This window comes from Adelges cooleyi, unplaced genomic scaffold (assembly GCF_023614345.1).
Source record: "Adelges cooleyi isolate 19-005CV unplaced genomic scaffold, UGA_ACOO_1.1 ACOO_flye_CR_arks_rails_tigmint_CR_PRNA_446, whole genome shotgun sequence".
NCBI lineage: Eukaryota > Metazoa > Arthropoda > Insecta > Hemiptera > Adelgidae > Adelges > Adelges cooleyi.
This window is the reverse complement of record NW_026096129.1, coordinates 201,725-273,813: the sequence shown is the minus strand read 5'-3', so window position 1 is coordinate 273,813 and position 72,089 is coordinate 201,725. Positions and strand designations below refer to the sequence as shown.

General features: G+C 30.2%; 6 protein-coding genes across 8 annotated transcripts; 2 read left to right on the top strand and 4 right to left on the bottom strand.

The window, feature by feature from the left end:
- Window positions 1-13,902: 13,902 nt before the first annotated feature.
- On the top strand, window positions 13,903-23,013 carry LOC126842102 (protein will die slowly-like). 2 transcript variants are annotated; one of them, XM_050578984.1, is made up of 9 exons: window positions 13,903-14,010; window positions 19,164-19,317; window positions 19,378-19,474; window positions 20,961-21,124; window positions 21,752-21,841; window positions 21,910-22,049; window positions 22,116-22,347; window positions 22,453-22,540; window positions 22,609-23,013. In XM_050578984.1, exons 2-9 carry the CDS (start codon window positions 19,231-19,233, stop codon window positions 22,707-22,709), a joined length of 999 nt encoding a protein of 332 aa, XP_050434941.1. In that variant the 5' UTR covers window positions 13,903-14,010; window positions 19,164-19,230; the 3' UTR covers window positions 22,710-23,013. The 2 variants fall into 2 exon arrangements, with proteins under 2 accessions (XP_050434941.1, XP_050434940.1); XM_050578983.1 differs by lacking the exon at window positions 13,903-14,010 and adding an exon at window positions 18,947-19,072 and having other exon boundaries at window positions 19,135-19,317; window positions 22,609-23,012.
- A 7,789-nt stretch (window positions 23,014-30,802) lies between these two features.
- Window positions 30,803-35,392, bottom strand: LOC126842104 (THO complex subunit 3). The gene is made up of 6 exons (XM_050578986.1): window positions 35,030-35,392; window positions 32,240-32,396; window positions 31,938-32,142; window positions 31,678-31,839; window positions 31,503-31,611; window positions 30,803-31,435 (listed from the first exon to the last, which is right to left on the bottom strand). The coding sequence occupies exons 1-6, from the start codon at window positions 35,222-35,224 to the stop codon at window positions 31,286-31,288; spliced, it is 978 nt and encodes a 325-aa protein (XP_050434943.1). The 5' UTR covers window positions 35,225-35,392; the 3' UTR covers window positions 30,803-31,285.
- On the bottom strand, window positions 33,558-35,033 carry LOC126842103 (sorting and assembly machinery component 50 homolog B-like). Its single transcript, XM_050578985.1, has one exon. The coding sequence runs from the start codon at window positions 34,955-34,957 to the stop codon at window positions 33,638-33,640; it is 1,320 nt and encodes a 439-aa protein (XP_050434942.1). The 5' UTR covers window positions 34,958-35,033; the 3' UTR covers window positions 33,558-33,637.
- Window positions 35,393-36,439: 1,047 nt separating the features above from the next.
- Window positions 36,440-45,154, top strand: LOC126842108 (uncharacterized). 2 transcript variants are annotated; one of them, XM_050578989.1, is made up of 20 exons: window positions 36,440-36,652; window positions 37,131-37,339; window positions 37,422-37,687; window positions 37,779-37,856; window positions 37,921-38,043; window positions 38,143-38,218; window positions 38,292-38,444; window positions 38,505-39,352; window positions 39,430-39,540; window positions 39,613-39,783; window positions 40,454-40,578; window positions 40,651-40,888; window positions 40,967-41,135; window positions 41,335-41,461; window positions 41,523-41,644; window positions 41,706-42,826; window positions 43,207-43,630; window positions 43,944-44,017; window positions 44,110-44,232; window positions 44,295-45,154. In XM_050578989.1, the coding sequence occupies exons 2-20, from the start codon at window positions 37,135-37,137 to the stop codon at window positions 44,901-44,903; spliced, it is 5,163 nt and encodes a 1,720-aa protein (XP_050434946.1). In that variant the 5' UTR covers window positions 36,440-36,652; window positions 37,131-37,134; the 3' UTR covers window positions 44,904-45,154. The 2 variants fall into 2 exon arrangements, with proteins under 2 accessions (XP_050434946.1, XP_050434945.1); XM_050578988.1 differs by having other exon boundaries at window positions 41,335-41,464.
- Window positions 45,155-49,968: 4,814 nt separating this feature from the next.
- On the bottom strand, window positions 49,969-52,831 carry LOC126842114 (uncharacterized). The gene is made up of 5 exons (XM_050579005.1): window positions 52,490-52,831; window positions 51,302-51,510; window positions 50,969-51,200; window positions 50,718-50,838; window positions 49,969-50,108 (listed from the first exon to the last, which is right to left on the bottom strand). The coding sequence occupies exons 1-4, from the start codon at window positions 52,826-52,828 to the stop codon at window positions 50,746-50,748; spliced, it is 873 nt and encodes a 290-aa protein (XP_050434962.1). The 5' UTR covers window positions 52,829-52,831; the 3' UTR covers window positions 49,969-50,108; window positions 50,718-50,745.
- Window positions 52,832-60,854: 8,023 nt separating this feature from the next.
- Window positions 60,855-64,979, bottom strand: LOC126842122 (exosome complex component CSL4-like). Its single transcript, XM_050579014.1, has 6 exons — window positions 64,952-64,979; window positions 61,946-62,061; window positions 61,806-61,877; window positions 61,562-61,735; window positions 61,390-61,471; window positions 60,855-60,955 (listed from the first exon to the last, which is right to left on the bottom strand). Exons 1-6 carry the CDS (start codon window positions 64,977-64,979, stop codon window positions 60,855-60,857), a joined length of 573 nt encoding a protein of 190 aa, XP_050434971.1.
- Window positions 64,980-72,089: the final 7,110 nt, after the last annotated feature.

Sequence of the window (72,089 nt, the reverse complement as noted above, 5' to 3'; positions counted from 1 at the left end):
CACTTAAGAGATTTGACAATAGTGGAATACAATACATGTTAAACGTTTAGTTTACTGTACGTAATTTAACACAAATAATCTACAAAATATGTATAAGTAATTGTTGGAAAAAACTATATATACATGTTTTTCCTGTTTTGTTATCTTCACAACACAGTTGACTGATTGAGTAAAAAATGTTAGACACAATAAAATAATAAACTTCATATTCATAATTATTGTAATAATATTTTTTCGTTTTCAATAAGGCTACAAACTTTATCTGAAATCTACTACACAATGATTCTTATGCTCAATAACAGGCAGTTTTAAAGTAAAAAGTTTTAGGTCAACCATGTTTTTACTATATTTACATATGTCAAAGAAATTCACACTACAGTTCACTTCGCAAAAAAATTCCACCAAAGAGTGGACTATTTGCTTAACATGTCATGACTGTGTTGTTGATTCAATAGAAAATTTTTAGAACAATAATTTTCTAAACGTTTCTTCGGGACTATTTTTTAGTGTTATAAAGTTTAAATTGCAATCCAACAGAAAAGCCAAAATGAATATATGTAGGTAGAGTCTTTGAAATCAGTTGACAACTACTACATTCTTATTTATGTAAACATTGGGAACAAAACCGCACAATGTATAAAAACTTGATTTTCTCATAATTCGTTGAGAACAAAGTATCTCAGTTTAAATATGGGCAACATTTTTTTAAACGCCCTGTTCTTTTAGTTTCGGATACGTCCAGTGAAACATCATATTTCAATAAAATCTTATTTATTATCTGATAAACGCTATTCCTAATATATATTTTGATTTATAACAGATATCAAAATAACAGGTTTGGGAAATAAGTTTTAGAATACGGCGTGTACTAAGTTATTTGTTTTACAACGATTTGTTATTTGGTTTCTTCAACGGTACAAAAATGTAATACAGATAAAAACTCATTGGCGTGTTCGCTATAATATTATATTCGAAGCGTTTACTTGACACGCACAACAAACTAGAAAACCATAGGCAACATGTTTTCTTCTTTATTTTTTTATCATGTCCCTTACGCCTGTAACACATGTGTATAAACATAAAGTATTTTTTACCCATACAATGACTTGTTATTCGGGCTTTTTTCATCGGTGCAGAGTAAATAGCAATACTGTATTTTGTATCAATCTAACGTAAGGCATTTGTTTAGCGATGAGCTGTTTTTATTTTGTATGTTTACCACCGAGCTAAAATCTGAACGACTCAAGTGTTTGTATACCTACCTGTGTGCTCTTAAATCAAACCTCGACTACAAAATTTACAGTTTTTAAAACTTCATATTTAGGTCAAAGCAAACCTAGGGATTATTTAAAAACAAATTATTCAACACAGTTTTAAATAATTATTGTAAAAAGATTAAGATAATAATATTATTTTAAAGAAGGTCCAAATAGTAATTTCTTGTAGATATCTATTCAAACACATTTAAAATAGGTAAACATTTTTTTAAAAAGCCGTTTAAATCAATTTATAAAAGTTAACTTTAAATAATTTGTATTATTTTTGTTATTCGATTGTTGAAAAAAATTATAGCCAAATTTGTTTGCTTTATTCTTGTTTTATGTAAAATAATCGGATTTTAATATTGAAAAAAATGCAAATTTAATTTATTTAATTACAAGAAACTGAAATTTTTAAATGAAATCGGGTTTCTTGCATAACATAGTAAACTAATCAAAGAACTCGAGTCTCTTTACAGAATTGAAATTAGACCATCCTATGTAGTCGAAATGGACGGGGACCCGTTAGGCGGATCGCACGTCAAATTAAAAAAAAAGAGAGAGTGAAGGGGAAATAATAAAAACAAATATATAAATTAACAACAAAACATGTTTTCGTGATGGGATATATTAACCATGATGAAGATGTTCTGCTTAATAATAGTATACCTGTTGTAATTTTGTAGAAATTTGTCCCTTTTTAAATTACTACACAAGTTATAGTCATTTTTGTTTTTTCTTACAAATAAAAATAATATTACACAAAATGTAAATAATTAGTCTTTATTTAAAAAGAAACAGTGATTTTTCAACTATAAAAGCCGTTAAGACGTATTGTATTTTGAAAAAAAACTTTTTTAATAACATTTAAAGAGATTTAATATTATAATATTATTTACTAATCATCACTTTCGATTTTAATTTCTCTTAGGAAAGTCCAAGGAAACAATTCGTTTCCATCTAATTCCTTATTATCCGTTAAATTATATAAAACGTGTGAAAATAATTTGTACAATATATTCTCATATGTTCTGTTATATATTCCTCTAAGTACGGTTTTATTAAATTCCTATCTTCTGCATTGTCACCCATGTACGAGTAATAATTCCATATTGAAAGACTTCCTTCAGTCACTTCTTACTTGTAGCCTACCCATTTTATAGCATTCTTGTACACCTCATCAATAATCTGAAAATTGTTAACCAACACAAAGTTTAATTCCATAAAATATCTGATTATAAAATTTAAACAGGCGTTGACTTAAATAAATACGTGCTAATAATTAAGAATCATTAAACAATTTATAAACAATTTTTTTTATAAATTTAATATAAATACAAGTGTAAGTTTGATTTATGTATTATTATTTTTTTGGGGAAAGGAGCAATGTGAGTTTTTAATTTATGTATTAAACAAAGTAGTAAAATGTATACATTTGTATGGTTAAACATTTATTATATTTAATGAATTTTACTCGAATGATTAAGTTACGATTCTAACTTTAATATAATATTTTAGAAAAATTTTTTAAGAAACAATATTCAAAACTTATTTTGATTATATTTATGACAATAATTATATTTGTAAGTCTTTAAGCTAAAATTATAATAGTTCACTAGATAAGAATGGCTGTTTAGGGAAACTTTTTCCTTTATATTATAAGTGATTCGGAAAAACAAATATTAAAATACATAGTAGGTATAATATTATAGAAATATTAGTATATTATTGGAAACAATAGCACACAACTTTTGTTTACAGTTATATTATTCCATTTTGTTGTTATGATTATCTTAATATTGTATTATAGGTCTCAAATATATATATATTTTAATATTAATACAAATAGCAAAAGTATAATTTTTAAAAGTTTAAAAAATTTAAATGGTCATTTGAAAAAGTAGTTTTTCGTGCGAATTATGGCTGGTCATCAACAAATAAAATTAATAACTACTAAAAAATGATCTAAACTTGAGTGGGGTATTGTATTTACTCCATTTATATAATTTGACACACCAGTCAAACTGTACAAGTGAGAGAAACCGCAAAAAATGTAAATAGATGGATTGATAGATGCGATGGATTAATTATAACTATTCAGGGGGATTTTTTTTATCATGAACCACACAATATTTCAAAGGGTATAATAAGAAATTAACATTTATTTTTTCATATTGATTTTGTACAATGTGATCTCAGTTTTTCACAATTTTTTTTGTTCCCTCCCCTCCCAAATAAGTCTTTTTGATAGCAACTTTTAAAACTTAAATAGTAACGTACATATTTTATTAACTTTTTAAGTTGAGTATAATGTACTAAAAATTTTGACTGATCGGTAATCAGTTTCGGATAACTATTATTGAAGTTATTGAAGTTTTATGTTTAGGCCAGGAGGAAAGGTAGAGTGTAGTATTATTTTTATCTGCGTGCATTTCCCAACCGCACTTCCCCTCCCGTCCTAACTTTAAAACTCTTATAACTTTAAAAAATGTTTAGTACATTATTCTCATTTTAAAAAGATAATAAAATATATACGTTACCATTTAAGTTTCAAAAGTTGCTATCAATAAAACTAAGTTGGGAGTGGGGTAAAAACAAAAAAAATTGAGATCACATTGTATAAAAACAAAATGAAAAAAATAATTTTAATTTCTTATTAAACCCTATGAGTTGCCGAGTGGTTCATAATAAAAAAAATCACCCTGTATTAGATTTTGGTTTAATAATGAAGTTTTTTTTTTTTTGTTTCTGTAGACCCGATAACTTTTTTCCTATGGCCCGATTTACTTGTGTAGCACCTCTTTAGATCCAAAATCGTATGCGATTGGTATTTTGGTGGGTCAAAAGTAGAAAAAGTCAACTTCTCAATACCCGGGAAAATTTGACCGATTTCTTAGTGTAGGAACTCTATAGATCAGAAATTGTACCTAGAAGGTACTTTATTGGGCTGAAAATTACAAAAATTAACCCCTTCCCATGCTAAACATGCAGATATAGAATGGGACTATAACATATAAAATTGTCTTAAAAAATCTATGGTCAAACTTGTTTTTATCAAGGACAAACCAAAAAAAACCAGTACAGTGGGGTCGGTGCATAGTGGGGACGGAGTATAGTTGGGTCGGGGCATAGTGGTGACGGGGAGGTCACAGGTTTACAAAAATTTTTAAATCTGAAAGTGATAAAATCACTTTCGAAAAAACGCTTCGATGCAAATCGGTAGTTAGTATTTTCAAGCCAGTACAGTCCAAACCAAGCACAGTATAAACCAGCAAAGTTAGAAAGTTTAAAATGAAGGTTCTGTATTTACAAATGAGCATCAAAGCGTTAATTTGAAAGTGATTTTATCCGAGAGGACTAGTACAGTAGAGTATTGGCATAATGTAATCAAAGCAATGAGGAAACGGAGAGGTCACAGGTCTACAAGAATAATTATAAATAAAAGTGATAAAATTGATTAAAATCGCTTTCAAATAAACGCTTTGTGCTCATTTGTAAATACAGAACCTTCATTTAAAACTTTCTAACTTTGCTGGTTTATACTGTGCTTGGTTTGGACTGTACTGGCTTGAAAATACTAACTACCGATTTGCATCGAAGCGTTTTTTCGAAAGTGATTTTATCACTTTCAGATTTAAAAATTTTTGTAAACCTGTGACCTCCCCGTCACCACTATGCTCCGAACCAACTATGCTCCGTCCCCACTATGCACCGACCCCACTGTACTGGTTTTTTATGTATAAAACTTGCACAAATCAATATTACTAACTCATTTAAGCTAATGTTTGTGAAGGAGTCAGCCAGAAATATTACAACAAAAAAATTGCAAGTACAAAAAATAAATTTCATCGAATTTCCAGATGAAAAATGTTAATACTGATCTAAGATGTTATTAATTATATACTAGTCGGCGAAAGGAAAAAATTAGGTTATCCACATTATTATCCAAATATTTATATTAATTTAAAAATATTCGATAAGAGATGAAATATATTCTGTTAGTCTTAAAATATAATTTTTTTCTATAAATTTATAAAACTAAATTCGGAATACTGACAATTGACCTACAATTTAAATTACTCAAGTAAAAAATGAATGGACCCAAAATATAATAATTATCAAAATCGTTTTAACGTTGGAGTCTTCAAATAATTTAACTAGGTCGATGATAAAAGACGTTGTTTTTGTTTTCGAATATTTTCTTATTTAGGACATTGGTGTATGACTATGACTGTTTGAACAAGCATACACAACAATAAATCAAAACAAGTATTCTTCTTATTTTAAATAAATAATACAACTTAAACCGTGTTTTCAATACGTTTTCCCGGCTAAGAAAGTGAATATACAATTATTTAGAAAAGTAATGATAAAGGTTTTGAATGTAAAAATAATTGTAGTTATATTATTTATGACCGGATGTAGTCAATTTTAGGTGTTTTAAGACCAATTGTGGGAATATGGAAAAAAATAAAATACAATACAATACAAAAAATGTACGTATTCATGATAATTTATAGTTTTTTTAATATTATATGAATAATAATATATTATAAATATATTTACAATTTTCTTATTTCTGTAAATTCTACCCAAAGGTGTACAACACATTTGTGTCTATAACGAATATGTTTAACATAATAAAACTCCAAGGCCTTTTATATACTAACACATTGAAGAGTACGAAAAATCTGTGTACATCTACCATAAAGGAACATTTTTAGGTGTTTTATTATGACTCGTATGTTTTTTCATACCGATACGAATTTTAGGTAAATAAAACGCAAAAAAAAAATTACTACCGTGTGTTGTTTACGCAATAAAAACATACAACGAAAATTCAGAGCATAAAATAAAACCATACATATTATGGTTTGTAAACCCAAATTTGGGCCTTAAAGAGCAATCCAGTGATCACAGATAAAAAAACAAATATCGATAAGAGCATTGTACCTAATGACAATTATTATGTGCTTAAAAATGAATTTTTAGTTTAAGGGTGGATATGATTTGGGTTACATTTGTATTCACTTTTTGTTATCTCTGGTGAAACCAGTTGACATTGACTATTTAATAAAAAAATTTCAATTAAACACTTTTTAGTCGTTGTATAAAATCACTCTTCTATATTGGAATCTATAATGTAGGAGTGACTAAAGAATTAAATGGTTTATTTATGGTTACATATCAACGAAAAACCAGTGAATGCTCCCAGTTTGTTAGTTGTACATTCACTGGTTACATACTACAATACATTTAAATGACAATTACACTTAGGCTTTACACATCAAAGGACTTCCACAAGGAATTGAACAAAAGTAAAAGAGTAAGCAGAGTTTAAACATTATGTTATCTTTATAAATTGGTCACAAATATAAAATAGGTTCTCTCTGTATAAATGTATTGTTATAATAACCCATACATCGTTGTTAACAATATAATGAAATATTTTCATTGTCTATTTACTCACTCACACATAGCAACCTGAAAATTGACTACGGTAAATGTGTAATTTTCCCCCTTTTTTGGGGGGGGGGGGTCCTTAATATAAAATAAGTTTAATCACAGTTTTTTTTTTTTGAGAAAATTGTATATGTTATAGTTCCATTCTAGATAATTTACCTTCGGTCTAATTTTCCCGACCTAAATCCCTAATACTTTGCTTCGAAAAGTGAAAAAAAGAAAAAAAATCTATCTTTTCTATTGGAAACTGTTTAAACTCCACACAAATTTGGAATTAATTTGACTTGTTAGTAGTTAAATCTTAAAATTGCGCCAAACAAGTTTTAAGAATATTCAGCTTTCTTCCCAGGAGGAGGGAGGATTGTTGAAATTTCGGGGTTTTCCATGTATAACTTTTTTGGTAAAACTTTTAACCAAATTTAAAAATGCTAAGGTTATAATACATGGAAAATATTTTCGAAAAGCATACAATTTCGGCACTTGTGCACACATGAGAATGTTTTAGTCATTTTTTTTTTTGCCATCCGTTAAGCAGAAAAATACATCGTTCGAACGACAACAACAATATATAAAACTGTCGATGTTCGAATTACAATTTTTTTTTTGTGCACATCTTAGTGTTACTTTTTACGTCGAAAATTCGAAGGTCATAGGAAATAGTCAAAACTCGAAATTGTTTTCTAATCGGATATACTATTTACGATATCGATTTGCGCACATAAATATTTTATTCATTTACAACTACTGCCTTTAATAGTCTGTAAAACAAATAGTAGCCTAAACTTAAGTATGACCATCGACGGATATTCTCAAAGGGAAAATCCATTACAAAATGGTGAAAAATTGAAATCACATTGTATAAAAACAATGTACAATAGTTCACGATAATATGATCACCCTGTATTCAATTAATAAAATATATATATATATATAATTTTAAATCGCTTAGTAATTATCACGTATTATAGATTACATTTTGATTATTAAGCGCTGACTTATATTATATTAAATTAACTTTTAGGCAAAGCATATTTGTTTTGACAAATAATGGGATTAATTAATCTTTTTTCTTTATTTGTAGTTTTAGGAATTCAAATTATACTTAAAGTAGAGGTTACCAAGGTATACTGTATTGTGTAAATCTATTTGATCTATGAAAATTGCTTTTATATGTATTCGAACAGAAAAATAATATGCAGGGTCAAAAAATACTGTTGAATATTGAAAACAACAATTCGCATAAAGGTATAAAAACTATTAGTACCGACCTATAGTATGGGACAAAAAAAATAAGTTGTTTTTCAGTGAAATATTTGTACAAATAAGAACAGTTACAACGACAACAACAACAGAAAACACAATAACAATTTCATTTTAACAGCAAACGAATAGATTTTCAATCGAAACGCTCGAAAAAATATCTGTTTATATTTTACATTGCCAATTGAGAACAATTTAAAAAACAACCGGCTAGGTTAGGTTAGGGGCTGATGCAATGGTTGAAATTATTATTATACTTGCTGGAATTTTAAAAAGAACATACATACTATGGAAAGGCCTTTTTACGATATTCATATGTATATATGAAAGTTTTTATACTAAAGATTACAAAAATATTGACACATTTCCTAGCGTAGGTTTAATACATTGTATAGCTGTTTACATACATCCACATTTTAAAACGGTTAACATCGTGTTGGTAAATTGTTCAATCGACTCATAATCTGTCTTGAAAACTATTACTGTGAAATTCAAATACAAATTGGGTTCAAAACCCTGTTTGAAAACATGGGTTAGATCATCATCAAAAAGCGATTTTTCCCATACAAATCCACAGGTGTAATTAAAGGAAGGAGAGCCCATCTATAGAATACCCTCCCGTAGCTCAAAGGCTACATAAAAAAATGTAACGTGTTTTCTATAAATTTCGAAGTAAATTAAAAAAAAACGTTTTACTTTTTAAGGGTTTTCGTATGTCACAAAAAAGGGTTATGATACAAATAAATATTTAGAAGTGAAAATAATACATTGGCAATCTTGATTGAACGTGTATTGGGAACAGCATGCTTACTTATAAGAAATTGAAGAAAATGCTCTTCAGTCATAATTTATTGTAGCCAAAAACTGTTGTAAAATTTATAAGTTTGATTTCAGTGAATATGTTTTGATCCATCTAAAGGGGGTTGAAGTGGCCTGTTTGTTGGACATTTTTGGCCAACTCAGGATGGTTAGATATCAATTATGTAAAAATATTTTACTAAATCGGCCACTTTTCTAGGTTAATGTAGAAATCGACTAATGATATTTCATTTAAAATTGTGTTTAAGTCCTATTTTATTCGCTCAAATTTGTCTTTTCGAAGTAAATGAATCAGTTATTCAACAATCGACTTCCTTAATAACATGCATTCCTGCATTCAATCCCTTTAATGTAATCGTTGGGCAATTTATTTATTTATTGTATTTTTAAACGGGTTAATACCCAATTACACATAAGAGAAGAATAGGAACATAAACATAGAATTTGCATAAAAATAAAAGTATACAGATTAATATAATAGCTGACAAATACAATGGATTTCAACAACACAAAATAATAGATAAAGATAAACAATATTTACACAATTGGATTATTTAAATAATTAACAAAAGCTTCTAACGAGTTTTTAACAAATAAATCAATATTATTTTTATTTACTAGTCGCATTATGCGATTTAAAGGGGCATCACGACAATAGTTTAAGAAAGGTCAACAGTCTTCCCTGTGTCATCTATTATTTCACTAATATTTTTTCTATTATATAATATAATATTTGATTAGATTCCAAACTACTTTAAAATTATTTCGTGAATTAATAATTTTAGTACCATAAAACATGTTTTGTGCCATTATACATTAGCTTATTCAATAAATCTCTATACTATATAAACTAATTTATTACATATTACAATGAATTGTTGCATTTTCGTTTTATTAAAAATTGTCCTCTTAGTTCTGATTGAATTAAGCCACGTCGTGTAATCCACGGATATAGTTTAAACTAAATCTAAAAATCTAAACTAAAAAAAGTAATTACTTTTTTTCTTATTACTAAAATGTTTGCTTATTATATGATAATAAGAGTAAGTCCCATAATGATGAACCTACATAGTCCGGCGATGTACGGTTTTCCATTTAATGGACAACGTATAAAGGTAGATGTGGTTAAGAAAAATGGTCTGATAATGTATGAATAAACCATTCAAGACGTTAATAATTACCTATTTTTAAATATTAAAAAAATTAAGTCTAACTGTTTTCTGTTATATGCAATATGAAATATGATTAAACCGAACTAATGAATGAATAAGTGTGAATTTTGATAAAGTGTTTCCCTATACATTGTGAGAGTTTAGTAAATCTACCCCTTAAGGGGGTCGGAGCACAACTAGTTTTCATGCGTTTTAGCGGTGCTTAATTAGACATACTTCTCGTTGTTGGATTTTAATTTTTAAAGTATGTGTGGATTTGTTGTCAAATTGTCTGGGTTTCTTAGGAAGCCCATTTTTGATTTAAAATTGTATGCCTAAAATAAATTCAAATGTAATTCGGGAATAAATTATTATTGAATTTTCAAAAAAATAATTTTGGAGATCTTCAAAAGAGAAAATTGCAAATTGCCTTCCTAAAAAACCTAGAAAATTTGTCGAAAAATGCATACATATATATATTAAAAATTAAAATCCAACATTGGGAAGTATGTCTAATTAAGCGCCGCTAGCAGATGATATTTACCAATATAAAGTTAACAACATTTTTATTTTAACGTTGTAACTTACTTTAATTAATAATTATTAATAAATAAACCTTCTGTTTGTAAAACCCACTTTACTTAAGCTAGGATTAAATTTGATTGATAAATTCAGAATTATTTTAATCTCCGATTAATCTTAAACCGAGATTAGATAAACGACATTTTAACCGCCGAATGATAAAATTGTCCTTAACACTATATTGAAAATGTATGTTTTTTTTAATAATAATAACAATAATGTATTTATAATAGTAATAAATTTATAATAGTAATAAATTTACGCTAATGAGGCAATTTACAATTTGTTTACAACAAGTTTTACAATAATTTATTTAAATATGTACAACAATATGCATTAAACTTGACAAATTATTTACCAATTACAACTAAAATTGTAGAGAAAAATAAAATAAGTATAAAAAACTTATAGAGTTAATAGAGGACTATAAATAAAAAATGTAAATAATAAATAAGCTAAGTTAAAATTGCTTATTGAGAGCACTCAAAAAGCCAACATTTTGAATTGAATTACACGAATTATAATTCGGTTTACTGGAGCGAGATAAATTTGTCGTTGTGTAGAAACGTAAAATTGCGTATAAAAACGTATACTAATATTTAGTAAATTAAATGAATCCAATCATCATTTTTCAGAACAGTCTTATATTTATATAATTTATGATATAGTTATTTATTTCTATGATATATTTAAAAATATATCATTTAAATTCTGTCAACATAGTATTTTACAGACGATTCAACAATTGGCTTTATTTTCTTAAAACTTAAAAAGTAAAAAATATAGGAATCGTTTCTGGATCGATTTTACAGAATTGATAAGGAGACTATATTATAATTCAAAATAAAAGCATATTCAAGGACTGACCTAACCAAAATTTAGTAGGTTTATTGTGATTTATGCATTTTGTATTGTTAACATTTTAACACAGGGCCGGATTTATGGAGGAGTGGGGCTTCCGTTAGGTTGTAAGGGGGGGGGCTCACCATTAAAATTGGTATGAGCGTTAAAAAAAACAAAGCCAAGTAACATTTTGTAAGTTTTATTAAAGACAACATAATATAAAATTAAAATGCATCTCCATGGACACGCATATTCTTTATAATAATTTGTTATTTACAAAATAAATGATTGTAGAAATGATAACATTTTACTGATACTTATTATTTTTCAATAATGAATATTATAATAATAAATTAAAAAATATTAACAATTTAATAATATTTTAATTGTACGTCCGTGATTCATTTTTGTTTACAACAATTTTTGTTTTAGAAATTAGATTATATGTAGATATAGTAACCTATACAAATTCTCTATAATCTATATATTTTAGATTCTATAAGATTTATCATTTTAATTTTGATAGAATTATTATTATAAATAGTAAATACATAATCATATACAACGTGGTTGCCACCGCCACGTACATTGTAACACGCAAACGACTAATAAAATAATTTTATTTTCATAAATTAATAATATTATTAAAATTATCTGTTTTGAAAAAAAAAAATAAACCAAATATTTATAATCCTAACCAGTATTAAAATTATAGGCTAAACTGTACTTAAATTTTACCCAAACTACTATAAACGGCCGTTAATGATATTTCCTAAGTACTAAAAATGTAATAATTATTTATGAATGATTTTAAAAATCTCAAATATATATATTATGCTTAAAATTTGTTTGCTCTAACCTCGAGAGAATATTTAAAAAATAATTACACTATCTAATCACTAAATGGGATAAAGCTACATTTTAATGTTGTTAATTATGTTAATTGTCTTTTTTCGATCTTGAAAGATCCCATGATGTTGTGAGCCCTGAGTGAGCGGGCCATGGTCCTTTCTGGTATCCCTTAATCCATTATGTTGCGATATAGTGCCTAGTTAATATTTACTTATTTGTACAAACACTGAAGCCAAAAGTCAATACAAATTTGAATTATATCAGAGACGATTCTACAAAAAATGTTTAGAGGGGTGTTGAACAAATGTTTGATACACAACATTGATGTAGAAGATGAAAAGTAACAAGAAATAATTTCATGGTTTGTATCACTTTTGATAAACAAAAGCAGATATCCAAGTCAAGAAATTTAACCGCATAATATAAATGTTTTTAATTTACCACTTAATAATGTCATTAAAAAAAGGTATAATCTATACTCTATACCGTTGATTTAAAATTTAAACACTGGTTTAGGAACTAAACTATTCAATATTATTACTTTTTTATAATACCAATTTGAGTGTTTTCACATATTAATCGTAATTAAAAACCAACTTTATATTGTTACAATTTTTTATATTGTAAGTTATTGTCCATTTTAAGTGACTCTTGTCTCTCAGTGTCATACAAAACCTCAAAATTGTTTATAATACCAGTCACAACGGATTAACAACAATATATATTCAAAAATCTATCTGAAACCCTTGGGACTTAATTTGAATCAATCACCTACCTTCTAAATTATATATTACAATCAGATTTATATCATTATTCATAAAAAAAATTGTTTATAAAATTCTTCTATCTTTTTTGTTTAACTTTTCTATTTCAAATGTATAGCCTACTGTATTCAATTATGTATGTCAACTAATTAAATATAACCCTTACAATGCCCTTTGTTGCCCTTGCCAAAGGTTTTTAACCAATAATTAAAAGAAAGATATACTGTAAATTAAAATGTGCAATTGATAATAAAGAATACACTATAAAACGTAATTAATTAATTTAATATATTCATTGTGTACAATAACCCAATTCTGTCTTTAAATTTATCAGTAGTTAGTTAAAAACTTTTGTGTAGAGTTGGATTTAGTTGCGGAATGGACAGTGTTCGGCCCATTACAGAAATTAACTCATTCGGCCCACAATACAGTACTAGCGACAACTATATTTAAATAGTGATTTGTAATTTCCCTGTTTGTACACCAAATGAGTTCCAAATCTAAGACATACAAATACTGACAATAATATATAATATATTTTCATTATACAATCATAGAATTCACGGAATAGTCGGTGCCCGGTGGTCAAGTATTCTTATCATGTATAGTCGAAGTAAAATACTTTCGTGGTATCACAATATCGAGTTAACTGTTGTATGATTCATTTAATTACTTTACGATGTCGGAGTATGTTAAATTCGGACTAACCGTCTAATCGTGGCAATTGTATATTCGAAGTAGATTATATTCGTGGTAAATGGCTGATAAAGCAATGTCGGAGTAACTACAAGTCGTGGCATGCAACATTCGTGGAAACTGTAGCAACCCCATTGAGATTATGATACCGTGTAATGTTTTATTGTTGTTACTCGTCCGGGATTGTGCTTGTTCTTTGATGTTAAATATAGTATATACAGGTATTAGAGACAAGGCTATAGAAGGCTTCCGATTTCCGTAGACATAATGTTTTGACGTTTAGACTTTACTCGAAATCGAAACGCACTGGACGCACTGGACCTCATACGATAAATAAATTGTTTTATTTGTTTTCCGAAGGACGGGGAAGGGTAAAGTACGCGAAACGAACATCGAACATTGTACCTATCCTATGTCGCCTTGTTATTTGTTCAAGTTTTTCTTGAATATCTAACTTACCCACTACCAACATTGTTATCGTTGGAAACAAATTTAACGTACGTGTAAAAAGTGTTTTGGATGGCCACGTAAGTTATAACGACGGTTCAGTCTATACAACATACTTGGTAGTGAGCAGTTATAATTTTGTGAAAAATATTAGGGTTCTTATAGTATATACAGCTAATATCATTCCCGTTTAGATTTTTTTCGAAATATAAGTTTAAAAAATATGTTTTTGTTGCAAATCTGTGTTATTGCACTGTGCAGTCTTCACCTTTGTCAAACGGTAATCACACCTGAAACCATCCGGAAGTTGCAAGACACCGAGGCGTCATTTATGGGGTTTAAGTTTACAGTACCTACGTGCTATACTAAAAACCCCCGAATCAGATGTGTAAGTACCCCGCAGGTTCGAGTAAATTATGAACAATACGGGTTGATACCACCTTTTGCGGTTCATGACCATCTGTGGCAAAATATTTTCTTTACTGGAAATTCGCTGGCCAGTTTACAAGATGCAAACAGTTTTATGGCCTTTATACGGAACAACTATAGCTGTACTACCGCGGGCCGACCATTGCGCGAAGTTATGGACCAGTGCATAAGTAGTAATGATTACGTGGAGGCATTTATTCGGCTTATGAACGTGATCGAAAGTGAAGGAATTTCAATGTTGAATAGAATATGTCATGTAACGAATAAACTAATACAGGATGTAAGGGTCTCAAATTCCGTAGCCGTTGCTCGCTTGAAAACTATAGACATTGCATTACAAAACATTCACGACAAGTTTACAACTTATTGCATAGCGACTGTTCCGGTGCAGCAAATATTATACGCCAGAAATTTATTTAAAGAGGCCGAATCAAAGGGATTGGCAGCTCGAAAACAATTCTACAATGATACATGCGTGGAGTTTAGTCAACGATATGTTAACATGATAGGCTTGGTGGATAGTGGCGATTATGTGGACATAGAAAATATACCGACTATCAAAAAAGCCACCGCAGCATTAGAAACTATTACAAGACGTGCAATCGTGAACTTCAAGACAGAAACAGGCGCTGAACCAAACTTCGATCGTATAGAAGTACTGCAACAACTCAAAGCTGTGTTATTATATGGACAATAATTATAATATTAACGGGTAGCATCGGTTTACACATTTTTGAACTAATGACTTGAAAAATGTATAAAATTGAAACTTTTATATATATATATATATATATATATATAGTAATAGTAATAAATTATATTTTACCTCAAAATATTTGCTAAAAATTCCTTATGTGTTATCTAACAATAAAAATCTACGTTAAAAATGTATATGCAATTTTAAAAAAATAAATAATTTCCGTCTAATATTTGTATAATTATTATAATTTTTCTCCTTAATGACTTAGCGTTTGACTACAGAATTTTGAAAAAATAATTTATAAATATATATATATATATATATATATGTATATACATATTATGTGTACAATGTAATAGCTCTACTGTAGCTCTACCTACGGTTTAATTTTCACACCTTAATACCTAAAACTTTGCTTGAAAAAATGATTTAAAGAAAAAAAATTCTATCCCTTCTAGAGAATAGAGTTTATGCTAATCTTTTGGTTTCCCAATGTTTACCGATAGTACTATGTTTAACGAATATTCCATACAAATTTGGAATTAATTTCAAGTGTTTAAAAAAAAGTGTTAAAGCAGCGTATTTTTAAGTTGAAAAATAAGTTAATTTTTTAGGTATTTTTTTTTTAAATTTTATTTTTTACCCCATTTTGGTAAAATAGCCATAACAACGTTATTTTTTATTTAAAAATTATCAGTGTATGTATTTTTTTTGTATGAATCATTAATATTCTGATTAGAGAACAAAGGACATGGTTATTAATTTAAAAAAAAATGCTTGGTCATAGGAAATAGTCAAAACTTGAAATTGTTATCTAATCGGATATACTATTTACGATATCGATTTGCGCACATAAATATTTTATTCATTTACAACTACTGCCTTTAATAGTCCGTAAAACAAATAGTAGCCTAAACTTAAGTATGACCATCGACGGATATTCTCAAAGGGAAAATCCATTACAAAATGGTGAAAAATTTAAATCACATTGTATAAAAACAATGTACAATAGTTCACGATAATATGATCACCCTGTATTCAATTAATAATATATATATAATTTTAAATCGCTTCGTAATTATCACGTATTATAGATTAGATTTTGATTATAAGCGCTGACTTATATTATATTAAATTAACCTTTAGGCAAAGCATATTTGTTTTGAAAAATAGTGGGATTAATTAATCTTTTTTCTTTATTTGTAGTTTTAGGAATTCAAATTGTACTTAAAGTAGAGGTTACCAAGGTATACTGTATTGTGTAAATCAATTTGATCTATGAAAATTGCATTTGTATGTATTCGAACAGAAAAATAATATGCAGGGTCAAAAAATACTGTGGAATATTGAAAACAACAATTCGCATAAAGATATAAAAACTAATAGTACCGACCTATAGTATGGAACAAAAAAAATAAGTGGTTTTTCAGTGAAATATTTGTACAAATAAGAACAGTTACAACGACAACAACACAACAGAAAACACAATAACAATTTCATTTTAACAGCAAACGATTAGATTTTCAATCGAAACGCTCGAAAAAATATCTGTTTATATTTTACATTGCCAATTGAGAACAATTTAAAAAACAACCGGCTAGGTTAGGTTAGGGGCTGATGCAATGGTTGAAATTATTATTATACTTGCTGGAATTCGAAAAAGAACATACATACTATGGAAAGGCCTTTTTACGATATTCATATGTATATATGAGAGTTTTTATACTGAAGATTACAAAAATATTGACACATTTCCTAGCGTAGGTTTAATACATTGTATAGCTGTTTACATACATCCACATTTTAAAACGGTTAACGTCGTGTTGGTAAATTGTTCAATCGACTTATAATCTGTCTTGAAAACTATTACTGTGAAATTCAAATACAAATTGGGATCAAAACCCTGTTTGAAAACATGGGTTAGATACATCTTTAAAAAACGATTTTTCCCATACAAATCCACAGGTGTAATTAAAGGAAGGAGAGCCCGTCTATAGAATATCCTCCCTAGTACCTCAAAAAGTAATTACTTTTTTTCTTATTACTAAAATTTTTGCTTATTATATGATAATAAGAATAAGTCCCATAATGATGAACCTACATAGTCCGGCGATGTACGGTTTTCCATTTAATGGACAACGTATAAAGGTAGATGTGGTTAAGAAAAATGCTCTGATAATGTATGAATAAACCATTCAAGACGCTAACAATTACCTATTATTAAATATTAAAAAAATTAAGTCTAACGTTTTCTGTTATATGCAATATGAAATATGATTAAAATGAACTAATGAATGAATAAGTGTGAATTTTGGACAGCTATGGCTGTTTAATAATTAGCAGTTAAATTTAGGATTTAGTGAGTGCCGAAGCTTTAAAGCCCACGCTGAGAAGCGTACATCCGCCCATGTTTATGACTATTAATTCGCAAAAAATGATTTCAAAATGTAGTCAAACATGAGATAAGTAATCTAAAAAAGAAGTAAATTATTCAAATGGAAAAAACGACAATAGATAAATTGTTATAAAAGTTATATTACTAATTATCTAACTTTCCGAAGTATGAAAATATCCATAAGCCTTACATCTACTTTTTCCAATGAATATATTTTCTAAAGAATATTTTAAAATTGGGAAGTATTGTTGTACGTGTAAAAACTAACGACCCAATGACCACTTTTTTCAATCTATTATTTTTCCAGTTTGGAACAAGTGGTTAACAGAAAAAATGGTCTCTGGAAAATAATGTTGTTTAGAAAAAGTGTACCATGGAATAACATGGTTTTTGGTAAAAGTAGTGTCATCCCGATAGAGTCACTATCGCACTATTGTGATAGTACTATCACACTATCAAGGGTGACTTGATAGTTGATAGTACTTTCGCGACAGTAACTGTAAGTTCAACCATCAATGGGCCTTTAAGGAAAGAAATCTTTACTAGTGCTCACATAGTTTTCACTTGACATCATGATGTTCATTGGGAAATGTAACATATAATTTTTTTCTGTTTTGTTTGGGACTTTGGGAGAGATATGGAATAAATCTTTGTTTCTAGTATTTTCTGTTTTGAATTTTTTTCTGGTCTTGCTGTATAAATTTGGGTCTTCTACTTTATTATTTGACAGTTTGTGTGAAAATGAAGTAATATAACTGGATTGTTTTCTGTCTTATATAGATTGAAAATACCTAATGTAATTTTTTAGACAAAACGCTTGAAATTCAAACATAAAATAATGTGGATATATGAAAATAAAATATGAAACAGTTTCCTTAAATAATGCACACCAGTTTTATTATTTTAGTTTTTGTTAACAACAGTTATCGAATTATGCGCTTATCTATATTTTTGCTATCATATTTAAAGAGATACGCCACCGACCGGTATTACCCACTGGCCGTCTCATTCCCTCATCTTCCTCTGTATCGCTTTGAACTCCTTCAATCGGGTTTGAACGGTCTATATTAAAAGTTTCTCGGGTAATTGAAGCGTATACGATTTTTTTTATAATTGTTTTACCGAATTCAATTAAATCAAATTCTACAGCTGACGAATAACTGCGGCAACCCGCGCGCAGTGGCCGTTGACATTTTGCCGCCATCGGCTTTTGATTTTCATGGAATAGAAAATGTAAGCAACGTTTCCCACGGGTTGAAAATGCAAACAATGTTCCATGAGCACATGCGTTACGATTAGGATGCCGATTGCCGCCGCCGACTGACGGCCACATTGAGATTATGATACCGTGTATTGTTTTATTGTTGTTACTCGTCCGGGGTTGTGCTTGTTCTTTGATGTTAAATATACAGGTATTAGAGACAAGGCTATAAAAGGCTTCCGATTTCCGTAGACATAATGTTTTGACGTTTAGACTTTGTTCGAAATCGAAACGCACTGGACGCACTGGACCTCATACGAAATGTTCTGAGTACACAAGTCTATGCATAAAAAGTGAATTTCCACCAACATGGTACCCATCGGACAGAATTCTCAAATTGGCGGCCCCCAAAGTATGCAACAGTCAAGAGATAAAGAGAAGTCGTCCAGCAGTGTGGTATGAACAAAATATTCGTTATCGATATCGTTTTAACAATACCCATTCTTTTTGTTTTAGAAGCCGAACTACACGTTGAAATTTACGTTGGCCGGTCACACAAAAGCTGTGTCGTCGGTGAAATTCAGCCCTAACGGAGAATGGCTGGCTAGTTCATGTAAGTGTTGTCGGTTAAATCTGTAATATTTATGATTTTGGACAGATAACCTAAACGATAAGATTTTGGAAGTGATGGGCAGCTAGGACTTGCCTACTTAACTTTATAGAAACACAAAATTAACGGTACAACCGATTCATTAACACATATTTCGATAATTTACAGAAAATCAAATTAATAGTACTCGTCGGTGAACGGTACTATCTAAAATATTACCATGGTAGGTTAGACTATGTTTGTGAATAGGCCAGTTAGTCAATTAGCTAGTGAATCATTCGTTCAGGATGACGCGTAAAGAATGCCTGTATTTTAAACAGTTGGAACATTTTAATTTAAAAAACAAATATAGGTATATAATACATATATATATATATAAATTTTCTATTAAATCTAGTTTAATGTGGTATAAATAAATTGTTGGGGAGGTGGAGGCATTGTTGCTAGATGCTCATTAGGAGCCGCGCATTCGGACTTTCGTTATAACCGCTCTTCTCACATTTTACGGAGTTTGGACCATACATTGATGACCAGACAGTTTCATTTTCAAAAACATTTCAGTCATGTTCGGTCGAATAATTTATGTATTTTTTTGTTCTAAACATTTGAAAAGTTCTTTGCTTAAATCATGTGTTATTTATACGCCGTCCTATATAATTTCATGGACCTAAAACAGGCGATCATACTCAAAATATTGAGCGATTGTAGGAACGGTTTAAACGTGTAATAAAATGTTTTGTGTGGCAGTCATGCTTTGCCTAATTATGGTCACAGACAGTAATATTTTTGAAGCTATTATCAATTAATTATAAGTTATTATAGGTTACTCACTGAGACAAATTTTAGTTCTAGTCCCCAATAGGGGACAGGCACTGTAAAAAAAACTTTTTACAGTAAAAATGATATTACCAGCGCCTGATATTACTGTCCCATGTTGGCGACCAGAACTAAAATTTGTCTCTGTGAGTAATCTATAGTAATTTATAGTCAATGCTATTATGAATAAAATAAAAATTTTAATTCATTATTTGTTCAGAGATAACAATTCACTTTTTAGATAAAAAAATATTATTATAGTTTCAATATTGATTTCATATTTGAATACATCTTTATTTGTATAGAATTTTAATAAAATAAAATGTTTTTTCGGTAGTTCCGATAGCAAATATATTGAATAGTGGTAGTTCCGTTAACAGACAAGTACCAATATTTAAAAAAATCACATTATATATGTTTTCTTTAATCAAAACTTAATTGATTATCACTGATTTTTTAAAATTCGTTTAACTTCTGCTTATGTGTTATATATTATGCACTAGACTTTTTTTAAAAAAATTTTAACACTTTACGAGGGTAAAATAAATAAATGTTTATATTTAAAATATTAATAATATTTAAGTTGTATTTACCGATCAAACAAATAAAACACCAAAATGGCATGTTATGAAAAACGGTTGTAACTATAAATTATTTTGTTTGGTTTTTACAGCGGCTGATAAATTAATCAAAATTTGGGGAGCGTATGATGGAAAATTTGAAAAAACCATATCTGGTCACAAATTAGGTATTAGTGATGTCAGTTGGTCATCGGATAGCCGACTTTTGGTATCAGCGTCCGATGATAAAACTCTTAAAGTGTGGGAATTATGTTCAGTAAGTATTTTACTTTTACTTTGAATCATTAATTTTATACACATTCCTAAGCCTAAGACTAACTCAGTGGTTCCTCAAAATAAATTTATAGCCCTCAATGAATAAAACATGTTTAGTTTTTTCTTCTAAGTTTGTATCAGATGTTGGCAAAGAAGTCAAAAACAATCTGTCGTTAGTATTCATTCACGTGGTAGAAAGCCGAAACATACAATTGTTATGAGGCAGATTTACATTTTGTAAAGTTTGTTGAATTGCTATTAAATTAATTCTACCAAAAGAGATTTAGTTTAAAAAAAAAAAAAATTAATTTGGAAAAAATGTAATCTTTTGGCAAAAGACAGCCACCACAGATGGTGCTTTAAAGCGTCTTCTTTACCTCTCATTTACGCGTTTGACTGAAGCGAAGTCCACACGACAAGAGCAAAAGGTGCGTTAAAAGCCGTTGTGAGAGTTGCTGTCATGAATTTGATAGTAACTCCTATGGTCTCGCTTTTACTCTCGTTGAGTTGATATTACATTTATATTTCCACCTTCCCCCTCCCCTGTGTATTCTATAAAAAATCCTCCATTGTATTATAATGTTTGTTTTTAAAGTATATGTTAAAATATATTCTTTTCTCTTTGCAGGGAAAATGTGTCAAGACACTTAAAGGACACAGCAATTATGTATTTTGCTGCAATTTCAACCCACAATCAAATCTCATTGCTTCGGGATCAGTAAGCTATATATTTTAAAAATTATTTATTTTAATAACTCAAATCTTAAAATATCATTCGTTTTCTAGTTTGATGAAAGTGTTCGAATTTGGGAAGTAAAAAGTGGCAAGTGTCTTAGAACGTTACCTGCGCATTCAGATCCAGTTAGCGCTGTACATTTCAACAGAGACGGTTCCTTGGTTGTTTCCAGCAGCTACGATGGGTTATGGTAGAATATTAAAATTCCTACACTGTGTGATTGAATGTTTTATTAATAATGAGATAATTTTTTCAGCCGTATTTGGGACACTGCCAGCGGTCAATGTCTGAAGACGTTAATCGACGACGACAATCCGCCAGTATCTTTCGTTAAATTTTCACCAAATGGAAAATATATACTTGCAGCCACATTAGACAACACGTTAAAATTGTGGGATTACACCAAAGGAAAATGTCTAAAGACTTATATTGGCCACAAAAATGAAAAATATTGTATATTTGCCAACTTTTCTGTGACCGGAGGAAAAGTGAGTGGCTAGAAATCAATTTTTTACTTACTTGCCATTTACAGTTATAGTCTTTTTTCTCTTTATAATGAATCTATTTTTTTTTTCTTAATTCATTAATCCTAGTGGATCGTATCTGGTTCGGAAGACAACATGGTTTATATTTGGAATCTTCAATCAAAGGAGATTGTACAGAAACTGCAAGGACACACTGGTAATTTCATAATTTGATATTGTTTTTTTGCAAAGGTTATCGTTCTAAGTTTTTTGCATTTTTTTCAGACGTGGTTTTGTGTACATCTTGTCATCCAACAGCAAATATCATAGCATCAGCCGCCTTAGAAAATGACAAAACGATAAAATTATGGAAAAGTGATACTTGACTTATTTTAAACTCGTTGTTTATTAATTACTGAACATTTTACTATTACAACACAACTATTACAACTTACTATTAAAAATATTAGGATATAACAAAATAGATTGTTAAATAAAATTTATTAATTTAACATAAATGTGAACATACAGTTTTATTTTGCTCAAATTTAGTACTGCAAGTGAGAATCAGTGGTCTATTAGAGTTTAACTATAATTACCATTTAAATCGTAAAATAATATTTAGATAAGATTTTCTATATATTTTATTTTTTATATACGTCTGTAAATGTACACATTTTAAAATAATATTATAAACATTTTATCAATTATGTTATGTAAAATACATAATAGTTAAATAGCATTGGTGTTTTTGAATTATACTTATAATAGTTTGATTAGAGATAAAATAGTTAATTTAAAATTTCTCAGTATGTTTTCAACACGACAATGTTGTTAAAATTATACGACATAATTATCAATTTGTAACACGAATAACTTGAAAATGATTAAATAAGCATTTTTGTTTTATAGATATTAATGTCAAAATCTAAGGTAAAAATAAAAATTAACTACAAACATTTTTTATTTTTTTTTTTTAATAACGGGTAAGAGTAACAACTTTCGATTGCTTATGTGTTTTGTTTTTATGCATCTTTGAGTGATTATTATCATCGTAGTACATTATGTTTTACTTCAAATTTTACCACAAAAATATAAACTCCAGAATTATTTAACATATGTTATTACAGAAATTATTATTAGCAAGCTTTGAGATTGGAGGTAGTGGAGTACTCGCACAGTGTATAGACATTTTTTGTATTAATTGCACATAAATATTTTATTTTAAACCTACTATTAGACTAGAGTGAAGTTTCGTCTCTCTTCACCTCTTTTTTGATATTTCAACATCATTTTAATATTAATTCAATATGTTTCTTAGATGCTAACGTTAAACAAATTAATAAAATTGTCCACCATTAAACTAGTTAATCTTGTAAAATTATCAACAATTTTCTTTGAACCCTTAATGCAGAAAATCGAATAATATACGCACAACAAAAAAATATTCTTAGGTAGGTATTTAAAGAAAAACATTGAAATGACAAATTATTAGGATTAATTTTTTTAATTCAAAATAAAAAATAAGTCTATCGTTAAAAACCATGTATGTACTTTATAACGTTTATTGAAAGCAATAATTTTATTAACTAATTTAAGTAAAACAATTTCAATTTGACAGATAGTCACTTTGATAAATCCGAATATTGCCGACACTAAAGTAAATATTAAAACACTTTAGTTTGATTTAATCCTTATAATTCATACGCTGTTTGTACTCACTTGACACAAAACATAAAAAATGTTTTTTTGGAAAAAGTAAAAACTGACTATTTAGAAAAAAATTAATACATATCATGTTATTTTTTTAAAGCCATATAACAAATATGTTGAATGTAACTTGCATACCTCTCTGAAAAATGTAAGATTTTCCATATTTTTGACACAAAAATTAAAATTTGGCCAACATTTTATACATATTGTTAATATAATATGAATTATGATATCTTACATAATATTATTTTTTATTTTTTTAGTGCATATATTTTTGAAATCAACTGCACATTTAAAATTTATATACTACAAAATTAGTGTCCTACACCCTACTGCAGCTTAAATTTTAACCATTTTAGGCACAACGTTCCACATTTGAAACAATTAAAAAGTTGGCGTTCTCTGTGAAACTAAAACTCAAAATATTATGCAGCGAAGGGTTAAAATAAAGCAGTCTGTTAAAGGGTTTAGAGAGTAAAAAAAAATCATAATATCTATTAAAATTTGGGGGCAGTTCTTACAAAAAATGATAACTAAGTGTGATAACTGATAAGAAATAGATAAAAGGTTATGTAACCTTTAAAATATCAGTAGTGTCAATAGCGATTTTACCAAAAACCCGCCAAAATAAATTTCGTATTTTAAATTAAAAAACATCTCTATACCGCTATGCAGTGTACGATTGGAGTATTTTAAACAATATCTTATCGTCTATCGATTGTACGAATAAACAAACGCACAACAGTATAATTGTCAATTATGATTACGCCTTTATCGATACGGGGTATCCCATCAATATATTTTAATAACTGAAATATCATATTCTCATATTTATTTTCTAATTTGATATGTCTTATTTAATTGAATTATTTTTATAATCATAACATAATAAACAAATCTTGATTAAGATAAAATGTTAAAAATAATTTTTTACCGATATTGTGAAAAATAGATACTTAAGAGATATATTTTAAGAATTATTTCTAAAGTAAAACTGCAACTGAGTATTTTGTTTAATTAAAAAAAAAAAAAACAAAAATCCTTTCATATATTTATTTTGAGTTATTAGTATTTTGATATATGGAAGAAAAATATTGTTTTTAACTTCCAATTCTATTTAATATGTTTTAGTTAAACAATATTTTATAAAACTCTAGTTATTTCCTTGTAGAATAATATCTTTTTTGTTATTTCTTTATGTGGAGGAGCTTTGACTGATTAATGCTGCAGAAATAGATCCATTTTATTTTTGTGAACACTTCACAGTATACAATTATGAACTGGTATACTTAATTTAAAAATTGAAATCTCTAATCCAAGTACAATTATTGTTCCTATTCATACAATGACCATCATACATTTATAAGATAAAATGTGTGTAATATTTCAGGGCTATAGTGCTGTGAAGCTAAATTCAAGAAGGTATTATTAAATCATGACGGGACACCCTGTATATATGCTATAAGCATCGAAAAACATGTTGTTATACTTACAAATTTGCACTAACCGTAAACTGTTATTTAGACTAGTGGTAAAACACATTGAATACTAGTATACATAGTATAGGCACTGCAATAAATCTCAACAACAAAAAAAACAAACATGGAAAAAATATGTCTTTGTGCGTTCGTTTTTTCATTATACAACTAGAAAAACAAAGTACAATTTTTTTCCCCTAAAATACACAATTTAGTAGGTACTGCGAAAAACCACAACCGCTGTCCGACTTAACACATTTTTTTTTTTTAAGTTAAAAAGAAGTCATGTCGCTTTTTCGGTCGTTGGCGTTGCTGATTGTAATACAAGTGGGTTGTTTGCAATACGGCTATTCGTGTGGCCGTCAAAAATATGCCAAATACGAAACGCGAGATCATTACGAACGACTGCTCGAAATCGACACGGGATACTCTCATCGACAGTTAAACAACGATTATGCCGGACAAAAGAATAGTGCAACGTGGACGGCGAAGACGGCGATCGACGACGTTCACGGGAAACTCCTGTGCAGTTTTGTGTTCAATTGTAGCCATTACATGAACTTGATCGGACATCTGTTGTTCGCAGAAGGCGAGGATGCGTCTGGGGAACTGACGGGTTATCAGACGAAATCGGTGTTTTTATTCGAAGACACGGTGGTGGACATGTTAAACGTCTTGTACAATTTCGGTAAGATCGGTTCGGTGGATCACTTGTGGCTGGTGTACATGTACGCGAGCAGTTTGAACTCGCTGGACGAAAACCGTCAATTAAACGACCGCAAACGGATGATCCGCCTGTTGCAACAGCACGAAACGGTTTCCACCAGACTTGCACAGTTCACTCAACTGCATTGCAACGTCGAAGGTGACAATAACTCGTACAACGACCAATACGACGATTCCGAGTGTTTTAAACGTCTAAAAGGAATCCGTGCCGGTCCGATAGTAACGCGAGAGTCCATCAAAAACGCCGTGGACGAATTCAAGACCACGGTCCAAAAGAGAATCGACAAAATAACCGAGGCTATGGTGATCGACGATTGTAAATCTTATTTCAAAATCGATCATTTGCTTTTGAGACCTGCAATTGACGACTCTCGTGTTTTCGAGAGAGTAATGAACGGCATTATAGAAATAGACTTGTTTCAAATGAAAAAAAGTAATATATGTAAAATAATAAAAAAAAGATGCTCCAGAAGAGTCGACGTCGAATCTTTTGAGACACTGACCAATAACATTGCTAAGTGTCACGGCACTTTCAAACTCCTTGTGAAATATGCTTTGTATATCAACCCGTCGAGATACCAACCTGATACCATAGAAGAAAAATATTTTAGCGGTATAGACTTTGAAGTCATCCGTTCATTTGATAGCTTTTCGAATAACATGTGTCACAATTAATTTGTATATTGTTAGAAAATAGTGATATTTTATTTACTTTTACTGTACAACTTTTGCTTCGTATATTTAAACTGTAAAATTGAATGATACTTTCAAATGTGTGTACAGCTATAGTTTCTAAATAACGTGACTAAATCAAATCAATAAAATGTGTTAAAAATATAATATCATATTATAATATTGTTATTTACTATTTGAACTGATTGGCATTTATAGCAAACAATTATTAATTTTTTTTTTAAACTGATGATAATTCGCGACAAAGCGTTTTACTTAGATTTTGAATGCTGTAATTTAAGATCCTAAATGACTGAACTTTGAAATAATGTTTAGATAGTAGAAATAATTTAGTTAAATTAATTGAGCCTAAGCTTTTTTTCTTTTTAAACGTATTTTAGCTAATGAGCAGCATGGCTTCAGTAAATTTAAATCTATTGAAATCATATATAAACTTCACAATTTGTTATACATTTATAGGAAAATGTTTTGTACAAATTATTACAAGTGGGACTATAAAATTAATCATTCGTTTATTTGAAAGTGATTTTTATCCCATCCTTCTCAGGGGGCAGTGTAGACACAAATAAACCATTACTGTTATAATCAATTATATGTACCATAAATCCAGACGTGTAATGTCCGAATAAAAGATTTTAAAGTGATCAAAGGATCTGTCATTAATTTGTTTTAATATTGAAATACAATTTATTTTTATTTTAATTAATTCAAATTTTCTATTTGAGATAGGATCATGTGAAGGGAAACTGAATTAAACCTGAAATTTGCCACATGTCTCTGTCATAATCTCAGATATCAGATGAAAAAAAATATGCAATTGGTTCTATACTACCTTCTATTGTTTATTATGTTCTATTAGAAAAAAATCAAACAACGCTCCAAATGTTCAAGATAATGAATACGACCTAAAGTTACCATCTATCAATCACTACCTCTAGGCTTTGAAATTCCAGAAAACAAAGAATTAAATGATGACACTGCTTGTGTAGATTTTCATTGTGATATATTTATTGTATGAATTATGATATACATTTCTTTGTAGGTCTTACAATTAAAATACTATTACTTTTTATCGGTTTGAAATTGATTTACTTATTTTTAATGCTAAAAGCTATGATACTTACAGAATATCTATACTATTCCTTTTCAATTGGCTGGCTTTTAAACAGAGTTGCTAGAGCATTATTCTTTTTAATAGCAATTTAGAAAATCTGTCCACTGGAACTGTGTACATGCTTCATGTATAATAATAATATTATAAAATTACTAATTTCTAATATTCAATTTTATATTAAAAAAATACATTTATTTCCTGTACTTATACTAACAACGCCCATTACGAAAAGTTTTACCCAGTGATGCCAGAACTTAGATATTTCCTTTCTTTTAATTTTTCTGTGACTTATGGCTACACTGTCTAAATCACCTTTCGGTCATGCCAACATTGACAGTATATATTGTATACAATACACGATTATTAACGGTGTTTGTTGCGAGTCCAGCACCACATATTATTAAGGAGTAAATAGTAATGATTCATCTCATTTAAATATGTTGATTTTTAAATATTATTTAATATTTTTGACAATTAAAGAAGTTATAAATATAATGTTGCGGCGATATTCCATCGTTATATAATAATTTTATTTATTCAATATAATATATTATATCTTAGAATTGTCTAATCTCAATGAGAAGAGACATCAAACAAAATAAACTTAATAGAATAGTGTCGGCCTGGCGCTTTGTTTTAAACAATACTATGCAAAAATAGCAACAAGTACTATCCAATTTACAAATTTATAAAAGATCTACTATTATGTATTCTGTAAAAAATGTAATACAGTAAAACAGGCAAAATATAATTAAATGAATAACTAGATATTATATTGTGTACAAATTCAATGCAAGTGAGGGAAAAAGCAGCTGCAGTCTTTACCAGTGAATGATGGGAATTATTCAACATGTTTATATAATAAATATTGGACCTATTCAAATTAAAAATTGTTTTTTTTCCTCCCAGCAACCGAAGTTGTTTTTCTTGATAAAATTAACTATTCCCTCGAACGAAATTTAGTTTTTTTGATTTTTTTCAGAAGTCTCATCAATAATAACATTTTTTATTAAAATAAAAAAGCAGTTACAGGTCTTTTGAAAGGCAGTGGAGATTATAATATAAAATTAATTTTGCTATTTATTATAGTTATGTTCTATTTAATTGTTGATAAGGTGTTTTTATTAAGAGTTTATTTTATAATTTTTTAGGAATTGAACAGTTATTTATTAAAACAAAATAGGTATGTATTTAATTTAAAATGTTTTAAGACATCTAAAAATATAATTATATTTGGAATATATAATATGGTTGATTAAATACATTTTAATATCAAATTAAATATAAATTTATTACTCGGTAAACGAGTTGAAAAAATATTATTTTGCTTATACACATTAGCATACATTAGCAATATAACATATCTGAAAGTTTTTATTTTTTTTTTATGGAAGAATTCTACACTTATTAGAATTTCATTATATATATATATATATATAAAGAGAGAGATCCATATATAGCATACATAAGACCAATATTATTATTAAGCTAGATTACCATTATAAGTAATACTCTTGAAAAAATAAAAGACTACCTAAAATATTAATATTTATAAAAAAAGCCAGTACAGTGGGGTCAGGGCATGTCGAATATGTGAATATATAATATTCACAAATATTTTAAACATCTGTTGACTCACACAAAGCAACCAACAAAATTTACAACTGTCAAAGTGTATTTTTTCACATTTTTTATTTGGTTTTTCCTTTATAAAAAAAATATTTGACAACAGAATTTTGAGAAAGTTGTAAATGTTATAACACCATTCTAGATTTCCATTTCGACAAATTTTCAGACATTAATCCCTAAAAAAAGTGAAATAAAGAAAAACAGTTGCAACCTTTCTAGAGATATTTTTATGTTAGCCAACGTTTATCTTTAGCAAATTTAAATTGATTTTAAAAGGGAATGCGTGAACTTTTCTACGTCTGACCCACCAAAGTACCAATCGCATACGGTTACGGATCGATAGAGTTGCTACTCTAGTAAATTGGTCCACAAGAAAAAAGTTATTGTGACCTAAGACACACACAAAAAAAAAAACACATTATTGTAAAACTACAATAATTTTCATACGAATAAATAAATGGTAAAACTAATACCTTCGCAGTTAAAACAATTAAAATAAATTTCAAAAATTTGAACGCAAACTTTGTGTTAGTTGTCGTATTTTATTTTTACGTAACAGCGTACTGGCTTTATTTATAAGTCAATTAACTATTTTTTAGTAATTTTAAAATCTTCTAAAACAGTACTCCTTAGTGCTTACTTATATAAATAGTTAAGCAATAGTCATTACAACAGCAAAATGTATGCTATAAAAGACATATTATGTCTATGAAATTCACAATTAAAAAAATTACTTTGCGCCAGAGAGATATAACTGTTACTCTTAGCATTACAAAAAATGTTATTTTCTTTTATTGAGTAGGCGCAAAACATAATAATGTATAACTAATACCAGTTCATAGTTGTATGATTTTTGAACTGACCAAATACAAAGTGCAAAAATATATATTTCTCATTCAACAGAAAAGTATAGACAGTTAAATTATCTACGTGACCTAAACTATGTAAAATAAGGTATACACATTAGGTATAATATATAAATATAATAGTGAACAAGAACATAATATTTACCAAAGTACGTACAATCATCAATAACATAACAAATTAAGTTATATTTCAAGATATTAAAAATTGCATATTGGCTTACGGATCAAACTGATTATTTGATTATAGTCAAATATGTTTAAAAAAAGTCATCTTATGTCTAACTAGTCATTTATATAAAATATATATTTTAGTATTGAAAAAAAATGGTATTGTCCGGATAAAAATTCATTGAGTTTAATTTCATATTTTAAATAAGTGCCAATAATAATTAAAATAATAAACTGGTTTTAACATTAATAACTTTGTACTTGAATTCGTAAAAATAAAAATTATGTACTTTAAACATACAAAAAAATATATACTTAATTTTTTTTTTTGCAAATATTATATATAATTAATTTAAACAGTCCAGTTAAAATTGTACCCAACTTATAAAAGTACTTTAAAATTGAATTATTAGTTATTAAAAATAATATATCAGTCGTTTAGTTTTAATTGATTAACGGCTTAACTAATAGCCAAGGCAATGACATCATTTACATAACACTTAAAATATTATTACTTTATAAAATGATGTAAAAAAAAAAAAAAAAAAAATTAAATAATAATGTATTTAGAGTATTTAGTCTGAGCTAATACCGAACAGCTTCAAATTTCCACTGTCTCTTTTCCTGTCAAACTGATCTTTGTCATCGCACGCAAATGCCAACAAATACTCTTTGGGATGCCACGCTACGGTAAACGTGGCTGCTTCAATAGGAATATCGGTTATCTAAGACAAGTTAAGAAAAAACATTTAAACAGTTAATTCTGTTCAATTTATATTTGACAGAACTCACTTTTTCTCCAGTCGTTACGTCCGCGATATCGACGTACAAATCTTCACTGCCAGATGCCAACAATTTCCCGTCATGTGAAAAACTAATTGCGCGTACCGGCCAATCTAATCTGTAAGCAAAATAGTGAAATTAAGCAAAGTCGGCAGTGTGATTTTGTTTTTGTATGCGTGTTCACCTATTATAAGTTTGAATGCAAGCCAAATTCTTAAGGTCCCACAGGGAAACCGAAGCGTCTGCCGAGCCTACGGCAAAATAACGACCGCTGGGCGCAAACTCTATACAAATACAAGTGCCGGGATGAGCTTTGACGATGTGACGTTGATTTAAGTCTGGAAAACTAACATTTAAAAATGTGGTTATATTATAACAAAAAATTTTTTTTTTAAAAATCATAAATTCTTGTCGGCTGTGCAAAACTTAAATTTGGGATTTTACCTTAAAACATATACGTATCCTAAACCATTGGTCAAAAAGAATAAATCACTACTGTTGTTCCACGTCATTTCGTTCACTTCAAAATTGAACTGCACCTCGTTGAATGGCAGCAACGTACGCACATCGATAAAGGTAATCAAGTCTTCTTTGTTGCCCACAGCAATCGTGTTACCATCGGGCGACCACGTAATGTTGATGTTTTCCCCTAGAACATATTACATTAAAAAAATGGTTACCAGCTTTTTTATATTTGCTATAAATTAAAAAAAAAAAAATAACATTCTAAAATTTTATAGTACAACCTTTAGTGAGAATAGTGTTGGAACATTTTTGATGTCTGACGTCCCAAATTTTAACCGATTTATCACCACTTGCCGTACTCAACAAGTCGGGATTCGATTTGTGCCAGCATAATTGGTCGACACTTCCGTTGTGGCCTTTGTACGTGTTTTCTTTGAACTAGAAACAATACCAATAACCAATAACAGTAAAAGCCATAAACATTTTGAAAAGTATCAAAGCAAAACGCCGATGTATAAAAATATGAGTCTTAGTACAGTAGAAAACATTATATTTAGATGACCGCCGATACTATACAAAAGCAAACTTTAATAATGATTAATGTCTGGACGTTTTAAAAAATGAATTATTACAAATACCATGTGTGTGTATTTGAATTAAGTAGTTTTGCTTTGACACCCCTCAAACATTGTATTGTTTTAAATAGTATAATACTTAAATCACCTACCTAAAAAATTTTTATTTCCAGAAGATTTCATATATAAAATGCTAATCACATCCAAGTTGTGTCATAAGTTTAGCGACAAGTCGAATAATCTAAGTGACTAGTTAACGGTCAAACTCGAGTGGATTAATGTACGCACTTTTCATCAATTTATCAGTGAAACAGAATCATTTTTAGATTTTGCCATCAGTAGGCACTAATTTTTTCAAACAACTTGAATATAACATTGTTTTAATGAACGAAAAATATCAACGTCGAAAACTGTTTAACACAGATAAGAATGTTAAATCTTCAACAGGATATACTAATATGTTTTTTAAGTGTCCGTAAAATCAGATTTTTAAAAACAATTAAATATTCATAATTAATAAATAACTTGATATTCACACAACACACACATAGACCATAATAATTCACTTTTAGTTTTCATTTAAAGATGCATTTGGATAAACATTTACTGGTAATATTAAGTTTTTTACACAATTTCAACATTTTGCTTTGAAACCTTGGAGAGTAGATTAGAAAATATTTTTAAACACACTTTGAGCCACTTATAATTAATATATCTAACTTTTCTACTTATTTTTATCTAAAACTTATTATATTTTAAAATACATAATAAAAGTACTTTAAATATATATACTTTAGTCACAGTTTTTGCAAACTATCACAGCTGACAGCTAATCAGCTGACATATGGACAGTTTGACATATTACATAGCCCCTTTCTCCCGGGCGAAGCCAGAGCAACACAACTAGTAATAAAATAAAACAATTTTTAAATGAAAAACAACTTTTATTACTATAATACACTTATATATACATATATATATAAATATATACATATATATATATTAATATACATATCTATATTATTATTGTTCTTATTCAAATTACAATGACAAACGGCAATCTAATCGGTAATCATCTATCACGAGTAATACATAATTATTTTGCTAATAAAATAAAATACCAAAGCCCCACTGACTCCTGTTTGGTATTACAGAATCTTGGCTACTATAGTAAATAGGCAGACAATAATTCAGTTCGAAACGTAGAAAATGATTCAGGTGAACTGCGAAACCCGCGCCGCAAGACAAACGAATGCTGTTAAATAATGCTTTCAGGTCTGTAACCAGATCAGCTTGACGATTTCCCATATTACCAGAGTTCATAAACATATGGATTCTGATAAAATGCGATAGTTTATTTTTATCGGACAAAAACGGCAGTGGAACGTGTAGATGAGTGTTGAACCTCCAGAACATAGTAGTTCCAGTAATGCTGCCATCGTTGTTTTTACCTACACCGTTATCATCAAAGCCTCTGAACGTTAACGGACCACCCAAATAGAAGTTGTCTACCATACTGCATTTTCCCATCTTTTCTAACAGACCCAATGAAAACGAACCAGTGAGGGACGTACCCAAAAACAATCTAATGCTTTTTTGAAGTATTAATTCATTTTTGAAAAAATTGTTACTGCCTCCGAGACCAGCAACTTCTGATATTAATTGTACCAACGACCCATTAATAGGAAATACTGGGCTGTCGCGGCTGTCATAAGAAGCAGACATTTTCAAAGACGACTTCATGGACAGTCCAAGTTGTTCTCGTATGCCGAATGGAGCGTTTGGAACGTGTTGCAAATTCCGTATCATTCCTTCCCATCCCAAGTCTAAGAACCACGAGTCATACTCAAGAGTTATTCCAGTTTTCAGTCCGTATTGATTATTAAAATAACCAAGTTTCTTTTTATTTATGAAATGCTTGTAAATGTCTAAGTACAAAGTCGGTTTATAAGGAGCTAATAATGGCTTTGTGAAACTAATCATACCAGTGGAAAATCTTTTATTTGTAGAATATATATCAGTTGATACTGCTAGTTTTTCACCACGGCGAAACAAGTTCATGAATGATATGCAAGTCGACAATTTGGGTTGGTCATGGCTATCCTGATAGACATCATTTAAGATATTCACGCGGCCTTTAATCCAATTTGATTCTTCCACGTTGATTGTAACAAAGTAACTGTCACGACCGTCAACGGATTCCATGTCCAATGTGCTGCTGACTTTGTTGAAACAGTCGAGTCTCATGAGGTTTTTTTTGGTTTCGACAATTTTAGAAACTGCTTCGTTTAGTGTTCTAGATTCGAACAGATTGCGTGTTGTTTTTGTCACGATATCGTCTTTGGTCCTATTCAAACCTACAACTTTGACACGATCGATTCGGATCGGATGATCACTGACTGCGGGATCGATATCGACTCTCATGACTACTTAATTGAAAACTTACAACTAAAAAGGAAAGAATGTAGACTATAAAAGTCTGTGTTAATTGCTCACCAAGCGGTCTTTGTCCAACGTGAATGTGGCCACGGACTTATCAAACGAGCAGGACGCTAAACGTCTTCCGTCGCAGCTCCAACCGACCGAATGGACTTTCGACGAGTGCGCTTGAAATTCTTTGACCGTTTTGTGCGAATGAAAGTATTCCTTTAATTTGGCCGCGTCGACGTCAAAGTTATTCCAATAAGTCATATTGTTAACAAAACGGTTTATTACACGGAACTGGGAAGTCGCGATGAGACATGATCGGCTCGGCTGAATGTCAATTGTAAACAACTGTGATAGGTAAAGGTAGACGATAGCAATCCCTGTTTCAAGATTGTAACGTACCGCGTAGGTTGTAGGTTAACCGCGGTCGGCACGCCGTCGGTCGACAGGTGCGTTCACAACTCGCGTTATCAACACTCGCGAAACGGCCATCGATCCGCTCCCGTATGAAACGCACGGCCGCCCGTCAATGCCGTCGGCCATTTTCCGGGTTGTCGCGGGTTCCCGGCGTACCTGTTGTTGTATTTAACTCGGACGGCATTGGCGGTCGCGGCCGGCATCTGTAGCGAGAAACGTGTTTTAACAGTGTCGACAACCGAGAATTATTTTTTCCAGTCTACGATAGCTGCACTGTTGACTATCAAATCGACGAATTGATAGTAGCAAATTGTAGTTTGATATATTTTATCAATTCTGTAATATTAAAAATAATATAATTAATAATACATATATACTTGTACAATAATAATACTAAAATGTACAATTCATAATAATTTACACACAAATGTATCTAATTTATAAGAACCCCTTTAAGTTTTATCCTGATTGTATCTAATTGTATCAGATTGTATTCGGATTATTTTCCTCAAATGCATTTTAAAATAAAATAAATCCTAAGTGTCTTACACACTAGGCGGTTTGTTCGCGCGCGGATGCGGTTTTAATCCGCAGCGAATAATCGCTTAAAATCAAACTGCTTAGTTTTCTTTTTTTTTATGTTTATCTCATCTGCTCCTATGTATTGAAATCATTTAATATTACAGACATTTTGAGCTAGATCGACAATTTTTTTTTAGACAGCTTTAATGTAAAAAATACCTAGTCCTAGTATTATAAATCACTATAATAATTACTGAAGAGTAAAATTTCTTTAGAGAAAAATAATTATTTAATACTATAAATATATATTATGTAGTGACAAATACTTGTCTATGATTTAGTATTATAATTTATAATTATAAAATAACAGGATTGTGTAAGTCATTAGTCAATATTCCAATTCTATTCGTATAATCGCAGATTAGATAAGATTTTATATAGTATGTAAAGAACTACCCCAAACTCAAATTGTTCTGTGATAGTGTAAAAGTGATAATGGTTTGATAACAGAATATTATGTTCGTTAATGTTTTTGTTTTTCGTAACATGGAGACGACAATAATATTACTGATTTATGATAGTAATCGACACTTTTTATTATTAAAGATATCATATTAATATTTTCGTCTAAAAAATGTATCTCACTCTTTCATAAAAAAAAATTACCGTAGTAGGTGATACTTGAGTACCTTCATTCGTACCATCGGTGAATGTTCAGTTGTTATATTTTAATAGTTAATCATAATTTCAATGGTAAGTGTATTATACTATTATATTTTATTGTCGAATATAATTATTTATTTGATCGAATTGGTTAGGTATTACTGAAATATTAGCTTAGGTTTGAACCGGAAATTAAGGTAATATTTAAATTGGCGTGAGAAAAAATGGTTAATGTTGGAATTAAAAAAAAAAAACAATACTGCAGTTGGGCAAACTATTTTATCTATCTATTCTACGATGTATGTGTTGTAAACTATGCTCCAATACTTCAATTTATAGTCCTAGAAAGCCTAAGTTAAATGCTGTAATAAATTTGATCTCGATGTTTCGATCATGAAACGCATCTGAACGAGGGTGAAACTGTAGTTATTTAATGATCCTAATTAAAATTTGTTAATAATTATATTAGGGTAAAAACTTTAAACATTTGGTTGGTGGATGGTTAATTTTTGATAAATTTTTTTTTTAAGGTAAATTGAGTAAAATTTAATAATTTTATTTTATTTAGGACGATGAGCTCTCAAAGAATTATTGGAAACGCTGTGCAGACTAAAGATTCCAACGATTTGTGCCTTACTTCTGGCGCGATACATGAAACATGTAAAATTAAACCAAATTCAATACCATGTGTAACCGATGTTGTTCAGTTACAAAACCAGACTAAGACAAGACCGCAGGTTCCTACTGTAAATGAAATTGTTTTCCTTAATAAACAAAGTAAGAATTATTTACTCATTTACAAAAAAATAGCTAAGGAACCAATCAGTTTTCGATTAAAAACCAAATGAAATATTTCCAGACACTAAACCTACGGAATGTGTAACTTTGAAAGCCAAAGAGGTCTCCCAACGAATTGTTATAGAATCCCCCGTTAATCAAAAAGCTAGGGGGGATGCAAAAGCGATTGAAACTAAATTGTTTATCGAAAAACAGAAGAAGGAAAGAGCCAAAAAAATTCAACTGGATTTATTAGAAAAACAAAAAGAAATAGAAGAACGTAAGACTAGATTACAGCAATTACATATTACTACGAAAATGTTAGCTAAAGCTTCGGTGAAGCCAAAGGTAATATCATGGATTTCAGGTCTGAAAATATGTATGATTTGTTAGATAAAGCCAAATTTGTTTGCTTATCATGACGATTCTATAAGTTTAGGTCGCCGATGATCAACAAGATAAATGTATTACCAGAAACAGAACGCCTATAAGGGTATCATCGCCTCAAAAGCCTGAAGTAAACCATTTGAAAACTGTTTTTTGATTATTAGTTATTAATTATTTGAATTTGTGTTGTTAAGTTGGATCAAACATGGTCGCCTCCAAAAAATATAAGCTGTGCCCAAAAATCAGTAAAAACTATACAGAATGCTATTGGAAAATCCCCATTAAAGTCAGAGTCGAAAAAAATGGATTTTTTAATGGTTTGTATTGTGTGAATTAATACGATGACATTTTTTTTAAAGCTTTATATATATATTAACGTTGTCATTGTCGTTAAAATTTTTTTTTTTTTCTATTAGACTAAAAATGCCGAGACCTTACAATCAAATTCGCACAAAATAACCAACCGATCTTGCTTGCAAAAATATAAAAATTGTAATGTTTTAACTATTTAATTTTTTCATTTATCAATATAAAAAATTATAATCGGCGTATGTTGATTTCATAGATCCAGTACAACGAGATGTCACTAAACCAGAAGTTTTATTTTCAAAGTTAAAATATTTTGAAAACATTGACGAGTTGATAAATGAAAATACTTTTGTGATTCCCCAAATGGACTTAAGCGAGACCTCCATAGCTGAGGAGAAACAAAATAGTGGTACGTATGATTTAAAAAAAAAAAAAAAAAAACCATCATAATATTTTGTTTTTATTTTAGAAAGGCGCATCCAAGCTGCCAGAATTATACAGAAATGTTTTAGGAAATACAACGAAAGAAAGAAAAACCTTAATTTTTATACAAACAAATCTGATTTTCATATCAATTCAGCTGATATATTAAAATTAAATCCGTCCACTGTTTCATTTGTTGGATCTGCGAGAAATCCTAACGAATCGGTACGCCTTGACGAACCGTTAAATTTGAAAGCTAACACATCAGATACTCTGAGTAGAAAGGTGTGTGAAGGGTTCACTCAAACCGATGTAGTTAGTGATAAAATATTTAAATTTGTGTCATCGAAACAACAACCTCCTCCGATGAATTTTATATCAGTGCTGAAATGTAAACTTCGTCTCAAACAAATAGAACAATCCCAATTGGATCCGGTAATTCACAGTCTAAATGAGGACAAACACATTCCCACGTATACTCATAATCAAACAAATAACGTTGAAAGCGAATATGCAGTCAAAGCAAATAGTTCTGATCATTCTGATATACCGTGCGATGAAGATGTTGATATTAAACGTTGCTCTAGCCGCAATAAAGACAGAAATTATTTAGAAAAATGTAAATCGATAATTTGTGATCCTGATAAGAAACTTGAAGTAAAAATATCACTAAATAAAATAAAGAACAAAGAAAAAGAAAATCTAGAACAGAACCACCAATCGACTAAAAATATAGCTACGATAACCAATGAAGACATAAAGCACATTTTAGAAGGGTTTAACTTTGACTTTCTAAATAAAAATGAGTGTTCGACCAAGACTGATTATAATAGCTGCGTTAATCTAAAATCCAATCAAAACCAATCGACACCTGACAATTACTCTTGGCGGCCTGTATGTTTCCTAACAAATTACATTGTTGGCTTACAATATTTCAATTTGTTTAATCATATAATTTTTACTAATTTCAGTTTAACGATATTCATGATGAATTTCAAGCTGAACTGGACACTCTCAATAATCTAAACGAATCTTTATGCAATATAGAAAATATGAGCTGTAACACATCGTTTGAGTTTAAGGTTTAATTACAAATATTTATAAATGAATAGCCTATAATGTAAAAAATACATATCATATCTTATATTTTGCAGGAAACGCTTCAAAAAGTCGACAATAGCGTACTCGAACGTTACTCTTTTCCCAAGAAAGTAAAAAAACTGTGTGTGGATTCAAATATTGATTCGGCCTTAACAAATCTAAACATTTTAACATCAAATATGACGAATGTGGATAAAACAATAACAGGGTTTTCCATACAAATGGTAAATTACATTGATAACATTTTGTTACATATAAATTTAAAAAAGTCAGCGCAGTGGGGTTGGGGTAGATTAGGCTTAGCATATTGGGATCGAGCACAGTTCACAGGTATTCAGGAATTATTATAACGTAAGTGATGAAATCTGAAAGTTAAATCACCTTCAGATTTTTAAAAGCAAATTTTTAGTTTTATTCAAAAAAATAATCATGTTTTTTAGAAAAAAAAATAATGTATTCATTTAGCATTTTTTTTCATGATCAGCGGTCATCATCTGGTCCATATTACCGTATTCTGTTTTATATTTGAAAGAGATATAATTTTTTTCTATTTTCATATTAATAAGTTTGAAAAAAACATCAAAGCTAAAAAAAAATTTACTATAGCACTTAAACATTTAACTAACGAAAAAAAATATTTGTGTTAATCCAAAAATTGAAGATGTTATCGGAGTGGTACACAAAAATGTTCAAAGTTCTTTCCAATTACTAAGATTTTTTAACATTTATTTATTAAATGGATACGTAAGCATACGCACGGGTTTCAGAAGTCTGAAAAATGTTTCTACAAGCGTACAAACAAAGTTTAAATACTAATCTACTCTAAAGCTCTATAAGCTTATAAAATATACATTTTTGAATTGTCTAAATATCAATAATTTTTTTGTTTAATAGTTCGAACAGTTTATCAAAGATGTGGAACTCAGGGTACAGCAACATCATACTATTCTTCATTTGAGGGAGAAATCTTTATCTAATCGTTTGAAATGGGAAATTACTATGTGCGATTTACAAATGAAGTAAACAAAATTACCTAACGTAGAATGTGAACTGTGTATTTTAACAATTTAATGTATACTTCTGTTTATTAGATACTTAAAAAATCGACCGGGACAAGAAAAACAAATACAACTTTTAAAACAGAAACAAAGGAGTAGTGTTAAAAAACTTGAACACGCTATATCTCAAGTTAAACTACTTTCTAAACTAATAGAGTCGCTTTACAAACAACAAATTTGTATGCTCGAGGAACAAATTCGGTATTTAAAAGTGCAGTCGTCTTCTAAGAAAATAATACGTAAACTTAAAAGTTTAGATCATTGTTCAAAAGTAAGTCGGACAGATGGAAAAAAAACAAAATTCAAATTATGTTTTGTCTAATGATTTCGAATCGTTTTTCTTGTATAGAAAAACGAAACGGCTCATCAGAAGTTAAATTTGGATGCCTCGAATCGATGTTTAAATATTAAATTCCAAGAAAGCGATGAAGTTGATATGAATTTGAGTGACTCAAGTAATGCGTTAAAACAGACAAAAAAAATGCAACCAACAGAAATTAATGAAATTCAATTTTCGGGTCAGTTAATTTTTTATAACACTTTATTAATGTATTACTTAATAAAGCCTCAAATTATTCTAAAGTTCTGAATATCGTTACCATAATATGGTGTATTAATAAATATTATTTTATATGGTATATAATATGATATATTATATCTATTCTGCACTCCTGCCGACATTAAATCAAATTTACTTTGAATTCATTTTTTTATCAGATCAGTGCTGTTCGCCTATTTTTTTTGAATCGAAACACAATGTTGAAAGTATTCATGTACAAACTGACATCCGATGGCCAATGCAGATCGAAGATATATTGAATAAATCTGTGCAAACGTCAACAGTGTAGTGAGTAAATTTATTTAAACGTTTAAATGTTTTATTAACTCTTGTTCAACGTTTATAGTAGCGGCAATATCAGTGAAAATAACGAGGATTTATCTAAATTCATATGTAAGAATACGTCAATGATTCTACCTAAAAGTAACTGTGATATATCGGCTGACCATCATTCGGATACTTCGTCTAGTAAATATTTACATATTTTATAAATGAAATGATTGCTTAAAATTTTCGTTTTATTTTAAAGGTTCAGACCGAGAAGAATTGCACTTTCGTATCAAGACTTTAAAAAAAACACTTGAAGATAAAAAACTGGAATCTAATCGTTTGAAAAAAGAACAAAAAAAATTGAAACGAGAAAGTCTAAAAGTTATAGAGAGAGAATTACTTAGAGAAATAGAAGCGTACAACAAACAAATTGAAGACTCGAAAAAAAAAATTGTAGTTGAAGTGGAAAGAAATAACATTGAAGTTATCAAATGTCTTTCAGTGTGTAGTGCTTCGCCAGACCACTCAGTACTTCAGCGAGTTTTACATAATGAATCCAAAAAGTCATCTAACCACTCTTGTTCAGACGAAGTTGTCTGTCCAGAAGTATCAGAACCGTTCACTAAAGAGCCGCTGTTGTCTAATCAACAAGTTTGTGAAGCACCGAATCACGTATCAGCTCATTCTGATGAAAATCTTGATACTTATGCGTCCAGCTTAGAAAGCGATTGTGTTTTAATAAAGTCCGTCAATCAACTATCGTCTCAGACACCGAGCTCAATTCAGTTAGAAATCCAACAACAGCTTTTATTAAAAAACAATTTTGCCAACGACAAGTTTCTTGGTGTTAAAAATGAAAATCCTCTGACTGCCGAGTGTTCTACGCAGACAGTAGAAAAAATAAAAGACAACATTGAACAAATCGATAATTTTGAGCCGCCCTTGGATTTAAATGCAAAAGTGCTTATTGTGGACGACTTGTTGGTTAATCGTACTGAAGACAGCAATTGTAATAATACAGTCGGTGCGCAAAGACAGCTTTTCAACAAACAGTTGACCTCAAACGAAATTGGTGTTGAAAATAAAATTGAAACTAGTTATTTAAGTGAAGTCGGCGATTATGGCTCTAAAGTAATAGATGAGGATTTAGAATGTTTGGAACTATCAAAAAACGACACAACAATCGATGAAAGTTATAGTTCTGATTTCACGTCGGACAGTTCCACTTCGGACATACCTTTACCGGAAGAGCCTTCCAACCGTAATGATAAGTCAACGTGCGTATCTGATAAAGAATCATCGTACGAAGAAGACAGAAGTGAAGGAGACATAATATTTGAAGATAAAACGTTTATTGAGCAACATTTTGATGAATCTAAGGTAATTAAAATTAAATAAAAGCCAGCACAGTGCGGTCACGGCATAGGCCGATTTTTTTGTTTAGTTATTAGAAAATTAGTCGAATTTGTTATAAAAATTATAAAAGTATTTTGAAGTGTAATTTTAAAAAAAATCAACTCAAATTAAAAGATTCAACCTCTGGTGGGTGAAATGGTTAATGAATGTCTTTCATTATCTTTTTACGTTGAGAATAATATACCGAAATCTCTAAAATAATAATTGTAAAACAACCAACAAAAATATTTCCAAAACCTAACTTAACAAAAAAGAAAACAAATATAAAAATGCATCGTCCTCGATTTGCATTGAAGATGAAATAGTCGTAGCTATTCGGTTTAAATTTAACCATTCTGTTTTAGATTCCAGGAGAACCGCATAGAACGGATGGAACGTTGCTACCCAATACGTGTGAAGCCGACAATATAACCAACAATATCTTGAACGGTCTTGTCAAAGAGACAAAACGAGTGTTGCAAGAGAATAGGAATAAAGCATCGCCGTACAAGAAAGGTGGCAATGACTTGAATGACTTGACCGATGAAACTCCGTTGTTGCTTACTCTACAACGAGAAAGAGAACATCAGAATTATATCGTTCTTAACGAACATGCCACAGTCATTACGGCCACGCTTTTCAAACGACACTTCCACAGTCTCATTTCACATACAGTCGGTGCTTACATAGTTAATTTAAATGAAGCACAACTCGAAAGGCTATTTCTTTACTTAAAATGGTTTTGCAACGCTAGAAAAAAATTGAAACCGCCCGAACATCTGACAAGACGTAAGTGAATACAACAATATAGAAAAAAAGTTGATATTTGCTCGTGTAAAATCACATACCTAATAAAATATAATGTAAAATCTTTGTATGCATGTTTTTGCTTTATTACAAGTGTTGCTTGTCGGCATAACAATCGGTTCATCGATATGGCTTATTGAGCATTTTAAAATATTAACGTTTAGTGCATTTTTATTAACTATTTTATTTTACAATTGTAACATAAAAAGCTTATTTCTGCGTAAGTTTTATTGTCGATAACTAACTAATTATTTTTTAAATATAATTTTGTTTTAAATGTATTGTTCCTTTTTAGAACACACAACTAACAATATGGAGAATGATGACGGGTTATTCGAAATATACTATCAAAAATACAGAAAACAACAGGTAACTATTATTGTGATTTTTATCGGTTATGTAGATAGGTAAAATTTTAATTTGTTATTATTAGTTTCTAATCGAAAAATACGGTGTTCTAGAAAAAAAACCAAATCGGCTTTGCTACCACTGATAAATATCTTAATGATCCTAAAGAAATTCTTAGCCAGACGCTACAGGAAGCGGAACAATTGAAGTTGGAACAAATGCGCATCGAAGAAGAAGTATGTAATAGTATTAAATGTGTAATAATTTTTTAAACTTTGCATTTATCTCTTCTACTCAGATTGAACGACTTCGGATGTCGGATGAAGATCGGTTTTATCTGCGACAAATACCCAATAAACCACCACCTCCATACAAGAGTCCGACAAAGACAACGGCTATGCCAGCCGTGGACTTGCCGTACACTACTGAAGAAGTGCATCAATTGGTAACGATAGCAACCAGTCGCTTGATCGATAACGTTAACGCTACAATGCCGGAAGACTTCATAAGCAAAAACGATTCCAAGCAGCATGTCGACCAAAAGATGTTTGTTTTTGACTACTGCAAGGAGATAGCGCAGAGTGTGTTCAAGACAAATGAAGAACCAATACCCGTTTGGATGAAAACCGGACTAAAGTTAAACAAGTTTCGAGTGACACCAAAGAGCGCCAAAGAGTTTCATGATCTTGTGGTGCAGACGATGGACCGAGTCGTAGATGTAGATGACTCAGAGGAAAAAGTCAACAGATTTGTAGCAAAACAGATGTATGAAGAGAATAGCAAGTGGACTGATTTTGAATTGGATGAAGTAGAAATAAAAAACGATGTTGTTCAGAGCCTGATGAAAAAACTGATTTGTGATACGATAGAAAACATGAAGACTACTTTTAATGTTAAGTTTAAATAATTGTACAATTATTTAGATTTTAGCCACATGAATTTGGATCGTAAATGGTCGACGGACAATTATTTATTTAATTTCTTAGATAAATATTTTTTTTTATAATGTTTTATACAATTTAAAAATTTTTTTTGACTGCTGAAATGCACTTTAAAAAACATTATTAATTTTTTTTTCTCTTTAAGCGTGTGTATTTATTAGTGTAAAACGTATGTGTTGCCTGACTTGTGACAATATGCAAACTTATTTTTGTACGAATAAACTTATTTTTGAAAGAAAACATGCCCATCTTGCAGTTACAAACAACATTTGTTATGTATAGTAATCAGAAAACAAATAGTGTCCAACAATTTTCATTAAATTAGATTTATCACATTTTTTATCTTAACAATATAATAACATATTGCATAATAACATGTGCAGTTGAAAAGTTAATCATTCATTTACATAATAATTTGACATTAGTATTCATTATTGGCACATATGAAAATGGTATGGGAACTTAAAAATAGGTAAAGAATATATTATTTAAATACATCTCCAAACAAATGTCAGTAAGTACCTTGCAGTGGGTCAGTGGGTTGAATTACGAAATCGATAGCTCCCAATACTGTTTCTAGTTGTTCCCATGCTTCAAGAAATTGGCCACGATTTTCGGGTGTTGACCAACGGGTCGGTGCTTTTGAGCTGCACGTAACCGGTGCTAATAATATTGTTGCAGGTTGGCATCATGAACACTCTGCTAGTCATATTTTGGGTATCAATCTATATGTTTTGGTTAGTCACAACTTTGTTTCATGTATAAATGTTTCCACTCATGTTATGTCATCCTCTTAAACTAGGTCAAAACGGTATTCCATGATTCATATGAGATGTAACTGTATTGAAACTATCATATAGAGTATATTATAAAACTAATCAATTATTATCAAGACATTTATAAATATTTAGGTGTAGGAATTAGGTAATTGGAGCATAAATTGTTTAGGGGTAAACTACCTAAGCTAACTTATTCATCATTTGTACAATTTATAATTATTTATTGCATTATAATCTGGTGGCAGCTTATAAATTAAAGACAACAATGTCTGGATTTACAAAATTTATACTAAACACACTATTGTATACTCAAAGAGGGAGAGTAATCATCTTATGTTTAACGTCCTTCATTTTGACGTTTAATATAATAAACACTTATATGAACATTATACAGATACCAATCACACACTATGGAGAGTAAACAAGTCTATGGGATCAGATTTAGAAAAAAAAAACTCAGTTTTAGCCAAGTAGAAAAAAAAGTTTTTCCAAATGAGTTACATTAATAAAGTAATAATAATCACACCATATAAAAAAAATAAAAATAGTCAATATTAATAAGTGTCTTATTTAGTTAAAGCTGCATCAACAGCAGCTTAAAAAAGAAATAATATATATTTAATGAAATAAACACTGAACAGTAAGTAAAAATTAATGATTTTTGATTACTACCTACTTATAAAAACGGTCTAACAACACAGAATGTTGAACGCTAAAATAATATAATGTCTAAAGGCAACTATTTTAAGAATTTAAAAAAGATGATATGGGAACTTTTGTTGATGCTTTTCAAAAGCATACGTATAATTTTTGAGTATAAGACTGTGTAAAAATGCATTTATGCATTGGTTACATGAGTATTATAAAGCCAGGGAGTAAAAACTGGAATGATTACAATAGTATAAGATGTGCATGTGTCATGTGATTAGATAATTTAATATAGTTATTTCTTATTAGGGTGGAATGAACACATACATATTTTATGTCAATAATGTATATAACATTTAAACACACAAAAGTAGCCCCAGGTGTATAAAACCAAAAATGTATTGTTTTTTATCTGAACATCATTGTCTATTAGGTATTATTTTAACAGCAATAAACATTTTTAAATTATCCATGTATTAATGTTATTTATAGTTAGGTAAATAAATATTTTTCAACTAAATAATTAAAAATAATACTTCTTGAAAAAATTTCAATTTATCTTTTTTCAAGTAGGTACCACCATTGTTAAAACCTGTTTTCATAAGTGTGTGTCGTGTGTATAATTAAATTACTTGCTTCCGTGACATACACAGTCAATAATAAAGATTTCCAAAATGAATACTCCAAATTTAATATGAATTACTTATAATTTACGAATATTAAATATTTGGGTATTTTGAACTAGCAACCAACGTCAAAAGATATAGTTTTATATATATTATTAATACATTATTTTCTAGTAATCACTAAAAATAATCTATATATATATCGAATTATATATGAATATTTAAAAATAATTATATATAATATTTTATGGTGGGGGTTTTGTTCAAAATGTAGGTAATTCTTATGAGAAAAAAAAACTGTTTACCTGAAAAAAAATATAAAAAGTATTTTTTAATTCAGATGCATTATACTTTTATAAACTTTTTTAATAACAATTGTTTAACCCGCAAAAAAAGGTTTAATTAAATTAACTTAACCTTTTTAATATAATAATGAGTTACTTAGCCCCTTCATAAATAAAATTACTAAATCATAAATGGGTTTGTGTGCAATAGAGCGATACAACCCAAAACTACTTGGCTAACGTATTTGATTAATTTTTATTTATTTCAAATATATTTTTATATATTTTGTCATATAATATAAATTACCTAATAATATATTATTATGTATGTAAATAATATCATATACAGTTATTATTTATATTGGAAGTTATATTTTTTGGAATAATTTTTGGAGTACCTAATCCAACGTTTATTTACTCATGTTCCGAAGATACTTTGTTCCAATTATCTTTTTCTCGAAAATGTTCCCCCCTTTATTTTTAAAGACACAAAAATGTACCTACATATTTTTCAACTTACAAATATAGTGCTCTAAAACTTTTTTTAAATTAGTCGAATTATGTAATTTCAAATTTGTTTGAAATATTCTATAAGCATAGTACTAACGACACTTGTTGACATACCAAAAAAATATCAAAATGCGTTCCTCCAAGAAAGGATGGAAACTTTTTTTTTATTTTAGGTCTTAAAGCCTGAAAATTAGACTAAAGTTAGATCTTTAATGGAGCTATTATATTTGTTTTTGTCGGTTTTCTTAAAAATTGTCTGTAGACCGTTTTCAACTGCTAAATATAAACGTTTTAAAATGGCTTCCTATTTTTTTTAGTTAAAAACGTTTGAAAATGTATTATGGACTTTTTTGTGCCCTTTTTAAACACTGGCACCTGACGGATTAATTGCCTTTCAAACATTTGAAAATGGTGACTTATTCACCTTCTTAAAATAAACAATTCGAATAATGTGTTACTACAGAAATAAGGACTCTTTATTGGTTGTTTTTTTTTTTTGGTAGACTATCACGTTCAGTTCTATAGAATACATTTAACATTTTTTTCCATTAAAAAAGTTTTTCTCGGATTAAATCTAAAGTGTCGTAGAATTGTTGTGAACTCATTAAATTTCCACAGTAAATAGAAAAAAACTTTATTTATGCTTAAGCGTTATTACATTTTTCATTACTCGATCGGGTTATTTTTTAAAATAATTTATTAAAAAATACAAATAAAAATCGAAACTTTAAAAATGTTTATTATATTTTCACACTAAAAAATACACGAAAAAAAAGAGTTTATATTTTTAAAATTTAATAAAAATGTTATTTGAAATAATTCAAGCCAACACTGCCAAATTATTTATTTTTTGTTTTTTCACGATTTTTTAAAAAATTAATTTTATACTTAACTGTCGCTGTGATGTTTTTTTTTTAAATTGAATTGATGACTAAGTTGAGTTATTCAAGAGTAATTTCAATACAAATGTTTAGTAAATCTTATTTGTGACTTCCACATAGGCGTTCTGCGTTGTAAGTACCCACATTTTCGAAGGGCAATGAGTTGATGGTTTTTTTATAGTATTACTTTAAACTGTAGTAATCAGCAGCTCTCGACAGTTTTCAAGACAAGGAATGAAATTAATAACCTATTGTAACTAGGAAAGTACCTATACCTAACAAGACCATACAATTTTCTAATTGAAAACTATAAAATTAAAAGTAGAAACGGTTTTGTTCGATTAAATTTATTTAATATATATCAGCTTAAAAGGAAAACTCTTTTTTGTCATGTACCTATCATAGTTCATAACTAATAGGTATAATTTTAATACTTAAAAATTATACCTAATTATATTGATTTTGTCCATGAATCATGAAAAAATTCATAAATATCCTACCATAAATATTATCTTACATTAAAATAAAAAGCTAAAAATTGTATTACATTAATTCTCCGACTAGTTCTAAAATAAGTGCATATAGTATTTTAAAAAAATACTGTATAATATATTATTATTAAACTTCTAGAATTTTAGTCAACCAACTTTGTCAACCCTTTTATTTTCCATTAATTTACCTTTTTTTTACAAAGCTGCTTATAACATTTTAAGTGTTGTTCTGGAATACCACTTTTTTTTTGTTAAACATTACAACAGGATTTTTTTTTACCTCAGCATTGGTTGTTTGATACAAATTAAATGTTAAAATTGACACCAACATAATAGCAACTATTATGCTTAATATTTGGGCAGAACTATAGATTAAAGAAAAAGGATAGAAAAATAAAAACACTTAACTTTTGGTCCAATAAAGTAAGATAGTATAATATTTTTATAAAGTGCAAGCTCTAAAAACATTAACACGAATGAAATAAATTACTACTTTTTATTTCTATAAAGAGCTTCAAACAATCGAAAACCATACTTTGATTAAATTGTATTATTTGTTTTTTGTTTTTAATGATAATCTTGATATACTTTACTGGTTGCTGTGAAATTTAAAATGTATTTGTTAAAAAAAAAAAAATATTATTCGTAAGTCATAAAAACAAAAACGTGACAAATTGAAAAATGTATTTTTTCTAAATTTATTAGGATATTTTAGTAAATAAATTTATTATGAATGAAACGTTAACCGAAAAAATGAACTCTTGTTCGAAGCTCTGTTTTATTTTATTCGAATATTTTAATTTCATCGTGTGTGCTGTACTTTGGGCAAAAGCCTCAGTACTATAATTATAACAAATAATTTTTGTGCATAATAATAATAATAATGTTGAAATCTATCTTGTGCCTGCTGTGCAATGGTGCATGTGAACTTCTACTCGAATGTTCCGGTGCCCTGAAAAAAAAAAAAATTGCATTTAAGTGAATAGGCAACAGCTGTTGTAAATTAATTATTTATTTTGGAATCGTCGCAATTCTATTTTTCATAACACAACAAATAGTTAAGCCTTAATTAAAAATAAAATATGCTAATAAAAATTGCTAAGGGCTTATATATGGAACACTACAGCCTTCTCCTTTATACGATTACTATCTAACCACTAATCAGTAAAAATATTAAAAGGTCATATAGCAAAATAGCGAATTTTCATTAAATATAATTCTTCTTCATCTCTATGTCTCATGCAAATCTGCTCTCTCCACATAGCTCTATCTTAAAGCGTTTTTTTTTTTGCATCCTTTGCCTCTAATAATAGGGCTTAAACCGACCAAACCCAATCTGTGTCCCCTCATTTTTTCGTGAAATTGGTGTACCTAACACCCATACTCTATACCGTATATTCTCATTCATTATTCTGTCTAACTTTGTCATCATTCCACACAGAGCGATTAGCACTATACTCACTGTAGGGGAAACACTGAAAGTTTACAGCCAAAGATTGATTGTCAAATAAAACGGATTACAACTAGTATTGAAAATTAAAGAAATAAGACCACTGCTTACATCGGTTTTGTGGCTTTCCCGGTGTGATTTATTGGTTTACACAGAAGTATACCATCTTGCCGGGAACGTCTGTGTATTCATCCGACAACATGGAATTGGCGTATTGTTCTGTCCCATTTGACTGAAATACAAACGAATAAAACATAATATTATGTATGCGTGCAATACGGTTTAAAATATAACCTTCGTGTTGATTTTTTCAAAACCAAACACGAGGTATAGATATAACTTTGAACTCGATAAGGTGTTACCTTTTTTACGCCTCCAACGAGAAACTTGCACCTGAGCCCGTTGGTGGTAACGAACGCGGTCAAGTCTTTAATGGTTTTGTTGAACCAAACGGTTTCGTCCAAGAAACTAATCTTGTTGGTGGACAGCTGGTGTTTATTTCCGTGGCCACTTGTAGTTGTAAAGAAGGTCGTAGTTGTTGTTTGATTGGCAGACGGTGGCTCAGTTCCCGAAGCCCGTTTAGGCCGATCTCTCCTATAAAATTTGTAATTGAATTTTTGTTGTTGTTCACATCAGTCGATAGAGATTTAGGTTTATCCTCAATACTCATCTAGGCCAAGACAATAGATACTCACAGATCGATAGAATTCCTGGTGAACACGATCATAGGGTGTTCGGGCCATACGAGCCAACCGAATGTACCTTGATGTATCCAACGCCCTTGTGGTGAAGTTGCGTTTATCCAACGAGGACCATTGACACACAAAAATACCTCACCCTCGAAGACACTCTTGTCGACTTGCAACTTGATGCTCACATACGCGTGAGTAGTATTGGCCCACATCTAAGAAACGTTATGTTTTTGTAATTTATATTCTTCATTATATTTGATGTATAGATTATATTATACAAGGTGTCCCACGAACATTTGACAAATTAAATAACTTTTGTTCTAGTGAATATTTTTTAAGACTTTTTATCCTAAACTTATAATTTGAATAACTTTAAAAGTAATTATCCAAAACTGGTTGTTGACCAGTCAACATTTTCAGAAAATTATTCTTAATAAAACGGCTGTCTTAAAATTAAAAAAAATGAAGGTAACCAAAAAAATTAAAGAGCATTAAAAACCGTAGTGTTTATAGCGAAAATTAGTAACGGATTAAATTAAATACAAATTAAAACCACCACCGTCTCATAAGAAGTTGTTTGTGATTGCCACGAGTATAATTTGAATTGAGTTCAGAGATTAACTCTTTTTAAATGGCAAGAAATGTCACTAATAAGGGGCAAGCTAAAAATGATAAAATTAGCAAAATCTTCAAACGCTTCTTATTCATAGTAAGAATATATATATATATATCAAAAAAGTACCTCGTAGGATCCCAAGTAAACATCATAACGAATTCAAATCGGTTTTTAGATTACTAATCGGATCACTCGTTTCGGTCTGTGCGATGGACAAAAAATGTCCTATTATATTAACTAAAACGGAATTTAACTCATATACAAAATGATTTAAATTTAATTTAATACCATAGTCCACAAAGAATCAGTATAATATAAGAAATACAACGTGTTGCAAAAATAATCGATTGAGTTCATTAAATATTTAAGCAATTCAAAAATGCAACCGAGTGCATTTAATGGTTCATAATAATAATAATTATTACGTACTCGTTTTGTTCCCCGACAAACTGGATCGAAACGATTTTCGGTAAGTTCAATTTACCGCTTACATTTTTATGAATCGAATTTTAAATTTAGACTTGAGACCCCCTTCGTCCAAAACAACACCATAGTAAATAATTAACTTTACTGACCTGTTCGAACATATGATTTTCGGCGTCGACGTACTTGAGTTTCTGATTTCTGTAACATTCAGACCCGCGCTGCTTCAGGATGGAAGTGGTCCGCAATTTTATGCCGTTCCTGAAACCCGCGCCGGTCACCAGCAGTGTGATTTTCACAAACGGCTCTTCGTTCACGGTGGAAATGGTGTAGTTGTATATGTCGGCCGAAGTGACGGCGTACGGAATGTTCTTGGTCAGCGCGTACACCCGAGACAGTTTCATCGGTCTGACCGCTTCGCCGTCGCCGGGGAATAGACAAAGCAAGAACACCATGGTCGCCAACAGGGCGAACGAGTTCATCTTGACCATTTTCGTCGAATGCGCGTAGAACGGATATTTAACGCTCCGAACAAACCAATGTAGTCGTGTTCACGTGGGCACGACCGGAGTGTTTGGAGACGAATGATCGCCGATGGACCGGTGCCGGTGCTTAATAAACGGTAGCCGCGGCGCCCTAACCGATGACAACAATTGACGGACTCCCGCCCACGTAAGCCGTGCCTGCGTTTCCCCCGGGCACCGAAAACCGCCGATATTCGTTCGAATCCCTTCCCCCGATCTCCTCCCCTCCTACCCCCGGCCCCACCCCGGTCGTGGTTAGGCGCTCTGTTCGTTCTACTTCCCGTCGTTTGGCGCAAGGCCGGATCAATAGAGCCGAGGCTGTGTCCCGGTTGCCCCCCTTTGTTGTGTGCGATTACCGCCGAGATTCCCACGGCGGCAAGAGTCGTTTCCCAAAAAAAAAAAAAAAAAAAAAACCATCACTACAATCGAAGAGTTTTTCAATACGGTCCCGTGGAACATGGTACACCGGCTTTTGTGTTGGGGCTTAAATCTTAATTGTTTTGATTTACACCAATTTCTTATCGTCCCAGTCCGTAGCCGCCCGACAGGCTTCTTCGGTTTTCCCGCAACCGTGTATGGATCAGAAATCGTACCTGAAAGATACTTGACAGGGCCGAGAGTCAAACGAGGGCCTAACCAATTTCGATTCGAGTTTTTTTGGTTATTCCACTGTTATTTGTATTTAAATGAATTAAATTTGCAATTTTTTCATATTATTATAACCCGATTTTTTGCACATAAAAAATCAAAAAATTAAAAAATAAATCTGTTTCCAACATAACCTAGTAAAGTGGTCAAGGAACTTGTATGTCTTTATAGAATTAAAATCGGACCATCCTGAGTAGTCGACGTTTTCATTCGGTCTTAATAATGAAAAAAAAAACAGACCGGATGCAATCCTCTTAAAACAACAATACCTACAGTAATCTGTGAATTAATATTATTCGACATGTTGTTCATGAAAGTTTACGCTTATATCTATAATTTATTAATACAGGATTTACACTTTTTTTATTTATTTTAATATCGATGTTTTCAAGGAATACATTTTGTGTAAGATATCAAAGGGGGTGATTGGAGCGATCCCGCTCGTGTACTTTATTAATATAATAATAACATTATAGTGTTTAACCACACAATAAATACGTGTATACAAATATTAATAACCTGTGAAACTTGCATTATCAATTTGTTGGATTCAACAGATCTTAATTACAAATAAAAAATAATATAATGTTGAGTGACTACAACTAATTGAGTTTTAATTTAATAAAAAAAGAAAAAACTGTACTCAATTTGAAAATAATAAACTACTTTTTTTTGACAGATATAGTTTAAAATGCGTTTTTGCAATTAATGCATTAAAAATACATTTTTTTCTTTTAATTTTATGTTATATTATTCTATAAGTACTTTGGGCTAATTTTATATGTTGTTCCGATGACAAAAAATTAGCATATTAGCGAGCAGTACCAGCTGTATTAGATAGGTTATTTTCCATTTGTTAAGTACACTATTAAAGAAATAAAATGGAACTTAAGATATTGAAAATTTGCATCACCTCTAAAAGTACATATTCACATGACGTAGGTTCAGGTTTTAATTAAATCTGTTCTTTTTGTTTGTAGATATTGTTTTAAATTTTGAAAGCAATAAGAAAATGACATTTTCACTTGTATTCATTTTACAACAATTAATTTTGTTTTGTTTTTATTACTTTAATACAAATATTGAGTAGAAATTATCGTAAAAAGGCACACCGGGTACGTCTTATTTTATTTAAGTGTTGATTTTTAAGGTTGTCAACCATATGTGATGAACGATGATAATTTGTCAAAATAATATAACATTGCTGTAAAATATTTTAGAAGAATTTTAAAAACAAAACGTGTAATCAAAACCGTCGAAACAATAGGTTAATACTTAATTTTTAACCTTTAGATTTTGTGTCGTTATCAGTTGTGTCAAATGTTTTTCATTTACCAGTGACAGAGTGGGTAATGCGTTTAAGAATTGGATACACATAGCCGTTCGGCCGAGAGCGTTCTGCGAGTTCATTCTAAACACGGTAATTGAAATAACTTTTTTAAAATATAATTACTAATTGGTTATTGAATTAATTTTTAAAATATAGACTTCAAAACTGTATGGATAATTAACAACATTGCAACAGCTGAATTATTTGATATTGAAGCCAGGGACAAAGTTTCAGGTTTTTATTAAGTTACAAACATTTTTTTGGGGATTATTTTTTGATGCATCTAAATTTAACCTTTAAAACATACGGTTTAGCATGTTTAGTTGATTGAACTACCCAGATATATAAAACAAAAAAATTGTTTTGTGATTTAAGAGGGTTTTATATGTTATAATCATTTTTCAGCCCAATTTTAACAAATGTCGCATAATTGGGTTTTGTTTACGCAAAATTAAATTTAAAAATGTTATGCTATTGTTAAATATAGTAGCAATTATAAAATAATCAGATGTAACCGAAAATCTAAGATCAAACTCGGACTGGACACATCATTTGGTCGAAAAATTAAATAATAACTAAAAGAAATTTTAACACTTTAATATTATTATAATATTTTATTATGTACAAACAGGATTTTTATATAATAACATACAATAATGGTGATTTAATTAAATTGTTTAGTGAAATTTAACAGTATTAGCTATACTGTTAAACATACAGTATACTGACACAGATATAAGGGGCTTACTTTGATACTTATTTAATTAATTTTTCTACTTCTATAACGCTTACAGGATCTAATTGTGTAAAAAAAAACATATGTTTCTATTTCGAACGAAACGCTCTTAATAATAATCCGATTTAAGTTTTGAAAAAAAACCATTTGGATTATTCATAAGTCATAACATTTACAAAGTATCGATATCGTGGCATGAATTTAAAATTATTTTCAGTTTATTTATAATTTATCTGTGAAAATAGCAATTTTTAAAGATTTTTATAATACTTAACATTAAAAACACACATTAAAAATACATTTCGAACGATACATCAAACAAGTATTAAAAAATCTTTATTTGTTTTCAAAACTATTTTTAGCAAATAGTTTCAGAGAACAGTTAAAATTAGAATTAGCTACTTTTGATCAAACTACGCAGGTGGTAAGAAGTGATAAGAAACAAAAGGGTAAAAGTTAAATTATTTATAAAAACAAGTTATTGGTCGTACAATATATTTTGTCAATGAGGCCTTTTCTGAGTTAGTTTTTTGTCGAGATATTGAAGTTATAAGTATGTTGGAACATAATTATCATTTAGCTCTCGTGAAATGTTTTGTCTTAAATGTAATACCGCTTTATACTTTTAGCAGGTAAAACTGAGCTGAATACATAATTTTTTTACTTAAAATTAAATATAAATATTTTCGTTTTAAAAGGATTGTCAATTAAACGTGAGACACTAAAATTAATTGCAATTGTCTAGTATTTCTTTTTGAAAACATTTGTTTTAAAAATATTATAAAATAATTAAATGTTTACCTTTTTTTAGATCTACTTCCCAGAACGCTATCAATTTTTAAAACTTTAATGCTAAAAAATTACATTTTTCAGAAAACGCAAAAAACTGGGAGCGTTTGTCTAAACAAATAAAAATCTAGACTAAATACATTATTTTGTAGTAGTTTGGACCGAAAAACTAAAAAATAACATGAAAATATATAAGTTTAGTCGATAAACACTTTTTTTTAGAATGAAGTTTGGCACATGTTAGTATTGATAATAATTGAAATGAAACATGTTTGTAAAAAATTGTTTGTATGTGCACAAAATTAAACAATGTCTTATCCTTCATTACGCCTTAACAATACTTGAAACTAAAATCGTAATAGTTCTCTTAATTTTTAATAAATATAAATATTTAAAAATTATTCGGGTTAATTGTGCTAATGGAACTAACTTGTTAGTTTTAATTCCAACCACTTCGTTGAATACACACGTTCTCATAAATTTTCAAAATATCTGATAAAACATTCGGATTGGGAATCAAAAATCCTGTAAGGCAGCGTTTTAAACTAATTTTCTTATTTTTTAGACAATGTGAGAACTGTTAAAAATTTTATAGAGGTTCCTGATCGGCTTTATCTTTTATATTATTAACCCAACATTAACAATTTATATTTAATTTTTGTATTTTTTTTACTTCTAAAGTTAATGTATGTAAGGTAAAATTTAAGTTTTCTAAAAATACCGACGGGACTGCCTAGTACAAGTTCTCCTCTAATAAACGGTATGGGCATTTTGTTTTCTACGACCATTTCGCGTTTTTACGATTATTTTTCAAAGGGTATGACGTGTCCTTTTAATCTAAAAAGTTAATTTAATATTATAAACGTTACCGTTTAAGTTTTAAAAGTTGATACAGCTCTAGAAAAAAAAAAATGATAAAAATGTAAATATCGTCTAATACTGTAAAATAACATAATCAAAAGTGTCAAAAATTGCAATTATTTTAAGAGAAAATCAATGTCTCACGTTAATTTGAGCACTTTGGCTCGCGAACAGTAATATTTATCACAGTAACCGGCGTCAATGTAGTTTTTCTGGTAAAATTGTACCTCTATTACATTAGATATTTAGAGATTTAAATTAATTTTTATTTTCAACGATGCACAATATGCTTTTTTACAGTATACAAAGGAACGTCTTAGTAACATTCGAACACACCCAAACATTGAAACTTATACATGGGGTAATACAACAGGTGAATGGGGTGTTTTGAATTTCTCGCCAAATACAATATACTGGAGCACACGAACGGTTCCGGTTGATTCATCAATTCGTATACGGCCATTTTCAGGCTATACTCGAATCGATGGATCACATGAACCGAATAGGGAACGGTCAGCTCCGTGTTGGTTTTCAATAGTATTTCGTTCAGTGGCATGTTGGCATTTGTTATGACACCTCTCTGTATTTCCTCGTACGTGGCGTCGAGGCTTTGGGAGATATTTCTGAGCAGAATATTGAAAAATTTAATTTCGCGTTCAGTGAAGTCGGGCACCATTGTGATGTACAAGTTATCACGGACACACCGACTTGTTTGCCTAAAAAACAATAAAATAAATCGTTAAAAAAATGGTCAGCCACTCGAATTTGAAATAAAACTAAGAGGTTCATTAGACCAAGCGCCCAAATACAAATTTTGGTTTTTTTTCCAGGAGACTCAAAAATCCATTTTTCTAGGTACGTTTAGATTTTTCAACGAAAACTTTATAGTTTCACCTAATTTATTACCATTTAATGGGTTGGTTTAATTTCATTTGGTTTATTTCGAATTAATTTTGATCAAATACACATTTGATAAGTCAGCGTTGTAAATATACCGTTATTGCGGTAGTTACCTATTCTTAGCCTTCTTAACAGCTATAAACGCACTTTGTGTTAGTCATTACAATTAATTCAGTATATCATTTTATTTTGTATTGATTAATTTAGTGTAAGCAAACCGTTAGCAAGAACCGTTGTTCATGATATTAACTAATGAAAAAATGCTCTATCTATAATGTCTACCATTGCAACCCCAGTACCCTTATATTATATCACTTATAAAAACTTAAGGAACTTAAACATTTTAATTAAAAAAATGATTAGCCTAATAATCACTATTAATCACTTTTTGCCTAAAACAAGGATCGAGTTTTTTGATTATCTTCTATTTGAACAAGAAATAATTTTGAAGTTTCAAAATAAGCTACACAGAAATTTCTACTGTCTAAGATCCTGTCTATTGATAGTAACTTACATTTTGAATTTTTTTAATGAAAGTTCATGTAAAATTGATAGATCTTGGGCTTTTAATTTTAAAAACTTCTAAATATATCTGTTCCACAGTTAGCTGATAAAATGGAACTTTTTGAAGTAGTTCCAAAAGTATTTCGTATTCAGGTCAAAACTATGATTTGTTTTGGATGAGCAAAATAATTTTCAAAATAAGTGTTTGTTATACTCTTAAAAAAAATACAACACTATTAAGTATCAAGTTTTCTAAAAAAGAAACCTGATTTCTGTTTTCTGATAATAGTTAGTTTTAAGTTTTTGTTATAAAACATTTTGGAAAAATGTTTGATACGTTAATTATTTACTTTGTTGTGTCTAGATTATTCGTACATAAAAGTATTAAGAGTTTTAGGAAACCCAAATAAAAAGAAAAACAAGATTGTAAATTAAGAGGTACTTCGAATTGTATTACTAATTACAGCACAATATTATTTGTATGGTAAATAGAATAAATTACTTTGTTAGCTTTATTTAAAAATAAACAACAGAAAAAACCCGTTCATAATAACTACATATTTTAATAGGATTGGAAACAGGAATTTTCTATATCTTTTTTATTCGTAGAATTTATTTAGCCCTAACACTTGAACATTTAATTAAAATAATGTTTTTATCTTAATGACTTCATATTTTCTAACTTAACCGATGCGACCCACCGAATAATCCATTAAAGAATCTGAAAACATTTGAATTGGTCGTGGGGTTTACTTGGTTTTTTAAACCTTTCTAAATTTGTTTATAATATTGAAAAAATGTAACAGTTTTTTTAATTTTTACTGCAAGGCGGATAAAGATATTGAAAAATTACTAAAATCAGTCACAAGTAAACTCAATAAAAAAAAAAAATCCAGAAGTATGGTATATTACGCAGTTGTTGGCAATGTAACAAATTATTATTGCTGTTGAAATGAGGAAGAGCAAACAATACAAGCTATATTGCTGTTGTACCAATAAAAAACGATTTCAGACGACAAAAGCCAAATGTAAACGACTCCGACAAGTGTGCTCAATGGCATTTTAATTAAAAATAAACTTTTTAAATGGAAATTCTCATCGCTTTTGTCGAGCAGGTGGAGGACGCACATATTATTATATTAATAAAATATTATTGTTCAGCGACCATTGACCGACCGGTTAACTCGGTTAAACGGTGGAAGTTTGCAATATTAACTAGACACAATTAAGGTCACACTGAATATTGTAGTGTTCGATACAACTAATACCCACGCTAGGATTTAAATTAAATAAATTGAGAGAACGTACACGGCGCGAGTACCCCTGCGGAAGCTAACAATTATTGGAGATATTAAAATATTAAATTCACCCAAGTGCATTGTTAAAATATATGTACTAAACGCACAGCACACAATAGTGTCGCGACAACCTCAATTTATACGACCTTTCAATAACACGAACAACAAAAAAAATATATTATATTTTAGAAAATAGACAACTATTTTTTGTGCTCTATGGGAAATGTATGTAAATATTTTTACCATTTCATAGTTCACACTGTACTACGTTCATTTTTTACAAACGCTTATTATTTAATAACTAATACACTCACTTTTGGTTTGGTCACTACCTTTAAATATCTCTACAACAACCTCTTTTACTTGATTTCACCATTTCATATGCATCCCTCTTTGCGTTGCCCCTGTTGTTGGTGTAGCTCATAAAATATCTCTTTTATATTTATTCCCAATTTTTTTTTTAATTTTGCTAACTCTAACCTCACACTTCATTTTTTTAAACCTCCTTATTATGAAATTTCAATTATTTCAAGTATACATTTTAGGACCTGCTCAGGCTAGTTTTCTCTAACGCCCCCCCTCGATTGCTTTCGACCAAACACTCTGGTCTATATTTCTATCCACTAAAACTACAAGTGTATCGCTATTTGTGTTCCATTTAAATTCATCTAATACCAAGAAAAACGGGTATGAGTAATAGCAATGTAATAACAATGATTTACCGTTGTTTTTTTTTTTTGGAAACTCATAATACCCAAAACAATAATTCTAAACGACAAATGTACTCTCAGCTTTTACTTTTAACGCTAACTCGATATTACTGGTGTTTTAATAGCTTAAATTTCTATATTACCATCATACTAATAAAAATTAATTATAACCTTTTATTAAAAACTCGATGTACACTTCTGCAACTTGTAGGTGAATTTAGTTCTGTTTTTGCACAGTCTTAGCAACTTTACGACGTTCCACTGTATCTGTTACTGTACATTGCATTTCTGTCCAACTTATTGGGATCATCGGGTGTCCTAAAAATTGATTTTTTTATTAGTAATAAATTAATAGAATATAAACTTATAACAATAACTTACACTAGTGGCTTAGGTCCATTTTATTGGAATAAAAAAAATGTATTTCATTTAATTGTTCACGATACAAATACAATATGATAAAAAACTAATTAAATAACAATTTTTTTACTGGTTATAACATTTACTTTTAATTTAAATAGTTTATAAAGTAATTATATAATATTCAGTATTAAGTATTATAGTTTATTTAACAAAAAAAAAATTACTTTATAGCCAAATAAATTGATATCGAATAATTTTAGTAGTCGATAACGAGAATAGAATCGATTATTCTATTAAAATAGGTGTAATCTATTAGTGAAACAATTTTTTTTTAGTAACTTATTAAAATAGAATTTTGTTTTAAAAATGACCAACTCTGGTTTACCTACCAAATTCACTGTTTGCTAAAATCACTCCGAGTTCGTTTTTAGCCGTCGTCAATCTAAATGTGTTGGCCTCTTCTATGGGAAGCTGTAACGAAATAGGATGGAAGTATTTTTCAAAAATTACACGCCACAGCATAATCATTAAACGTATAAAACGGTACTGTCCAATACTTACAACTTTAGCTAAAATTATATCTCCTGGCCTAAAGCACTGTGCTATGTCCACTTGATCGATTTCTTTAGAACGGATATTTTCTTTTTTCAAACACGCTCTGTAATTTTGGTTTAAATCGTATCCATCAACACTCATAATTCGACATTTGCATAATTGCCTACTTATTTTTACCACCTTCGAATATATATATATTTACATATTTTAAAAAACAAATATTTAACAGCCGCTAGTTTAGTCAACGAACCTGAGCTGTAACAGTATTTCCTGGTGCTGGCACTACAAGCTGATTTTTACCAACGACTTCAATAACGGTTACCTGAAAAAAAAATGTACAGCCTAATTAATAAACGCACTTAACAGTATATAGATGCAATATTATCTTACTCCGTTGTTCTTATTTATATTAACGATTCCTGCTAAACTAGAACAGATGAAGTGATCCCTCTCGTAAGTTCCTTTGCCCAAAATATACGACGGATCTACTCGACATAACTTTTGTCCTATTTGGTCATAATATAACGGATATTCAATAACGATCGGAATTAACAAACAATAGCTGGTGTACTCTAATTGCTTTACTTTACTGAACATCGTAACTAGAAGCCAGACCATACCAAAATTTAAATACGTCCTGTTGCTAAGCTCAAATAATATGTAAAGACAATCTATAAAAGTGAAATTCTACGTTATTTTTTTTTGAAAAAATGTTGTCTCATCTTAAATAAAAAAAAGCCAGCACGATTGGGTCGTTACATAGGGAGGTTCTCGGGGATTCTAATAAAGTGATAAAACAACTGTCAAATAAACGCTTCAAATCGAAACAGTGGTTAGCTAAAACATAAAAGTGTTGATAATTCAGTTATTATTTTTTTTTTTTTGGGGGGGGGGGGGGTGAGGTTTGTCGATAAAAAGAGAATGATTACATATTCATTTTATTCTTTTTTTAAATAACGATAACGCATGTATGTTGTTAACTTTAATAATTGTGAATGTACTGTAAAAGAACTGACGAAAATATTTTCAAAAAAAAGAAAGACTAAAAATGTATTATAATTACCGAAAAATAAAGTGTTTCATTCTACCATGTATATATATTGGATCACCCTGTGTACAAGCCTAAATTTAAAATATTGAAAACTAGGTGTTACATCCTGGTTTTACATACGGTGTTAAAGCATTAGTAGTAGTATTTACAATCATTCAACTTTTGACAAATAATGCAAAGTTTAAAAAATAATGGAAAAACCTGACTAGACCACTGAGATCTACCATCTAACTCGGAGTCAACCAAAATATTTGCATTAGTATTACTTGTAATTTGTATTTCCCGTTAAATGTCCTTTTCATGTGTAACTATATATAATTATTTAACTTTGACAAAAAAGTATTACCAAAATGTTAAATACCAAAATTGAGCTTAGTTTACTTTTACAAACGCCAATGCAGTTGACCGTGACTATGCTTATAAACACCCCCTCAGCAATATTTGTATAAAAATAAGCCAATTAGTATTTGTTAACCTCTTGTCTGATATTTTATAATCTTTTCATAATATTTATGAGGAATTTTTGAGGGTTTACGTCTATTGGCGCAACTAGAGAGATAGGGGGGGGGGCGGAGCGGGCAAGGAAGTTCAGACCTTTTGAAAACTCTGAAATCTCCTTCAGAATTGAATTAAATATTATAAACCTTACTCGGAGACTGTGCCTGATTGGTTGCTGACATTTTTTTTAAAGCCTGAACGAGTTTTGAACTCCCCTAACCTCTTCCCTCCTTCTAGTTGCACCAATGGGCTTAAATAAAGTCTAAAAAACAATGCGGACTTCAAAGATAATTATCAAAAAACCGCACCGAAATCGGTGTCGCCGTTTTCACGCCAAGTTGGACAGTACAAAGGCTAAACTTTATCAACTTTAACCGCAACAAGTAAACATCAACAGGTGGTATAACAATAATAGAAACAATATTGAATTTTGTTGAAATTATTGTCATTGGAATCGTTTTTAAGGTTTTTGACAAAGGTTCAGACCCGAGTCCAAAAACTACATCTAAAATAACTAAATATATATATAAAGCTTTCAACTCTTAGGTAGTACTATATCTAAAGAGTATCCTGCACAAATTCGACCATTTTTCAAAGCGTTCCATAACTTAATAATGAAAATGTTGTAAATGCTTAAAGTGTTGTTCTCGATTTTGAAGGCTACGGGTCCTTGCTAAATGAAAAATTCGGTCCAGTGTTTTAATTTAAAAGATATCGCCAGATAAAAGTCCAGAGTGTAGATGAAAAAAATTTTAATACATTACTGTAAGAACAATACCTTCTCAGCTTTGCATCAAAGCTAACATATACGAGTACTATTAATATAAAAAAAGCCAAAAAGCATACTTCAAAACGTCATATCGCCACTTTTATTTTGCGTGTAAAACATGTTTAAGGAGTTAGCTAGTTAGCTAGTTTGAAAAGCGGAATCTATACAACAGTACTAAATTAAAAGACAGAAATTAAGTCTCAAAAAGAAAATAATAAGCTGCTATTTTATGGTTAGTTTTTCCATTGAAGGAAACACGTTGAATGATAAACATGATTTATAGTTTTAAGAGACCCCCAGCCATTAGACATATTTATGTCAAAATAACAAGCTGCTAGTATGGCTAGTAGTAGGTACATTGAAAGATGGTTAGGAAAACCAGATTGCAGCATTTGAAATGTTGTGCAACAAGAAAGTATGGAAAATTCCATAAAGAGCAGCAACAATGTTAAATACATACATTTTTGTACTCAGTATATATAGCCTTGGCCCTTGTATATTTGTGAGGAACGCGTGACGCTGTGTTATTATTATTTATCATATTTCATTACTTATTACTAAATATATAATCAATATTATTCAATAGTGTTCAAGTCAATACACATATACATACAACAAAGCAGTTTTAAAGTATTATAAATCAGCATTAAATATAATATATACATTTTAATTCGACTAATTCATTTTTTTTTTTTTAAAGCTGCATTAAGAAAATGGCAATTTTACAGGATAGCGGTGTTATTCCGGCACGTTTGTCAAGCCGTCGCGTTAATGACTATAATTACAACAATAGCAATGGTAATAAATAATTATGAATACAGGACGATTACAAATGAATAAGATACCGAAAGCTGCGGTATTCTTTTGTAACCACCCTGTACAGTAGAAGAAAAAAAAATTAAATAACGTAGCTAATTCTCGGTGCGAACCCGCGACGGTGCAGTTTAAATACCTGCGTAGTTTTTAGGTTTTTTTTAGAGATTTTTTATTAAAGATTTAACACGTTTTAAGTGCTCTGCGTGGCGCGCGAAGCCTTTAATAAATAAGGTAAAAAATTCAATAACAAAATACGTCTTACCTGGTACGCATATGATTTTGCTTTCCATAACTTTGTCTCGCAAGTCCACGTCGAGTTTCGCCAAGCAACGGACAAGACTGAGCCCGGCTTGGAGTGGTGGTTGCACAAGGGATGCTGCAATCGATCATGTCTGCTACAGCGCTGGGGTGCGGCGGCTAAAGATAGTACCAGTGCGCACACTTCAGCGACAAAATCCTGTATTGATTATTTATTACAGGTGGCAAAGGCGGCAAGTGAGCGCGTAATGCCAAGGCTGCCGGGGCGAACATTGCGATTGAATACGACGGTTGAAGTAATTGCATTGGTTTAGCTTTGAAAAAATGTCAACAAAGAATAATAATTTCGTTTGACAATGGTAATACATTTTTACGACGAGGTAAAAGGGGATGAAACGCGCGTTTGTCGTCGGAGAAGTATGGTTTTGTTACCGGACGAAAAGCTGAATTATTTAATTTTTAATTTTCTTCTCTTAACCCCACCCCCTCCCCCTCTGCAAGAAAAACTACATCAATCGATGTATGGTCACAGACAATTTGAGTTCTTAAAACTACGGAATATATTTTAAATATAAAATTATTAAGGCCATTGAAAGCGGTCGGTTTTTCGACGTTTTCGAAACCTGACAACATTTCCCCACTACCCAGGACGGTCCGTTTTTAGTGTAACAGTTACATGAAGGTCTACTCTACTAAGTCAAGTCGGAAATGGAATTTTGATTTCATTAAAACCACTTTTTCTTATATATTATACTCATTAAAAACCGCCCTCTTCCAATCCCCTTAATCAATATGAATTGCAAATACACAGAACATTTTCACAGTTTTTATTATTATTATTATTTTCAAGACATAACAGGACAAATAACCGATAAACATGATAATCTTGTATGATATCAATGACCGATCCAGCAGCGTTCATCACTTTAGTAAAAAAAAAAAAAAGATTGACCAGACTATTATTTATGAAAGGGGTTTAGTTCAAAAAGTTAAATTTTCGGCAAATAAATAACAACTGTTTTTGTCAAAATATTTTTAATTCTTATGCACTAAACTTAAAATTTGAGAATACCGATTTTTCAAATTTTTTTTGCGACCAACAGTAAGAGTTTTAGTTTAACGAATTTGGCCCTTTTCATAAACAAACGAGGTACTTAACTCATTTCATAAATAAAATTACTAAATCATAAATGGTATTGTGCGCAATAGAGTGATATCCAACAAAACTACAATACCAATATATTTTATTATGACTTTTCAAGTATATAAATCATTAACAGGAACTTTGTTTCCTGACTTTACATTTTAATTAAATTTAACTAATTGTTTGAATCGCCATAATAAAATTAACTATCATACGAGTTGTCTCTTTTCAAAAAAAAAAAAGATCCGTTTATGGCCACAGAACATATATTTTATTAAAAAAAAGTCATTGTCAACAAAACTGTGACATTGTCTATTTATTTCACAAATAAACGATTCGTTTTGTTTTTACCGAAATTATGTAAAGTTTGTTTTACTTCCTATAACTTGCCATAAGTGGGTTTTCAATGTTGGGTAGGTAGCCCAATGTAATTTTGCTACATTTCTAGTAATTTCCTTGATATTTGAAGTAGAAAATGAGATAAATAACGAAAGAATAATTTTCTGTTTTCTACAGTACACATGACCGACAATACAAACCTTACATTTATTCGATTTAAAAAAATATACGTATACAAGCGCGTTACGACTTATAACGACAATCTTATTGTTGATTAATTTATTATTATTATATTGTTGGCTGGCTCGTACACAGTAAATACAAATGTTCGCTCTACTCGATAAAGTCTTGGCGATTATTTGTTTGTTTATAATCCATCACAGTTAATCGTACACGCGGGTATGTTTTTAAACTAAATTGATAGAGCACATTGCCGTTGTAAATATAATGTTTTTTCTAAGTAACACGTTCAATGGCCTCCTTGGTGGTCGAAACGCAGTAAAGAGACCAGTAACTGATGTCAAAGCCGACGGTGAAGCCGACAAGGTAGCCGACCTACATAATATTATAATAATTATTATATTCATATTACTAAACGGGCTAGCTTATTTACAGGCCAACCAAGACGCGCAAGGAACGAAATCGATAGTTGACAGAACGGTGAAACAGCCTGGTGGTGTGTTGAACAACTACTTGCTGAACAAAATTAGGGTGGTCAAAAAAGCGGGAGACGAAGGAAAAGAAGTGAAAGTCGAATTATCCACCACCAACGACAACGAACTAATCGATCTAGATGTTAAAGGATCTTGGAAAGGAGGTCAGTGATTATTTCAAATGACAAAAAGTCGCCAGCCTGGTGGAGCACCTGCTATTCAGGAACTATTATTTATAGTGAATGATTATATGTTTAGATTGGAATCCTTACTTTGGGGCGACTATGCGCGATTTCACTATTGGTGTGAAAAACAACATCAACGAATCCTTGTCCACCGACGTCGGCTTTAAGCAAATGTACCTAAACATATTTTCTCATCTCATCGTCAACCCCGCGGGTATTGACTGTTGCTTTGAACTTGGTTTTCAGCAATACCAATAAATGCATATACGCTTCCGGGCTGTTCAGTCATCCGGCCGTGGTGATGAACGCCGGCCTCGAGGGCTTCGTGACGCCGGCCATAGATCCGACCAGCATGAAATTTTCCTCGATGTTTGGCCATCAGTTCGACTCCGTAGGTTTGCTAGCAGGATTCGAAATGAAGAAGTCCGCTTCCGGCAGTTTGAATTTGAGCGGTTTACACAAAGTCGCCACGTTTGGCGCCGTATTCCCAACCACCACAATACGATTTGATGTGTAAGTAAAAACAAGTAAATTTGCAACCGTGTATTGACAAGAAAAACGCCAGTTAGCTTTACCCTGGCACCTACGCCAAGGAGTTGTAATATAACCGGAAAACCGCATGCAGTCATTTCAAATGTGTCGACACTGTGCTATGCCCAAAGAGCATTAATATAAAGTTCAATTACAAATCTTATGTAAACTTCTTTTTGCAATTACTCAAAACCATATAAATTAGGGATGGCTCTTGTGTTCGTTTATTTTTCTCTCCTCTTTTCTTTTTGCCCTTTTCCCAACCACATTCTCCTCCCCGCTCTTTTCTTGAAGTCGCTAATTCAGGATAGGCCTAACCATTAATTACAAATATACTATACAGATAAACAATGCCCCCATATGTTATGGATAGGAAACGCATACGACACAAATGTTTTAGTGTGGATTTGGGAGCGCTCAGTGGCGGGAAGGGTGGTGGAAACGTGTGGCACATATATTGTTTATCCATAGTGTATTTAATCTATGGCCCAACTCAAGTCCAACCTTAACCCAACCTGAGCGAACTTTGATAATAATCTAACGTTTACAATGTACAGGAAACCGAACGACGTCATGGTGACGACCGGCGCGTGGAAGGTGAATGAGAATTTTGAGATTGCAGCTCGCCTAACGACCAACTGGAGGTTCTCGTCGTGGTCTCACGAATCAAACGAACTTGGAGTTTTGTACAAGCCCTCGGATGCTAATTCGGTGGGCGTGAAAATCGATTACGGCGGTAGACTCACTCTTGGAACTTGGTGGAAGAGCGAAGGTACTGTATCGTATTTACCGACCGGCTTGGTGAAAAATGGAAATTTTTTTTAAAACATACTTTTTTTTTATTTTGCAGCATGGAAATTAGGATTATGTGCTCAACCGAACGTAAAGACCTCGGGCAATCCAATAAAATACGGCATTGATTTTGAGTTTTGAATAAATACACAACTGCAGTTGAATACCGTCGTTTGTCTTGACTGATTTAGTACTATTACATTGTTATACTAAATAATGTTAGCCGAAAAACGTCCACGAGTATCAGTGTTTCTCGTTATCATACCTTTATACATAAACTTAATTATGGGATCCAAAGAAGTGCGTTATATTTATACACATGCTGCATTTTTTAGTTAGTAAAGTCTCTCCTTTACACTTTGCTGAGTCGACTAGACTAAAAGTGGAATGTAAAAGTCATTCAAGTGTCTTAGTATAATTTGATTTTTTTTAAATGTGCCTTACAAAAAAAATAAAAAATAAAATTATACATTATTTTTTTCAGATTTTGAAAAAAGAAAAAATTTTATTACTAAAAAAAATTTAAATAAATTTTTATTTATTTATGATTTTATGATAAAAGTTTTAGAATTTTAAAACGGGTCGAAATAGATTTTTCGTGAAAAATAACATATAAAACCTCTATTTTTGGGGTAAATATGAGTGATAAAATTTTCAAAAAATTAAGATATTATATTAGACCAATAGTAGTTGATTTAGAAAAATTTTGAGATGGCTGATCCGATGACCGCGTGGTTTGATTCAATGCTTAATACACGCACTTAAATAATCATTAGAATATTGGGGTAATCATTGTTTATCAACTAAAAATACATAAATTGTTGTACGGTTACGATGACATCAACATTCAACATATATCAATTCACAAAAAAATTATCTTAAGTGTTTCATTTTTTTTTAGCTATAAAATTAGGGCCCTTATTTTCTGTAGAATAAGAAATCTGGGAATTACATTAAACACATTACCTAAGCCTGCTTTGGTGCTACGAAATATCGATAAAGGCATTGAAATTACAATAATGTCTTACAATTGTAATTTTAGCATTACGGTCTAGGTTTGGTCATCTGTCTATAATAATTATTTGTTCCGTTGTTAACCGTACAACGCATTTAACAGTTTAATGAAAATAGTTTTCGGAGACCCGATGACTGCTAATTCAATTCAATCATAGCAATCTATTTATATTTTACTACGGTCAGTGTAATTTTCAAGGGTTTTTTACTGTTTTAAATCTCTTTTTAGTTGCCTTACATGAATACTTTCTATAACGGATTTTATTTCACTTTATATCTACCATATATAATATATGTATGTACACTAGTTGATTCAGATCACCGTGAGACACGTATTGTTGTACAAATAAATCCTTAACAGCAGAATTTTTATACTAAGACTCTTTAGATAGTTCTGAAATTTGTTTCAAAACAGTTATAATTTTAGCATTGATGCGAGGCTATTTTTTTTAACTTCGACGCGTAACTAAGAATGTATTGTTTTTATATTAACTGTTTTATTTTATTTTTTGTCTGCATTTAGGCGCAGTTCTATGGATAAACGTTAAAAAACCAAAAAAAAAAATACCAAAAATCCTTTCCGCTAGATGGGATGGAAACTTTTCTTTTATTTCTTTTTTAGATGTAGATTAAGTACTTGTTTAAATTGAACTGAAGGTAGCTCTAGAATGAAGCTGTTGTACTACTACAACTACAACCTGTAGTCAACATTTTAGCTTCGATGCAAAGCGTGAATGTATTGGTTTACTCTGATGTGGGCTTTTTTTTTATCTGTATACACTGTAACTTTTTTAATACTGGACCAATTCCTTCGAGTAGCAACTCTATAAACCACAAATTTTATCTAGTTGGTACTTTGGGGAGAGGGGGGTAAAAGTTGAAAAAATTTACTTCTTTACAGTAGAAATTAAAAAACAAAGTTTTTAGTTTTTTAGCCGTAATTTTAAGACCAAGTTGAAAATTTGTCAGTAGTTAGAACTCATAAGTATCCATAACATATAAACGGATATTAAATTCGGCACTACAGTTTTTTTTTAATTGCCGGAAAACTGTGATTTCGAAGATTGCGTATATTAATATAAATAAAAGTGATAAAATTGAATAAAATCACTTCTAAATAAACGCTTTGATGCTTATTTGTAAATACATAACCTCAATTTAATACTTTCTAACTTTGCTGGTTCATACTGTGATTGGTTTGGACTGTACTGGCTTGAAAATACTAACTACCGATTTGCATCGAAGCGTTTTTTCAAAAGTGATTTTATCACTTTCAGATTTAAAAATTCCTGTAAACCTGTGATCTCCCCGTCCCCACTATGCCCCGACCCAACTATGCTCCGTCCCTACTATGCCCCGACCCCACTGTACTGGTTTTTTTTTTATTAATCAAAACTAAAAAAAAAATGGAAAATTACCAAAAAATAAATTCTTTTACTGGCATTTTATGTTTGTATTTTGGCCCTTTTACCGCTGAACTGATTTCTTTATGTAGCAAATGTATTCATAAAAAATTGTACTTCAAAGATGTTTTATTAGTCCGAAAATTAAAAAATTTCACCCCTTTTATTTCGAAAAAAAAAACCACAAAAAGTGTATAATAGTTTTAACTTAAAATAAGCTATAACTTTTTCTATTAAAAATAGTTGAATATTGCTGCTAAGTTATTATAAATTATGTATCTATTTTCAAGTGTAGTACTATCGATAGGTGTTAACGTTGTCAAAGCACAAACATATCAGAAAGTAAAAACCTTTGTCATGACATTCGTTTCATTTTTTCTAGCTTAGTTTTCAGACTTAAGGTCTGTATTTTCAAAACAACCCGTCCCCAATATACTGTTTTTTTTCCCATTATTAAATACTGATCCTGCGAGGACTGTTCTGTTAAATGTTTATAATGTAAATATTGTTAGTATATTTTATATTGTCAACAACAACGATCGTGTCATGTGTGAGGATCACTCAAGGTGTATAATATACATAAAACGAACCTGCTGGAACTGTCGACGAGCGTCGAACGTGGACGTGTGTTTACAGTTACATTTTCCCATGATTTTTCCATTGGCCTGTTAACTAAGGGACGCCTAATAGAGAGAGAGAGGAGAGAGAGAGAGCTAAAGCGAGGGTTTACCACAGCGGTCGTTTTTTTCCATGATTTTTCCATTGGCTTGTTAACTAAGGGACGCCTAATAGAGATAGATGGAGAGAGAGAGAGAGAGAGAGAGAGTAAAGCGAGGGTTTACCATAGCGGTCGTTTTCTTCTTTCAAGGAAATCCTCCTTTTGTCGTCTCAGTGTAAGCTGTATCGATTGGCATAGGCGAGGGGTAAGGAAAACGTGGCGAACGTCGAGGCTTAGTGGGGACGGAGAGGTCACAGGTCTACAGATATTATTACTTAAAATTTAATATTTAGTCTTGTGCAGGGTGGATACGATAAGGGTTGATCGTCTGTCTGTAAAAATGTACTGTCATAGTTATAATAT

What these genes read in the sequence shown, in the direction of transcription:
- LOC126842108 (XM_050578988.1), top strand. Translation starts at nt 37,135, where the DNA reads ATGAGCTCTCAAAGAATTATTGGAAACGCTGTGCAGACTAAAGATTCC. An exon ending in AAAAAATGGATTTTTTAATG is followed by an intron (nt 38,044 to 38,142) that starts GTTTGTATTGTG and finishes TTTTTCTATTAG; the next exon opens with ACTAAAAATGCCGAGACCTT. An exon ending in ATGTGCGATTTACAAATGAA is followed by an intron (nt 40,579 to 40,650) that starts GTAAACAAAATT and finishes TCTGTTTATTAG; the next exon opens with ATACTTAAAAAATCGACCGG.
- LOC126842102 (XM_050578984.1), top strand. Translation starts at nt 19,231, where the DNA reads ATGGTACCCATCGGACAGAATTCTCAAATTGGCGGCCCCCAAAGTATG. An exon ending in AGCAGCTACGATGGGTTATG is followed by an intron (nt 22,050 to 22,115) that starts GTAGAATATTAA and finishes TAATTTTTTCAG; the next exon opens with CCGTATTTGGGACACTGCCA. An exon ending in GAAACTGCAAGGACACACTG is followed by an intron (nt 22,541 to 22,608) that starts GTAATTTCATAA and finishes CATTTTTTTCAG; the next exon opens with ACGTGGTTTTGTGTACATCT.
- LOC126842114 (XM_050579005.1), bottom strand. Translation starts at nt 52,828, where the DNA reads ATGGTCAAGATGAACTCGTTCGCCCTGTTGGCGACCATGGTGTTCTTG. An exon ending in AAAATCATATGTTCGAACAG is followed by an intron (nt 51,511 to 52,489) that starts GTCAGTAAAGTT and finishes AACGTTTCTTAG; the next exon opens with ATGTGGGCCAATACTACTCA. An exon ending in ACCAGGAATTCTATCGATCT is followed by an intron (nt 51,201 to 51,301) that starts GTGAGTATCTAT and finishes CAAATTTTATAG; the next exon opens with GAGAGATCGGCCTAAACGGG.
- LOC126842103 (XM_050578985.1), bottom strand. Translation starts at nt 34,957, where the DNA reads ATGAGAGTCGATATCGATCCCGCAGTCAGTGATCATCCGATCCGAATC.
- LOC126842104 (XM_050578986.1), bottom strand. Translation starts at nt 35,224, where the DNA reads ATGACTTATTGGAATAACTTTGACGTCGACGCGGCCAAATTAAAGGAA. An exon ending in CAACACTATTCTCACTAAAG is followed by an intron (nt 32,143 to 32,239) that starts GTTGTACTATAA and finishes AATATGTTCTAG; the next exon opens with GGGAAAACATCAACATTACG. An exon ending in GGATACGTATATGTTTTAAG is followed by an intron (nt 31,840 to 31,937) that starts GTAAAATCCCAA and finishes TTTAAATGTTAG; the next exon opens with TTTTCCAGACTTAAATCAAC.
- LOC126842122 (XM_050579014.1), bottom strand. Translation starts at nt 64,979, where the DNA reads ATGGAAAGCAAAATCATATGCGTACCAG. An exon ending in ATATAAATAAGAACAACGGA is followed by an intron (nt 61,878 to 61,945) that starts GTAAGATAATAT and finishes TTTTTTTTTCAG; the next exon opens with GTAACCGTTATTGAAGTCGT. An exon ending in ATATAATTTTAGCTAAAGTT is followed by an intron (nt 61,472 to 61,561) that starts GTAAGTATTGGA and finishes ATTTCGTTACAG; the next exon opens with CTTCCCATAGAAGAGGCCAA.